Source organism: Dromaius novaehollandiae, chromosome 4 (assembly GCF_036370855.1).
Source record: "Dromaius novaehollandiae isolate bDroNov1 chromosome 4, bDroNov1.hap1, whole genome shotgun sequence".
Taxonomy (NCBI): domain Eukaryota; kingdom Metazoa; phylum Chordata; class Aves; order Casuariiformes; family Dromaiidae; genus Dromaius; species Dromaius novaehollandiae.
Window position 1 is genome coordinate 20,959,862 of NC_088101.1, and position 60,948 is coordinate 21,020,809.

The window sequence follows — 60,948 nt, forward strand, 5'->3', positions numbered from 1 at the left end:
CACCCCATTGGGAATGACATCTTCTAATTAGTACAGGGACAACTGTCCCACAGAAAGACTATGACAAGAACTCATAGACAGGCTCACACATAATAACTATCAATCTGCAGATTCGGCTTTACGTTTTCAGACCAGATTGAAAATACTCATTGCATCAGATAACAAGGGAAAAGCTTAAACAGTAAGAAGCTTACCATTTTCAGATGGCATTTTTCTGTCCTCTTACAATTTAAAAGTATGGTTGATTAAAATAAAATAAGTTTAGCAGCTCTTGATTAATTGAAAGCTAGTTTTAAAACAAGGAGTAGTGATACTCAGTTCTTTGAACAAGCTTGATCTTGCAGCTTTCAGGCAATCAACCCTTGAACAAAGAACCTTGATTAAGACTAATATTAGTTAAAACAATTCTTTTATCTATGTTGGTTTGAAGCTTTAATGTTTCCCAGCCCCCATTACAGGATTGGTATGTTTCTGCTTGGGGAACAGGCTCTTCTTTTGCTCTTTGTTTCCAGTGGAGCCTGTAATGAATATGCCTTTCTGATTATTTTCTAGTTTGTACATCATTACCATGGATGATGTTAGAACAGTTCTGTGAACATTTTGCAAATGAAGTGCTACCAGATGCAGCTTAATTGTATCACACTGCACACTAGGAGGCTTTCCTCACTATTATTTATAATTTTACCTTGAAATACCAAAGAATCAGGGCCTGCATAAGAGACTAATAGCAAAAAGTTTTATGTCTTTGATCCACATTGCTCATCATGTAGGTATTAGGGAAAACAAAGTACACAACAATGGAGAGAACAGGTCAAAAGGAGAGATAACTATCATTAAGAGATGTTAAGAGGAAAGCATAACACAGAGTTCCTCATCTTCTTAACCAGTGCCCCAGGGTTGTGCAGCTAAAATGCGTCCAGTTCAAAATTTCTGCAACTTCTATGTCTCTTAAGCTTTGAAAAGCTCATACTGTTTTTCCTCATTTTCTCCTTGCTAGAAGCCTTTTTGATTGTGTGTACTAACAAAGTAATGCATCACGGCAGGGGAAGAAGAAAAAAAACCCTCCTACAAATAATTGCTGTGCTCTGTTTCCAGACCTGGCACAAATTCCTTCAGTGGGCTTGGCATTTGCCACTTGGTGTTCCATCGATACAAGCATAGAGAGAAGTAGAGCAGTCGCAAGTAATTGTAACTACCTTTACTATTTCTCTGGATACATCAAAAGAACTGTTCCTCCCTCATATGGAAAAACCTGACACTCTAGTACAGCCCCACTGTCATTTCCGGAGCCACAGCTTTCACAGCATCAGTTAAGGACAGCACCAGACTGCTTGAAAACTCTCAAGCCTTCTGATGCCAGCATGAGCAAGGTGATCATCCAGGCAGTGTTCACCTCCAAAGACCAGAAAGGAGTCTCCCTCACTCCTTTCAAGAAAGGCTGTTAACTGGAAGCTGCAACATAACCAGCAGCAGCAAACAACAGAGGCATAGAGAACTGGTGAACTAGCACAGCTTGGCTCATGCTACAGGAACTGTTGCTTTCAGCTCCAAAATACATGCTGCGGGGAGGGGGGGGGGGGGCACAAAACCAAAACCAAACATATTGGACCAGGAAATTATCCCCTGGAGAAAGCAGAAGTGGCAAAGCTCACTGAAAAGCACCTGCAAGAAACCCAAGAACACTGGCTGCGAAGCTGATTGAGAGCCAGCAGCTGCTACAGTAAAGCAAGCAGCTGAAAGTCCAAAGAAAACTAACTCCTTCAGGCCCACAAAGGTAGCTGGAGTCCAGGCAAGCCCCAAAGATGAAGGACAGTGCTTCCAAGTCCAAGACATAACCGCAAGGCAGACAAGTTAAGGCAGCACCCAAATGGCAGACAATGATTGCTTTTCCAATGGAAAAAAGCAAGAGGAAAAAGTCATACTCAACCCAATTTCTTCCTACAAAGTTCAACATTTTATGTGCATAATGAACATCCCAGCATGGAAAACTATGGCATTTCCCTTGGCTCCAATTCCTTATTTAATTTACAAAACATCCGAAGCCCAAGTTTCAGGGTTTCAGTTCCTCTTCTGCTCTGCTTCTTTAACCTAAGGGCATTTCTTTGGATGCTGCCTTCTTAGCCTTGGTTCTTCTGGATCTGTTGTCCTACCTTTCACTAGGTTCTTACCTGCATTTGTAGCAGTGTACAAACCCAGACAGCCAATGTACATCAGCAGCTTTCTTGTAGGTGATGTGAATAAAATGGAATTTTGTCTAAACAGGAATATACAAGCCGTTCAGATACTGCACGCTCCATCTACTATTCTTTTATTATTATTACCCTTTATTTTTATTCTTGTTTCTTTAAATGCATCTATACTTTACAATTTTGTATAGATAAAATTCATGAAAACTAATTAACAATTATTTTAGAACAATAGTTTTAAACTTGTGAGCTGCAATTTCCAGAATGGCCCACAGACTACCATTAAGGGAACCACAGCAGATAACTAAACAAAAGCAAGATTATAGGCTGACTAATGCTTACTACAAACCAACCAGCCAATCCTGTAGCAGTCTACAACCCAAAAAAAACTGCAGCCACTTGTGTACAAACTCTGACCAAAATCAGAAACTCCCTTGCCACAGAACACTCTGTAGCCCCTTCTCCCACATTTTTCACACCTGACTGATGAAACCATAAGCTGCAAGAGTTCCCTTGTAAACTGCGATGCCTTCCTTGTCACGTCCAAGTACAAGAAAATTTTCAGCCTGAAACAATAACAGAATACTTTTATGAGAAAAGGAAGAAAAGATACAAAAGTGGAATGTACTATGGGCACATATTTTACTGAAATTGCATGTGGAAATTGAGCAGACATGGAAAATTCCATAGCAACTATGAAATGGAGAGTAAACTCAAACTGCCTAGAGTCATCTTCAGTGCTGGAATTCTTCACATTAGCAGTAGCCTTCCTGGGGATATATACAGGCACACACAGACTCCTGGGTTTTGGAGAACAGAACTTTTCTAGTTGCACTGACCATTTTGTAAGCTATTAGATAAAAAAACCTCTTAGTTTACATTTTTGTTTTTATTTGGCTAGCTAAGGTATGCTTGTTACTTTTGAATCCCCCATTCTGTTGCATTTCAGAACACAGTGACTTATCCCTCTCCGGTCAAGATAAAAGGCTTTATGTATTCCAACTTTCAGTCACAGATGTAAAGAGAAAAATTAGTGCATACCCTGCAGACTCTCAACACAATCAGATTCATGGTTTCTCCACAGTCAGCCAGATCTTTCTGCAAGCTCACATTTTAAAAAGATTAAAGCTAAGCTGATGCCCTCCAGAGTCAACTTCATAAAACCAATGTGGAAAGGTGTCTACTTCCTCAGCATTAGTTCCAAGATCTACAGACACTTGTGTAGAAAAGCCTGAAATGAGGAGCTGTTGCAATTTACATATAGATGAAAGTCAATTAGCATGTCTAAACAAAAAGACAAGTTGCCATTGTTTGAAACTGTCCTACAAAGCATGGTCTAGACAGATCATTATTTTCAGTTCATTGCAAACATTCACCAAAATGCTCCAACTGAAGATGCAACTGTCTGAGTTAAAGAGAGAGAAGGCAAATTCTTACCCATCAAGTCATATCTGTAAGTAAGGAAAGGGGTAGATCAGGGGTTTTGTTTCATTTTTTTAAGCACACTAAAATGTGAAAAAGCAGCTGCCTATTTCTTTCCAAAACCCACTCACCAAAAAACATTCATTTCTTTCTAAGTATCTTTCAGACAGCACATGCTGCTTTGAATTTCCATCTATATCCCAACAATGATTACAGAAAAGGCACGATATTCTTTTGAAAGAATTACATATTACAAGATGCAGACTTTTTATTGTCCATGTTTCAATGATGCTATCCTGGAATTGTCCATCATCAACTCAGCATCTTTCCCTGAAATTATACTTTTCTCCAGGGCATGAAGTGTTTCACAAGAAATCCAACCAACGTGAATAAAGGACAGCACTGAGCCAAAGGCTTGTACAAGGAAATCAGCTATAGTCATTCACTATATATGCACATTCCTGAATGTGCATTAGAAAAACTTGAAGCAAAATAGTAAAAACTAAGAATCACTGTTATTCTAAGTGTGTCCAGCTACCAAGTAAGGCAAACAGATTTTCAGTAGAAGCAGTATTTTTCCCCTCAAAGAAATAACGAACAAAGGAGTTATTTATAACTGTCTCTAACGAAGTGTCAGTAACACTTAGCATTTTGAACAGTATTTTTGACGTTGACTCTGATGGCATGTTTACTGCTCTGCTGTCACACAGTATGATAGGAAATTTTTGTTCATATACTTATCATGCCAAATTCTTCATATTTTATCATTTAAATATAATAGCACAAAACATTCTCCTAGGGGAAAGATACACTTAAACATGATCTGGACAGGATTGTCTGCATCATCTGGAAACAAATGAATCAAATGATCAAAACATCCATTTTCACAGGTTGTAGAATATTGTGTTCACATACTATAAAGAAAGAAGAAAACTCAGTCATATGATCAGTCCTGCAAACAACCTTCCATGGACTATCAGACTGCAGTCTACCATTCTACGGTGGGCAACACTTGAGCCCAACGCTTAAGAGTCAAAGAGTCTCTTTTGCTCCCGCTTAAGCCTTTGAGAAGGCTGCAAATGAAATCAAGTTAACATTATGAAGGCCTAAATATTTTCACATTCTCTGAGTCACGCTGCTGAAATCAGAGAAATGTTTCTGAGTTAGAAGGGTAGGTTTGTCCTCTTGAATGAAATTTTCTTTTGTACTATATAAAATTCATCAACACTGTTCAGACAGCATAAACATACAAATAGTGGTCTCGTCTATCACATCACAATTTCTGCAACAAATTTTACTATCAATCTTTAGAGAAATTACTGATTTAGACCACAGAAATTCAGACAGGTCATCTGAATGGAAAGCCTGGAGATCTGCAGGTGCTCAGGAAAAACTGAAGACTCACAGCCTGTACTGTGAGCTTTTTACTTGACATCATAACTGCTGTTATGAGATGAAAGTAAGTATGAATGGCAAGAAGGTTTTTTTTTTTTTTTTTAATGATATGCAATTTAGACTGAGTGTAGGACTCCACAAACAAAACTGCTTTGTTTGCAGAGGATAAAAGAAAGATTCAGGCACTCTTTGCATCCCACTGTTGGTTACGCTGAAAAAGACGAGGGGTTTTTTCCTCCTTTTACACATACACAAGTAGCATTATGACTACAGTCATACTTCCAAGTGTGGTGGTGTTGGTTTTTAACACAAAGGTTGGGTGACAGTCCTTACATTGAATTCAAGGCTCCTTGAGTTTTATGGCATATAAAATCTCTGTATTCTCTGTTTTAGGTTGGAGTCATTTGTTGTCTAAGAATTCCAGATGTGGCTTTAAAGCACTGCTTTCTAGCTTTCAGTGAGGTTGCCTTCCCCCTTCAACTTCAAAATGATATCAAGATGAGTTTTCTAGGGCAGAAAGTTCCAAAAATGTTGCAGGAATGATTCTTGCTCATGAACATATACACCTTCCCACAAAGAAGAAAAGAAGCAATTTTAATAATGACTAAATAAAATGAAAAGGCATACAGGTAAAAAAAATCATAATACCACAAAGCAGACACAAAGCTTGCAGGAGACACAAAGAAAACCCTTCAATGAACACTTCAAAAGCCCAGTAAAAAAATCTTTATTCATAATCAAAACAAAGTTTTTTGTGAAATGAGAAAGCAAATTTAAAAGAGGCCCTGCTATTCCAGCCCTCAGGCTTTCTTCAAGGTAAAACAACACAGCTGAGCAGAAACCTTAGCAGAGTCTTCCTTTAAATCATGTTTCCCTAACAGCTGCTTCTCTGCCAGCAAAGAACTCCCATATCCAACAAGCTGGCCATGGCAGGCTTTAAAGTTACCCTTGGCAACCTACCTTCTCTGATCTGTCTTATAAAACTCTAAATATGAAGGAAATGGAAGTAGTGTCACACTCCTTTTTCACAGCATCTAAATCAGGAGTTTTTCCAAGTTCCTGAGGTCAATTCATAAGCCAGAACAAAATACTAATTCTGAGCTATCAAGTTGCTTTCAATACAGCATTCAACCTAGCTAACTCACTCCAGGCTAAAGTCACAATTATTTTATGGATGGTGGTGAACGATTCTGTATCAGCTTTGAGGACTGGAATACCATTCTTTCATACTTCTTACCAGTGTTCAGGTATCACAGTAAATTCAGTTCCTGTAGAGGCATAAACAGACATCCCTGCAAAGTTAAACACAGATTCAGACTCCATCTCATCTTTTCCTGTGAATTCTCCTATATTAACAGAAGGACTGACTTTTCCATTCCCTGTCTTTGGAGACTGTGCCATGGATGCAGTAAACTTGTCTTCTGACTCACAGGGAAGCTAATTTATACCAGAGATGAGAGCTTCGTTCTCTGTTCCTATGCTGTCCAGCACAAAAGCTTAGAAGTTCATGATTGGAGACACAAAGGGTGTTTGTAAATACTAAAAGAGACACACACGTACTTGTCTTTGAAGTTTTCAGTTTTAAAAAGGGAGGGTGATCCTGATTAACACCTTTAATCCTTCAGGAAGCAAAAAGGATTTGGACTACTTTGTTAGTATTTGGTCAGGATGTTCAAGGTAATTTTTTTGCCTGTTGTAGCATAAAGAGGCAGCAAGTTTAAACCTCCATGTGCTCCACCTGTGGAACTTGCTGAAAGTTAAGGAAATAAGAAACACAAGGGAATTCCACACTCAAACCAATTACAGTACTGGCTATGCAGCTCCATGATAGCCCTGTTCTATTTCCACACCCACCCTCCACCCCGCATCCAAGACTTCAATTCACTTCCTCCTCGTCAAAAAAAAAAAAAAAAAAAAAAAAAAAAAAAGAAACCCACACCACACCACTGACCTATTCATTCTACATTTCCAATGTCTGATGTATTACTGCATTGGTAGTGTTTAGATCCCTTACTGAAAAAAAAATTATGATCAGCTAGAAGTCAGCATCCTCAGCATTTATCAACTACTTTTCCATCTTAACCCTCAGATCCTGACCTGAAAAGTCACCCTGAATATTCATATTAGTCAAACACTGGCATATGGAAGATGACACACATACAAAAATTCTCAGCCTTGTGGTTCTTTACAGAAAATGCTTGCCTTTTGCTCAAGTTGCTCATATGTACTGGGGAATCAGAGTAATCTGGAACTAATCATTTCACCTAGGCAATGCAGTAATTTTGTAACACTTATTTAACCCCAAGGATTAGGGTTTGGTGATCTCCACCTACCTCATTAACCCTTCTGTGTTTTGGAAAGCTGGGTTCACATTTCCTTGCATCGTATGGATAAAGGGTCTTATTACTTTTGTACATCACATGCTCAGTACATCAGAATGATCATCTAGAAGTCAGTCATCATCCTGGGACTGAAAAAAGGCATGGAATAGTAGCCATATTTTATCCTGTGCAAGAGCAGCAGGGAAAGGACCATTTGTAAGGAAGATGAAGGTAGATGTAGAAAGTGGGAGGAGGGAGGGAACACTCTGACATGTCTTTTAGGTCATTTCCCTTCTTTTAGGGAAAGCACATGTGTGGGAAGACAGGTGTGAGAATAGATAGGTTGCGTGCATCCACCATTACCTCATTAGTCCTGTTGCTTTCTCCTGGAAGACATCTAGTTGTAGTCTCAGAAGAGCCTCAAAACCCACAGCACCTTAGTAATGTTGAACCTACCATGAAAAGCCATGTTAGGATTGGCCAACTGATGCTGCTATCCACTAAGGTAAGGCAGAGAAAACCTAGAGAAAAGGGAGACACTGGCAAAAAGAATTTTTTCTGGGGTAGCTCTTTCACATAAGTACAACTTCCTTACAAGAGGTAGTTAGAGAAAAGGGAAAATTAGAACTGTACAGTGAAAATCCACATGCCATGGGAAAGTGCTGTTGCATAGAGCAAGTCCTGCTTGCAAATCAGCCATATGCTCCTGTCCTGTTCTTCATCAGCATTACACTGGGAATGTCATGGCTATTGGCTTAAAGTTAGGATAAACCCGAAAGCTTCTTAAATACAGAGTCCCACAAGGACAGCTCTCAAGAAGTACCATCACAACAGAGCCTCAGCATCAAATCGGCTAAGCAAGAAAACTAGGGTTTCTTGTCATCACTGTATTAATTTGCCTGCAGGCATTACTAAATTAACTCTACAGGATGATTCATATTAGTGTTGACCACTCCCACCTATTTTCTGGAATTTACTTCATATCATGCAAATGGCATTTTTAAAACATTAACTTCTGCACATGTTCATCTGTGTTTACTATTCTGCCAAAATACTATCCCACATCATAGCTAGCAGAAGAATCAAACCCGACAGCAAAGAATCCAAGCTTCAACTTCCAACAGCAAATCACATTTTAGCAGCTGATCACTCTTGTTCACCCTCACACTTAAATTTGAAGTTTTGCATGAACAGCTGCACACAGGGGAACTTACTCTTCAGGATTTTGTATGTCGTATATATTGATACAATCAAAAAAGAAGTCAGTTTTGAAGAAAATCTGTTCAGCGATTCTGAAGTGATAAGTTGCGCATCCCCAAAGCAGTCTTAAGTAACTGATGTGGTTAGCTGAAATGCATGTCTCTTGCCTTTTCCCAACTCCATCTTACCTTCTTGCCTCTTTTACAGAGGTATAAATCCCATTAAGACACTTGCTACATACCTCTTCAAAGAAACACAGGAGGCAAAGAGAAGAAAATCATACTCAAAGCATGTCTCAAATACTACTATGGACAAGCAAGCAAAGACTGCAAGTACTATTCATCTCATTCATTACATAGGTGTGTCCCACTGCACTTCCCCCCAAAAGCTAGGTACATATGTAGAACATGTTTCATTCAGACTCAATAGTAGGCCTGTACCAATATGCTAAAAATAATTTTGAGTTTGTTTCTCCTGCATACAGTCTTTAACAACAGAAAAGCAAGCTTCAGTGAAAAAAGTAAGGGAAAGTTCCTAGCTAATAGGGCAAGGGGTTTATGACTGTTCCACTGATGACATGCAAATGCTTGAAGAGATCCCAATAGATCAGTGTTATTTTATACTTAAAAAAAAAAATTACAGAAGTACTTTACTTTTCATTTTGTGTGTTTTCCTTTAGTAGTTAATGTTCTACATACTGATTTAACCAGACTCAGGATTTTTACAGAATCCAGTAAGTACACAGATTTTATCTTTCAGGCAAGCAAAGCTGAACCAAGAAAAAATTACTGCTTCACTGCATTTGGAGCAATGCAATTTCATTCCATTAATCTTCAAGACTAACCATTTATACCACAGGAACTGCCAAGGTCTAAGGATTTTTTTTCCCCCAGGGTCTCCCATACTTTTTAAGTTGCAGTTAGCTCAACAAGTATATCCAGCACCCAACACTGACAAAAGTTAAATCAAATAAGTAAAATGTTCCCCTACTGACTACGTATTACATCCATGCCAACAAGCACTTACAAAAACAAGTTAAAATAAACTCCAGATTAGTTATCTATTAAAAGGCAAAACTAGATATTTTCTTCTAGTCATCACTTGACCATCTTCTCCAACTTTACTGGTCCACAGCAGAAGGAAAGTACCAGACAACTCAATGAACTCCAAAACTAAACAAAGAAAGCAAAAAATAAAAAGTTTAATTACACTGCATAAAGAACTCTGCTTTTTGATTACACGTAGCAAGGAATTAATATTAAATGCTTCTGGAGACGCTGATGAGAAAAAGATTTAGTATACTTTTACAATAGTTTTAAAACTTATTTACTCTTTCCACTTACAGAGCATCTATCCATCATAAAGGATCTAACTGTTACATTTTCTCCTACAAACTACTAAAACCAAAAACTACCCAACAGTTTAAATAACATGTGAAAACGCTGCATCAATTTAACAGCTGCAGAACTCATAGGACAGAGGCAGTAAAATATAAAAAAGACAAGAGTTAAAAATCCTACTGCAAGAATATTAACTGTAATAAAAGAGACGACATTAGAAGCGACAGTTAGGTGCCAGGATATAATAGAACCCATAAGGACAGGCAAAGAATGATGCTAAGTTAGGGAGAAAGTCTGTTTTCAGAGAAGAACTTCTTGACAGACACCACAACAAAGCAACACAAATGGTGAATGTGTGGTCCCCTTCTTGTTAATAAATCAGGTGTCAAAGGTTGATCTGCAGTTAATAAGAGGCCTAAGCCTTCTCCAAGGATTTGTAGTATTCTGTCAGCACAGTCCAGGCCTTGGGAGCCATGAAGCCTTCCGGTGGGTTCTGTCCTTCTCGAGCCAGCTTGCGCATGCGGGTCCCTGATATAAATTCAAAGTCTTCATGGCTGGGAGAGTAGGAGTGGGGGATAGGGGACAGAGGGAAAGGAGAGGGGGGAAAGAAAAAAAGAATGTACTTAAAAAGCTGGCTCTGCAGGCAGATTTGCTCATATTTCTTCCTCTTTTTTGATACTTGAATAAAATTTCATCTTGGGAGTACAATGCTGGATAGCAATTATCATTTCCAGACACTTGGCTAGCAATACCAGAAAAATATTTAGAATATATATCCTCTACAAAATACAGCTTTGATAAGTCCTGAGGTTAGCACCATGGTCCAACTGATGTGCTCTGGGCTGAATCTAGTCCATGCTTCCATCTGGCCTATTTTCCCTCTGTGAGGAAAGAGGGAACTACTGTTAAGGGAGAACCATTTCCACCTCCCATCTTAACCCTGTGCCAAACAGCCATCCTATTCTGCATCCCCTTCTCCTCCTGCCAAGGCAGTAGGCCAGCACTCCATGCTGGTTTCAAGAAGCTCATTTCGGTGCCACCAGAAAATTGGGAAAAGCATAACAAGGCAGGCAGGAAATCCCTCGGAGAAGGAGAGAAGGTAAAAAGCCTCAGAATCTAGAGGCAGGCTCCCTAGCTACTGTAGCTGGGTCACTGCAAGCCACTTAACATGCATGTATATGTGTACTATCATATGAGTACACGTGACACAGCTAGTTCAAAATAAAGAAAAGCACAAGTTTAACAGAAGAAATAATGAAAACACCTTCTTTTAAAGATTTTTTCCAAAAAAGATAGAACTCAGTTGGACAGGTGTACAAGTGAACTTGACTCAAGATTATTGCCATTTACTGACATGACAAAGTAAATTAATATTAACTTCTTGGGTATCTCAGATAAGCAGCAAAGGCTCCAGTCAAGTTAAATGCCTACTTCTCACAGGAGTGAAGCAGTCAAACCAGGACAAGAATGCCAGAACTTTACCAAGAGTTCCAAAGCAAAAATGATTTATTCTTAAATTAAATATGGCAATTTTATTTACGCCATTTGCTCAACTTGCAACATGTACCCATGACTCATTCTTCACTTGTCTGTTTGAAATAAAAGCCAAATATTGATCTCAGATACACATGCCTGAGAGAAACAAGAGCCAAGAGTGTGCAGAGGGCAGAATTTGGCTCTAAGTGCTGAACTATGCTCAGTAGGGTATGGAAATTAGCAAGATATAGAAAGCATTCCACAGTTCCCTTTCACAAAACTATTAGCCCCATAACTTCTTTATTTAGATTGTATGCATTTACACAGCAGCAATGCCATGCATGCTCTCTTCTTCTGGCTCTCAATTCAGGACTCTAGGTTCCCAAAAACGTGGCAGCAAGGCAAAAAACACAGCCCTACTATGCTTCAATTTTGCAAAATATAAAGTACGTAAATACGAAAACTTTAAGAAGTGGATGTAAGCCCATGGTGAGGGGAAAGAGTTATGTCATTAGCATTAAGAGTGCCTGCAAGATTTATTCCATGGTAGGAAGATGCCTACTGTTCACTACTACTGCTTGAAGATATTTTGCCTTTGTTGCAAAGAACTATTTCCATAAAATATGTGGGGGAAATGAGAGTCCTGGTTAATTTTCTAGTGAAAATAACATTTCAAGTCTTCAGCTGATCTGCAAGAGAAAACAGTAAAGCAAATGCCATAAAGGTTCTCCATGCTTTTCACAGTGTGGTAGCAATACCAAAGTCTGAGCACCAAAAACACATTAGCCCCTCCCTGACAATAAGGTTTCAGAAAGACACACAACTTTCCCCAACACTCTACAAGTGAAATGAAGATACCAAGACATTAGAATTAGACATGTCCTGTAACTTTGCTTCAATAAAATCACCTTTGATTTGCTCACAGCTACACAAGAACAATTTTGTGCTGTTCAATTCATCTTCAAACTACTCATGCTGTAACTGAACATCAGACTCTGAAAGAAGACTATAAGCCAAGTGCAGAAAACTGAGAATTCATATATCAGTTCTTTCCTTCCTTTCATTTACAAAGACTAATATTTTAATCTGCTAAATGAGTTTCTTTTTTTGCATTCAATATTTATACTATATCATCACAAAGGACCCCTGCAATGAAGACAGCTCTTTATGCTTTTTTATGCTCCAAACACTGACAGAGCAGCATTTGAAACAAAAATTTCAAAGACCTTACAGGTCTTATGACAAAACAAAAAAATTATCACCAATTTGCAAGTGGGAAGCTACAGAATGAAGATGCTCACAGACATACAAGAAAACCTGTCAGTTCCTGGCTCTGCCACATCTCCAAAGGCTCAGTATGGTACCTTAATAGTGCCTAAGAAAAAAAAAGTTTTTTTGCTTCAATAGTTATTCCCTTCCACTTTAATCTAAGTGCATCTTACATGACTCATTTCACTTCGGAGCACTAAATAGCACTGTCAATTTCGAGAGGATTCTCAAATTTCACATGCCTGTTGGTATGCCCTTCTGCACACCGAAGAGCCTTTGAAGAGCACTTCTTAATGGAAGACTTCTCTTCCCAGCCTAGACTTTGTATAACCCACATTCACATCTGTCATTTCAGCTAGATGGAGTACTGAAATTAATTTCTGGGGACCCTGACTTTATGTCAGAGCATTTGGCACTATGCAAAAGAACTTCTTGGGATTCCCATTCCTGTGGAGGACAATGCCTGATGCCCTCAAGGTCTTAAGAAATTACTCTTAAATACTAGATTCAGGATAAAAGTACAGACAATTCATTCATAATGTTGCCTATTTGTGGGGGAAAAAAATTGTATTTTGGAGACAAATGTATGGAAAACAAAACAATACATGATGACTTCACTCTGATTTGACTTCAAGGTGACTATCATGTTCTACTCAGCTGGCAAACTTTCAGATCCAATTAATTCCTAGGACAATTCACAGAAGTCCTTATCTGGGGTTCAGTCTTTTAACCGTTCTCCTCCTTCGACTTCACCTTACCTGAACAGGATCTGACATGGGGTGAAATCTAACCTTATAATCCTTTTCAGAAGGATTTCTACTGAATTTAGATTTGCCTTTGCAGTTTAACTGCAATCCTCAATCCTGAAAATTACTTCAAGTAATTACTTCAAATACTTCAAGCATCAAGTCATGACTTAAAGCACAACACCTAGAAGAAGAATGGATTGCTGTCCCATACAGTGTCAGTCTTTGTAATGGTGCCTGGGGAGTGCCCGTCATGCTGAATGAGCTAGCTAGTATCAGCTAGGTTCAAAACCTAACCGACTATGAACAAACTCCATGTGAAAGCAGAACATAACAATGTGCTTAATATTAACATAAGCAAAGCAAATCCTTTACCTGCTGTGAATGAAAACCTTCCTGCCAAACAGAATGGAATTAAGTCTGAGCTTCTGCGGTGTTTTAGTATATTCTAAATTATGCCATAATATCAGCTGATAAACCTTATTTCACATAACTAAATTAAGGAGAACAATCAAATGAGCCTATCTCAGTCTCCTACTATCACTTTAAAAATTAGACATTACACCAAACAAATTTGGAAATAGTATGTCCTTCATTGGAAAAGGTGTCCTTTAAGTAAGGCTTGATAGTATTAAAGCAGTCTTGATGACCATATTACAGGTCCCAGAAATAAACAAAGCGATAAACACCTCTGTTCCTATGCTTCGTTCCTATTTTACAGAAAGCATGAACAGTCTGCTCCAGTAACCTTACTTATGGGCTTCTTTTAGCCAAGATGATCTCATCAGGTAATTTTTTCAGGAGAGAAAAAAATATTCATTTTTCCAGACACTGCTGTGTTTTGTTTTGTTTTTTTAATTGCCAGACTAATTTCCTTTCTTAATTGAGTTTTTTCTCAACAGCACTCTGTGGCTGCATTTTGCAGGACAGACTTTCTGTAAAATCTTGGGAATCTCTACTCACCCAAACAATCATTATTAAGCCACCAATCCCAAATTACACTTGTCTGTGGTAACTGAGAGCCCTTTTTGGATGAAGAAACACAGTATTTTTTTTTTTCTGCTTGGGGGCAGGGGAAGAAGAGTTTTAGCACTGGGTTTTTTTTGTTTTTTGTTTGGTTGGGATTTTTGACACCTCAGTCTACCAGTGGCTCAAGATAAGACATTCATTTGGAAGTTCATCATAACTGAAATTATTTTTGTAGATTTTTCCAAGTCTTGTTTGGCCACACTCAATTACTGATCCAAAAATCTATGAAATTAGAAGGGTAAAAGCTAGAATAAGCAAGGGACCACTATTCACATATAGTTTCTACCTGTACTATTTGTTCAGAATTCTATGCAAGTGGAAATGCTCAAGCTTCCTACAGAAGCTTAGATTAGGCTTGCTTTTTGACTTGAGCAGCAATAAAAGGGATTTTTTTTTTTTTATTATTCTAGATTGGATAAAGGGAAAATAAAATGAAGTTTGCTCTATTTGTGCTAGTACACATCACTTCAAATGCATTTTTTAATTCCCTTTCCTAGATCTTAGTTTTAGGCACAACTCTTTCGAAAATGTGTTTTCAGGCTGTGGTGCCATGAGGTGCTAAACCTAGCTCTAAGATGCCATATAAAATTTAAAAATTGTGTCTTCATGAGCTAAGATATCAACCTAGTCTCAAGTCACTGATGGTTCACAGATCTTAACTTTTTAAAGGGTTAACTTTAATCAAATAGGGTGTATGAGAATTAAACTTGGTGCACAACTGTGCAATGGCAATTACTACACAGCTAGCAAAGGCTTTTTCAGTCCTTCCTTACCCCCTGTCCTCACTCACAACGCTCCATGATTAGCCCTGAATGCAACCAGGTTATCTCTGCTTTTCCTTATACACAGGTGTACATGTAGATACACCTGCTGCCAGGTGACTTCAGCCCCAACACAGCACCGCAGAAGCCCAACACTGTCAAGTAGCAGAGTGAGGCCCAAACACTCATACAGTTGACAATCACCTTCTCTAGGCTGTTCCCAAGCAGTTACTGGATCCACTCAAATTCCAAGGAAAGCATGTGTTCAGGAGGGCACTAATGAGAGTGAAAGTTTATTACTAAGTTTGGGGGCAGTGGTAGGCTTTTTGTGTTTCCCAGACTTGCCCCCAGGTCATGGTCACTTTAGCCACAGGAAGGTCTCAAACTGTTACCCAGCATCTTGTGACACATATCTAACCAGTACCAATCCAGCACGTGAAGACCTACCTCCTCAGGCACACATGGAATTGTCAGTATTGCACCTTTCTTGCAAAAAGCTGCACATGAATGTTCAGAGCTGTCACAAGCAAAGCAACTGTGTGCCACTGCCACTGCTGCAGCCCCAACTTGTCACAGATCTTTCTGGCACTGGGATCAAGCCTGTGGTAACCTCTCACTACTAGCCAAAGATTCCTCTCCCCTCTTCTCCACAGCCTGGACCTGCCTTCAGGAGCAGAATGAAAATTCACTACCATCGGCAAAGAGGCCAACTGCAGGAATCTCTGGAGGTCCTTGCTGCCATGCCAGGTGTGGGTCCAACTCTGCCAAGTTAGAGAGATACCAAAGAGGGCAGGTAATGTCTACTATGGCTGTCTCACAAGCACCTTCCCAGACAGAGGAGTCAGGCTGAAAGATGGAAGCCTAGAAGAGTACAGAAGATGATCACCTGGGAAGAGAATAACCACTTTCTGCTCCCTGTTTCAGGGGTGGTTGAATTTAGACTACCAATGACACAGAGTGCTAACCAATTTGGATCTTAGAAAACACAGGAACCAGAAAGAGAGTTCTGTTTCCACAGCACTCTCCACCTCAGCTTCCTGCTCCCAACCTTCTGACATAGTCCCCCAACATCTCAACATTGCGCAAGTCACAGCGAACAGAACAGCAAAGAAATTCCAGAAGTTGGGCCTTTTGCCCAAGCAGGCCAGTAGACAATGCATTCATCACTTGTCATAGAAACACACAAACACACCCAGTATTTGCTCAGTTGGTAACTGATGTAGCACTATGGATGACCAGATTACTGGTGAATGACTCATCCAGGGCAGGCACAGTCACCAGGTTGCAGGGCAGCACTTTTGATTTCATGACACTAGGATCATACTGATGTGGTTTGCAGGGCTTCCACAAGGCAAAAATCGTAAAACTCAGGAGACGGGAACTCTCCCAGACCAAGACCAACCATTTAATCTCTAGAGTGGTCCGGAAAGGCCTGCATCATGACACATACCTGTTACTGTAGAAACAGGCAGCCACAGGCGCAGTGGGTAAGAGATGCACACCTCAGCTATAGCTCAACAGTGGGGAAAATCCGTGCAAGAAATGCTTGCCATAATCTCCCATGCATCTATTAGCAATGTAAATTTCTAATTGCATAGCTGGCTGTCAACTCTCCAAGTCTCAAAGAATCAGGAATGGCACAGTAGAAATCAAGAGTTACCCATTTCCAAAAAAAGCAGAGCAGTGCATACATACAACCCTCTTCTGCACACTTTATTGTTGTCTTTCTCGCCAAACAGGTGGAAAACTCAGGAAAGACTTCCATGAACACCATTTTTTTGTACCCCAAGAGTCCTCATCTACTACTGATCCTCATGTTTCAGAACAACCCTCTGTTCCCTGTCTTCCTCCTTACAGAGTCAAACACCACATGGTCCAGGAGTCTTTTGCATTTTCATCATCACAGATTATCTTGAAATGCAACCAGCTGCACCCACCCAAGCTCTAACTCTGTTTGGAGCCTACCACAGTGTGCTGTCTACGGCGAGCAGTAGTACCGAAGGCTCTCTGTTCAGGGAGCCTGCATGTGTCTGCATTGCCATCTAGAGGATTGCTGTCACATTCCACCCTGCAGCTTGCAAACAGTATCTAGGGAAGAAACTGACAAAATGGTCTTACATCCTGACAGCGCCAGGGCATATTAATAGCAGTAGGGTCTTTTTTTTCCAAGGCAGTGGCAGAAACAGGAAAAAAAAAAAGCTCAAACCAAAGAGCCCCCACAAAACATCCTTAAAGGATATCAGGGTGCACATAATAGAGTGTATGACATAGGCATCTTCTATAGATATTTTTATCATTTGCTCCAGCTAATGACAGAGGTACAATTTTGCTCTACTCAATCTAAACCAAATCTGCCCTGCCAAGAGCACAGTATCAATGGTCACAGAATCAATATTCTGCCATAAAGCTTTTCTGTTCCACACAACAGGAATTTTGGTCTCTCACATTGCTACTCCTCTTCAACTTGGTTTGAGTGAGAGTGAGAGAGTGAGAGAGAGAGAGAGAGAGAGAGATGATACAACAGTAACTTTTACCTGAATCTTGATGCATTTACTTTTTAAAACAATTGTTGAATTTCTGGGACAATAAACAAACAGGACAAATACCCATAATATTTACTACAATGGCCTTTTTAACAGTATATGGCAACAAATTTGCACAACACACTAGCAAAATTTACATCATGATCTAGTTACCATGCACAGCAACGAGGACTTCTAGGGGCAACCCAAAAAATGGATGACACAAAGGTAGTGAAGTGTTCAACAGCTAGCTGGCTAAGGGGCAATAAACTTAGTGAGACCTTCTGGTCATATACACTAGGAGTATCCTTGCCTCTTACTTTGGTTTTATTCCTCCTAACAAAAGTACTGTCTGTATCAGTACATAGGTCTAATTTGATGCTATTTACCATAGTTTGGCTTGAGGAAAAAAAAATAAAAAATGCTGCAATGCTGTCTGAAGAGAAGCTCCACAGCACTGAGCAGAGCCTCAGGTTGGAATGCTGGCTGTATAGGAGGGAGGAGGGAGGAAGAGTATTATCAGCAAAATACAACTGCTACATAAGCCTCTCTAACTTCAATTTTAAAACATCTGCAGTGTAGCAAATCATCACATTTCCAAACACATATGGACATTTTAGAGTAATATACAGTGGAGCTATTTTAATTCTTATCAGTTTCAACAGATTTGCCTTTGTCGTGTTCCTTATAATTTCCAAATAACACAACAATGTACCATAAAATTATACTTAGTTATGGAAGAGAAAATACCACTTAAGAACTATTAAAAACAAAAGCAGTCCCATTCAGGTGCTTGGAATTTGCTGCTGAAATATAAAGCAAAGTTACATAACTTACAGTCAAGGTTAAGCCAGCACACTATCTACTGATAAGTATAACCTACCATAAAATAGAAAGAAAAAGAAACACAAGCTGCTGAATAAAACTTGTTGGCCAATTGTCACAACCCATAGTGACATCTCTGGAGACCTCTATACTCAATGTAACTGTAGCACAAGCAGCTGAAGAACAAGAGAAACTTGGTAATGCACCTCAGCCCTTGCCACGGAAGAACGAACTCCAAGAGATGAGACGTGTTCATTTCTACAGATCCACCCATCCCTGACCTTGTTGCTGAGTCCAAGCTTGCAAAGATGAACTGTGATGTACAGGTGCACCTCTTTGGTTAGAGGAAGTAAGAAATAGTCAGAACATGCCCAGTCAAAACAAAATACTGAGTTTTTCAGAAAGGCATCTTACTTGATAGTTTATATTTCAGTATGGGTTTCAACTACAGCTTGATATAAAATGGAAGTAGTTTCAATAACCTGAAAAAGAGGTTTAAACTGACGTAACAAATCACTTCCCTTTGCAATGGCATTCATGGCACCATAGCAACATAGTGTGTGAATTCTGGACCCTTTGCTATACCACACATGACTTAAAAATAACCTTAGAATGGGTATAAACTGAAATTATGACTCCTTTGATCTAGTTACAGGATCAGAGAACCAGCTGAGAACTCCCGAGTCATAAAATGAACTTTGGGCACCATTTCACATTATTGTTAAACAGATCAAATGGCTATCTGTCACCCTCCCAACTCCACTTTGTTCTCTCTGCTGCACTCTCCCTTTGTTTCTCTTCCATCATATCCAAAGCGTACCTGACCCAACACAAGCACATTTAGGAAGGTTAACCAGCAGAATGCTAACCATAAAAGAAAATTAATAGTCTTCTGAGGATTTAGCTGCCTGTGCCAACTTGTTCCAGAACCAAACTCCCATACCTGGGAGGAAAAGCGTAGCTTTCAGTGACAGCTAAAGTTGGATCAGGTTAGCTGTGCTGTGAAACTGTACCCACAGCATTCTGAAGTCAAGCTGCTTTAGTGACCTGAAGACACATCTAAAGACTGATATCTTTGAACAATATGAATTTAATTAAAAACTAAACAAGCACTGTAAGACCTAGGGGGAAAAGAGGCCTATATTGCTCAAAAGGCTCGCTAAGTCTTAAAACTTAAATACAACTTACTGCTCAGAGTCATAATAGTCCATGCACTTCTTTTTCTTATTATAAGCTGCGACTCTGAAGGGCACAACTTCCAATGCTCGGAGACCTGGGGCCATTGTCAACACTTTGGCACCATGGGTTGGCTCATACAGATCTTTCCCAGTGTCAGGGTGTGGCATTCCTGCTGGATCTCGCCCTACAATGTAGAAGTTAGCTCCGGCAACCATCCGTGATCTGCAGTGCCACTGAACCTAGAACACAGACAGAGAAAACAAGTTAACAGAAAAAAAACAGTAAATATGACCCTTAATATGTGCGTGCATTGTATAGTTACCACTTTTTTCCCCCCAATCAGACTAACATAGCTTTTATAATGAAGCCACACCAAAATAAAGAATCACCTTTAAACTTACAGCTGAGACATACTATTCCCCTGTTTCTTTTGCATATTAGAATGCTTACAAAAAGTTACTTTAGTATGGCGCTTAGAACTGTTGTGGCGGACAGATGAATGAATTTTTTGCCTTAAACATTTCTTGGTGCATGGGGTGCAGGCAGGCCATAACCCCGAACAAGCCATCTGTCCCTGGCGGAAACAGGACTGGGCTGCTGCGACCCCCGAGATGGTCTCCCTGCGACCACCCGGAACACACCGAGCCTGCACTGAACGAGACCAGAGTCGGGCAGAGACTTTGGGATCCGTTTTTAGCACAACTTCTATAAAACTTGCTTGGCATGAGTGGCTAAATTTGCTGAAGCCTTAGGCCGCACTCCCTAGTTCGGTAAGAAAGGGCCCCAGAGCTGGTGCAGGCGGGAACGATAAGGGAGTTACCAGCAATTTGCATTCCTGTGCACTGCTGAAACAGTGCTAATTGCTGGAGTTACCACCTCTTTGTCAAGACCTTGAGAGATGATGGTGGGACCTGAGGAAGGAAGACACACCTATAGGATGGAAGACACACCTGTCTGCAGAAACTGCAACAGAAAAGATAAGGGAGAAAAGAAACAGCCTGCCTAGGAACAACGATGAGATCCAATAAGGAGCAGGAGACCCCAGACTCAAAAATTACTATTGGTCTGAACTACCACGTGGGGGGGTGGGAAACTTCATTTGAAAAAGCTATAATTGCCCAGGGATCTCTTTGTTCAGGGTCCCTCTTTGGAGGTACCCAACTCGAGCTGTAACCACTGCACGCGTGTCATTCCGAGCTAACCTAGGGTCGGACCCAACTCGAGTTGTAATTACTGCACGCGCACCACCAAAACTTACACCCAGGGTGAAGAGGACCCACCTACCACCAGACGGGAGCCCCCCCACTGCCGAGACTCCCAAAGGAAGAGGACCAACAGGACGCCGCTGGATCCACGGGTGGTGATATCTTTCTCTCTCTCTCTCTCTTTCCCCCTCTCTTTTGTTGAATGTTGGTAAGATCTGTTTTTGTCTAGCTAGTTGCAGTATTCGCCATTGAATTATCCTATTTGACCACATGCCTTATCTTTGTGTTAATAAATCTTAAAACCGGTTGGCTGGTGTCGTTTCACCTTAATTCAGTCCAAGGGCATCACGAACTTGGTCGTTTGGCCCCAAGGGGAGGGAGGTCGTCCTGAACGACTCCTTTCGGGCCGCGACAACTGTATAATTTGAGAATGTGAGACCAGCCATCCTAAAACAGTCTTGACAACACTAAAATATTAGTAATGATATAGTAAGGATCTAAAACCAAGAAATCTTTTCATTTCGCAATATTGCAACTTAAAGCACCATTCTGTAAACTTAACATACAAAAGGTGATATGCCAAATAAAATATAATTGTTTGTGCTGTATCTCAAAGAGTCACTTCTCAAACATGCACAAAGTTGCTTCAAAAATTAATACAGTTACTTTGTTTATACTCTACAAGGAAGAGCAGCAGCCACAAGTCTGACATTTTAAAGCAAAATAATTAAGTTTTCCCTAGAAAAATACTAGAAAACAGCTATGGCAGCTCAGATGGGCATGACAACCACAAAGAGCAAGAGTGCTTAGCTTTCAACCAGTCACTTCAGTTTTGTGTTGGCCACGTTACCTCAGTCAAATCCATCACACAACATTCACAACACCACTTTCATATATCTTCAGGGAACCCAGAAAGGTGCCCCACCCTGCTCTTAGGTCACCTGGAGAGTTCTTAATCACAGAAATACACCAGGAACTAACTAAAGGCTACACTATCTTGCTTCATATGCATATGTCCCTGCCAGTCAGTCTACAATGTCCAAATTTCTCTAGAGAGAAGCCTCAAAGCAGGGTCTGGAAAACAACTGGAGTATGTTGGTGGGCTGAAGAAGAGCTGTTAGAAAGAGAGATCACAGTACGATGCACAAAATTTATTTTGCCACGCAACATCTCTGTTCACTCATCACTAGTATGAAGCAGCAAACTGCAGAATTCAGAAAGGATACAGTAAGACAATCCCCTGTTTACAGAGCACACATTTTGTAATGTAACGACTTGGTGGAAGAACAATTCAGCAACATCTTAGAAAGTGTCTTTCCAGAGAAATGGCTATCTATTTTCAAGGCTTCTAATGAAACTCACACATATCCCCTCCTATCCAGTTCACAGAACCCTTTGTAACCAGCTGACTCTTCCCCATAAATACTGGTGCAGGTGTTAAGCATGTTGCTCGAAACAAGGTTTCAGCACTTAAGTCTGTGTCAGGCCAAAAGGACAGACAGACCTGGTACGTACTACACACGAATGCTGGAATAGGCCTTCAGAGCACTAAGAATGCCTATGCTGTCCAGCTCACATTCGGAGCCTACTTTGTTCACTGTTACCACAGGAACAGAGGTGCTGGGAATGCACTGCAGAAACCTCTGAAGATAACGGGAATACTTGCATCACACTGCATGTACTGCTGTAATCATTTACCAGCTGTCAATACCCAAAGCTGTTCAAACTTTTAATTAAACAACACACACGTTAGAAATGCTGTAACATTGTCTAGTCCTTCTCTAGGGTTTACTCTTTCTAGACTAACAATTCTTCAAGAAATCAAGGTAATTAACAAAGATACAGTAAGTTTTGGGTTTGTTCTATGTAACTAATTTCAGTGAGGCTCTATTCTTATGACTGCAAAATCTCAGAAGTCTTCAACTGCTAACGTAACTTGGGTTTTGGTAAATATTTAGTCACCTCGTTCTTTGACATGTTCAAATTTGTGACTCATCATATCTATATGAACTGGGGAGGAACAAGCGTCAGAAATCAAAAACTCTACCTTTACTGGACTTTTGCTTGGAGGCCAACTACCTTACACCCAACATTAATTCAAAGTATTTTTAATATCAAACAGCTTTTCGACATTATTGCACATTTCAAAATGAGTGTTCCAGAGCCAAGATCTTAATTTTGACTTTTTTCCTTACAGCTCAGTTATTACTGAAGGTTAAAAAAAAAAGGAAAGAAAAATGTCACTTCAAAGGAAAACCTGCATATAGGCTATTCAGACATTCAGAAACTCATAGCTTTTTTTAATAAGGGGAAAGGATTTTTTCCTCCGAAAGACCATTAGCAATATTTAGTAGGGTATAAAGTGTTAGATACCTTACACTTCCAACACAAGTTCTAGCTACTTTTGACTGTCTTCACTGGGCTGGAATGCAGGTAGCTACATTTCTCTGTAAGCAGGACAGCATCTGACTTGCTAAGGGCAAATCACAGCCAAGATAGAGCAAGGCCCTTTCTGGACCTGGAATTTTTCTGCCTATAATCTGCAGTTCTTAGACTTATTATCCACTATGCCATAGGATTGTTGGTGAATTTTCTTACTTCATTTTTAGATATAATACTTTCAGTAGAAGATTTAATTGTGCAGTATAGTAAATGTAAAATAACTGCTATGTTACTTCAGGTAACAAAGACAGATCATTTCAGGAAATATAAATTTGTTCTCATAGTAATAAATATTCCCTAAAAGAATGGTCATACTATCTATATAGCTCCATACTTACTGTCTGACAATGAACACTCAGAGAAGAGTTTAAGAACCTGCAAGTATATAGCAGTAATTCCCTAGACTACTTAATAGCCCTTGACAAAATCGCCAGAAGTTTCCTCTGAAATACAAGACATTGACAAAACAGAACATCTTTTTAACATTAATGAAATTTATACATATATTTGCACTACTCATTCTTACCACAGTTCAGGGAAGTAAATTACATGGCCCCCAATAAATACCAAATATTTATATACAACTGTACACACATGAGCATTTGCGTGGGCACAGTTTTCCCTTCTAATACTTGCAACTTCATCACTGAACAGAACATTCTCTCTGTTAGAGGCCCCAGTGCAGGACCAGCCAAGCGGCAAGAACACCAAAGTCATTATATTTGATTGAATGTGCAGCCTTACCTTCACAGAAAAATTAAGAGTCTACTTAGTAACTACATAGTGTAAAATAGCTGGGCAAGTTGAACGGTAATTAAAAGATCTTCAGCAGAACATATGATAAGCACTAAAGGGAAAGAAAAGGTGTGGGGGAACAAATCATAGGACAAAATATTTGTTACCAAATATTTGTTACCGTTACCTTGTAAACTCATAAATTGATAGATAAACCTTCCTTCCATTAGGGAAAAAAAATTAACTAACTGCTGAAGATAGCTATCTGCATCTTCCTATGGCAAATATTTATTTAAAAGATCAGAATGTTTTGTATTTTCGTCACTGAGCACGTTGTTCTATGTTAATAAACTTTAGGCAAGAAGCTCAGAAACTGACTTCTCAAAGTAGGAACTAGCCTCAGTAACAGAGAGTGCATTCAAGAAGGAAGTTTTGCAGTTAATGTGAACAGAGGTCTGCAAATCAGTAGTCAGATAACGGAATTAGGAACCAGCCATCAGTTATGAGGGTACAACTGGTATCAGGTTTCATCTTGACCATATCTAGACATTACACATGACAGATTCCACTGCTGATCAAGCAAATAGGGTGCTATAGAAGCATCCGGATTCTGATACTTGTGTTAACCATTTTAATATTTATGTCATAAACACAGAATGAGTTATACACACAAAATGTCAGCATGCCACTACAGCTGGTAGCACATTTTCCCCACACGATTCTAGCATAATTAAGAAAAACTAAGTTTCATGCCATCATCTGGGTAAGAGCAAGCAAGAACTCAGTTTTAAATATAAGTGATGGTGTTTGACTGACTTTTAGACAATTTAGAACAATGTAAACCATACATTTGAGGTATAAGAATACAACCAGAAGCTCTTGTCCAGTTTTTGTACATCCGTACCACTTCAGAACACAGTTACCTTCCAAAGCAGGTGAATTCGCTGCATTTTGATGCAGAATTCTGCCTTTTATACATGTTTCTTTTCTTTCAAAGTAATTACTGGGAATGTTAAGAACAAAACATTAAACTGAAGCTTATGAAACATGACCATTAAATCTTTACAGACTGGAAAGAGATATCCATCTTGTTGATAACCATACTGACTTAACAGCTGCTTATTGTTCTATAAATCATTTGCACTACAGAAATATATCTGGTATAAATGTATTTTAAATGACCTACAGAAAATGATTAAAGGAAGAGTCTCCTTTTTTATTATGTGGCTACAAACACATTATTGGCAGGCTGTATTCTGAGGTCATTGGAAATGCCAAATAAATTAGGATAAATTTCTAATTCTATTCAAGATCAGGACTGTAAGATTTTGTTTCTTCTTGTATGCTTATGAATCTGAAAGAAGTAGAAATTCTCTGTTCATAAGCAACTTAACTGAGGTATTGCTCTTTTACAACACAGCAGCGTGCAACTTAAACACTTCCAAACTCTTAAAGCATTAATAAGAAACTAAAGAAAACAAAAATCCACTAACATTTTTCTGGTGAAAGCTGCTATATAGGACTGAAGAAGTTTTCTGTTAATTCTCAAAGGCCTATGAGAAACAGTACAAGATTTCCTACAGTAACCCACTTACATGCCTCTACTCTGATCTGAACTAGAGCTCCTTCTCTGCACTTGACTGAGCAGACAGAGCCTGCACTGCCCTTCAACCAACCAGGAGAAAATGAATGACACATCTGATTTTTCTCCACTGGTGGTATCTCCTATCTATCAAAAAGCTATCACAGTTAACCTTGTAAGCCTGTTCAGAATTTGAACTTCCTGTGACCCAGGGGGGGAAAAAAATGGTAATGAGATGTAGAATCAATATCCCCTAAAGCAAACACTCCCAAATGAAAACATTTATTCACTTTGCTGCCTCACACAACGCCTAGCGGTTCCAACCCGAGTTCTGGTTTCTAAATAAGGTGTTGCCAAAGAATTATTTCATACAAGAGTCTTGAAACAATTCTCTCTGAATTAAGTTTGCCAAAAAATAAACAAAGCCTTTTTCTTCCAGTTTGCGTATAGCCCTCCCACATACAAACTTTTTGCTTAACTGAGTCAAAAAACTGAAGTATCTTTACATTCAAGACAATTGTTCAGTGTTAATAGATCTTCTAATTCCAAGGTTTAAAAAAAGAAAAGGGGGGGGGAAGGATTAATTCATCATCACGCCCTTATAACAATAAGGAAAATGAACACTTGAAGACGATATTGTCCCCTGACTTCTCCGCAAAACCCTCCAATACACAAACTTCTTCACAGAAGAATGATTTGTCTGAGCACAGAGGGAGCCTCTACAGTCTCATTTCCCAAGGGAAATTACTCTCCTCTGTCCATTAAGAAAAACAAAACAAAAAAAAAAAACACACCCACACAAATATTAAGCATAGCACAAAACATTTTTTGGTTTGGTTTTTAACTCTCTTGATGCATCTACCTCAGTCGGTCCAGCATACATCATGGGGGAAGGGAATATAGCTACCACCGTCGTTTCTGGATTCAAGATTCCCTCCTCCAGTACTGCAGCATGTTGCTTCATGCGCCACATGAGAGGAACGTCATCCTCCTTTGTCCAGCCTCCAAGTGGATGCAAGAGCAAAACTGGTCGCCGGTAGCCACGTTCTAAAAGCTGCTTATGAGTATCCTGCATTAAAAGAGCATGCCCATTGTGCACTGGGTTGCGTAACTGGAATGCAAAGACAGCATCTATGGAAAACAGACAGACAAAAGATATAGTAAAAGGAAGTTATTTTATCAGGAGTTGTACAACCACAGAGTCTTCAAACAGTAAGATCTTTCTTCTCAACTGTACAAAACAAGTAGATTAGTTGTAATCACAGGTCATTAAAGGATTATGAATTATTATGCATTATTTAATTGGCAAAATGAATAAAGAAAATAACCATACTAGAGAAACATGTATCAGCTGTCTTCATTTTTAAGATTTCAGCAGGACTGCTCTGGTTTCTATAATCTCCTCTTTGGAGACTTCAAACTTGCTTGAGCATATAAAGTTAAATTCTAGGAGGAAACCAAATCCTGCCCCTATCCTGAAGGCCCAACATATTATCAGGAGAACAGATGGACATATTTCCAATTAAAAAAAAAAAATGGGGACAAAATAAGGCTAACTGCTATTCCAAAGTATTTCAAACCAGCCAGACAAGAATCCTGGCAGAACCAGGATTTCTCCCCATCTTCTGCAAACTAAGATGAACTAACTCAACTTACAAGACAGCAAAATTACCCCAAATGAGAGGTTTCCCGTAAGGAAACAATGAAATCTGAAGACCAGTGGTTTTTGGGTATCAAATACATTTATTTACTGGATAACTAAAACAAAGAGTAGTTTTGCAGACCTGCAGAGACTGGAAATACTGACCACACCGAAAAGAGACAGGAGCTCAGGACCAAACCCAGTTGGGATTCTATAGGTTAATCTCTTCTCCCTCATAGTACTCTGAAGCTGCCTGCCAGTTGCTCCAGCACTGAAGGCAGTATGGCTGTTTGTTCTCTGCTATATGACATTACATAGCCTCTTATTTGCCTAACACAATTGCTTTACTTAAACAAACATACACTTTAATTTCTTCTCCAATATAAAGCTAGCAACTAGCTCAGAATTTATCATTTTTAAACATCTTTCACTTTGCAACAGCTTCCTTGCATAGCTGTCATAAGTCTGCTCAGAGCTTTGCTCCCCAGAAACAGCACAGAATAGGCAATTTAGAAGAGCCTGAAAGGTGACAGGAAAAGAGATATCCAAAGCATTCCAAAGAACTGAAGGCACAATATTAATATCTTCCCCTCCCCTTTAAAAAAAAGGGATCATAAAAGTGACATGGAAAGAATTAGTAAATACAGTTTGTTTTCTTGCTGTTCTTGTATTGTTCCTTCAATTCCCCAATTGCTTTCCATCTTTTTTTAATTAAATGAACCCTCTAAGGAGTAGAGGCCTAGGAAGAAGTGTTCTCAGTACTCAACCATACCTCTACAATTTTAGCCAAACCCATAGATGATTTTCAAATCCTGTTCTACCATATCTATAACGTTATCCCTGTTCCTTGAATATCCATTAGTGAAAATGCCTAGCGTGCATACAAAGATAAAAATTAGAACCTGGGGGATTACCAACCTGCTCTTGTGCACTTAGGCAAGGCAGTGCCTAAGATTAAAAATGTTAATACCAATAAAAGACAAAGAATACCAAGCACATCAAGTATAGAGAGCATTCAAAATTCCTGAAACAGCGCTTGACCCTGCAATCTTGAGGCAGCAGGCATTTGGATGCATCTTTGTAGAAAGACACAAAGCAAGAAAAGCAAGAAAAACTTACTCACCAGCATTCATTTCCTTGAACTTCTGCCTAAGTTCAGCAGGAGTGAGACGGTATTGATCAAGTCCATCATTCCAATAAATACGATCAAGGACCTGCAGATCTCCACCTACAAGCCAGTTCCCTTGTTCCATAATCATCTAGGAAAGAAATGAAAATCCTTGTTAGGGTTAACTGTCAGCTTGTCCTGAATATTTAGAGCACTGCAATGAGGGCACATCTCCTTACCAAAGAGGCAGTTCTGAGTCAATTTTATTTGCGAACCTCAAGTCAAGCACCAAACCACCAACTCCACACACATCACTGGAACATAGTTCAAAGATGTTATGGTATGGAGCAAAAGTTACGCACAAAACTTGTTCCGAGTAGGTATATGCCTTTCTTTCAAAAATGAGAATTTACTTACATATAGAAATACAAGCAGTCACTACTTTCAACCAGCATTATTATATGGCAAAAACATAGTGGCTGGAAAGCCTGATATATAGACTACAGTAAAGCTGCATGCTTTATAGTTGTTGGTCAAAGCTAACGCAGTTCCAGTACGACACTGCAGTTTACAAGATTACGGTCAGCAACGAAGAAAGAAAAAACACAGTTTTGACCAACTATTCATCCAAGTCAACTTTTGAATGAAATCTGAATCTTTGAAATATGGTAACTCTTGGATTTGTTTCACCATAGCACTTTAACACAGCAACATACATTGTATGCTCACTAGATTTCCTTTAACATCTTAAGTGTCACCTCATCCTTCATCAAAAAAAAAAAAAACAACAAAAAACAAACTCCACACATTTATGGCAAGCTGTTTCACATGCTTCAGCAACGGCCATAGAAATCACTCAGAAATTGTTAATTTCTGAAAATGCATTTGCTTTCAGAGTTGGAAGCACAAATAAAACTTCCAAGATTCACACTGATTCATTTCTGATCATTTTTCAGTCTTCTGGAACTTAAAAATTAGAACAAACATTACTGACATAACATAAAAAAACATCACCTACTAAACCCACAAGTCAAGCTGTTAAAATTTTAAATGAGGACTTTTTCCTTTGAGATAGAGGACCTGCTGAGGTTAGATGATGCTGCAGCCACAACCCCCTCCCCTCACAGAAAATGTCAGATTTTGACATCTTACCAAGGGGGAGAGGGAAAGGTGTGAGAAAGGGAGGAGGAACATGAGAAAACTCCATACAGCTTTAATTCTCAGACATCAAAAGATTTCTGACAAATTTAAAAGCACCAGATTCATGTGCAGTCATGATACTATTACACACGCCACTACAGATCTGAGAACATAGTCTCTCATCTTCTACATTAGCTTCAGCCATGTCATTCTGTAATTGCTAATATGTTATAAAAGTCACTCAGATTATCCCTGCATGAGATTTTATTGGAATTTCTTAAATCTGCATTATTTTAAGCTTTCAATAAAGGCGTCATCTTATATTCATCAGCACAGAACATACCAAGGGCTTTGAAAGTCTTCCACAATACTCTTACTTCCACCTAGCAAGAGATGCCCTATTTCAGATACACTTCTGAATACAACTTCAGTTAGTAAAACAATGTCACTGCAATAAAAATATTGTTAAGAAGAAACACATAGTTTTCACGTATGTTTGGCTATTAGTCATACAGATACTTTTTGAACTCAAAGGCTTCCCCTTTATACTAGCAAGCTCACAATTTGAGGTTTGATTTTTTTAATCTGATTTTTAAGTCATACCTGTAAACAAAAAGGCACAGTAGAGACCAGAAACGGGGAGAGAAACACATTCATGGCTCTGTAGAGCCATAATGTAACATTTACATCAGTTTTCAAAACCAAACACAGCAGTACAATGAGTATGTTTTGATTAGAATATTCTTACACGACACACACATAAGGTCAAGATAAAAAAGACATACTGAACACCACAGAGGAGAAATAACTCCCCAGGGAGTTAAATTATGAACTCTCTAGGAAGAGGGCCTATTTCAAAAGCATCTAAACTAGACAATTCTCACACGCAAGGAGAATAGAAGTTTTCTTGCCTTCACAATGCATATATTGGCTGATTGGTGAGCTTTGATGATCCATCTGGGTCCACAGAGGGATGTATTTTCTAAGCACACTAGAGGGCAAAGATCTCTCCTCTGTAGCACAGATTCTATATTACACTCTAAATTCATTTCATGTGCACATATTGACATTAGATTTTCACACTGACTAAGTGCAGACTATTCAACATCTGCATAGAACAACAACAAAAAAATCACCTTTGTTTCTGCTCAAATGTTTCTTTCTCAAAGAAGCTTTGTGTCTAGGACTGGTGCCAGCTTTGACATCATCTCCACTTAATTTGCAGCTCTACAAACAGGATAAACAACAGGACTAGATATTCAACTTTCAAAAGCACACCTTGATGTAGGGATGTTCCTTGCATGTTGTTCCCCATTGCCTTGCACAGCGTTCCTCCTTCCTGTGTTCATAGAATTCAGGGTTACGGAGAATGGCCACGCGGTGTCCTCCGTACACCAGGGCAATCGCTGTACATCCATCCAGTCTTTCCTTGTCTTCCTGTGTAGCTGTTAGCACTATAGGCACTGACAGATTGATAACTCCCCCTGCAGAGTGGAAGAAAGCCCTTATCCTTAGTAATGATCATCAATGAGATGATGAAAATCTACCTTCCTAACAAGTTACAGCCCAGGTTTCATATCATGTAACAGGTAGTTCCAGTACTTACTTCAACAGGGTTAAAAGCAACTTTTAGAATGAACTCTTGCATAAGTTACACATGCAATCACTGAGGTTTGAAAAAGAACAAAGACACTACTGAAAATAGCAAATAGTTACAGTTGCATGCAAATATTTAGACTATATCACATTTTTGTGATTCCAAAACAATGAAAATCTTGTTCAAGAAGCTATACTGCAAGCAGAAATACGCAACTGATATCCTTCAAACAGATCATCTAAAATATCAGTAATTCTTTCTACCCCCTTCCTTCATAATCCAAAACGAAGGATGTGCTGCATATCTTCTTCTAAATTCAGTCTTACACGTTCAGACTTGCACTCAAAGCAACTGGATCAAAAATTGAGCTTGGCAATAGTCAGAGAAGGTGATTTGCTACCCTTGGAGGGAAGAAAGAAAAAAAACACAGACTTTTGCTTTGGGGGCAAAGTAGATAAATACTCTGTGAAAACTTTTTCAACTGTGAAAAGATATCAACTTGTTGAGTATTAAAATCTTGTGAGTGAGCAATAATTATTATATAAAACCTTTGATATCTCTTTTTTCAGCCACTGTACAACTGGAAAACCAAGGCAAGGCAGTAAAGTGAGTTCTTTAAGCTACATGGAGCACAGTATCAGGTTGAGACCACTTAAGAAAACTTTAAAAGCAGAATAGCTACACACTTACATTGATCTCCATGATGTAGAAGTCAATCAGTGTGGATATTTCTTTCAAGGCCCAAAGAAAAGCATGCATTGTGGGTATTTAACAATTTCCCTCTCTCCAGAATCAGAACCCTGGAAAACAACTGCTGCTCTTAGACCGCAGCACTAATACACCATGCAGGGAGGGACACTGTATTGACTCTGTTGCCACTGGCTGAAGCAGCAAAGCAGCTTTAAGTCAATCCATGCTCCTAAAAAATTCACCAAACATGTTCCTACACAACAACTTTGCAGCAGATACCTGCAGACAGGAGATCTGGCAGCACTTAAAGGAATATGACTGCTCTATTCGAGGTTAGGCCTGAAAAGTGTAAGAGATACTACCTACTGTCATTTTTCATAACTGGTATTTTATTTGTAACATGTAAGAGGTAATGAAAACAGATGCAAGAGAAGTTTATAAACTTGAAATATTGATCTATCTCAAATGCTCACCTTCACAAGGTCTTAAAAGCCTTTAAAAAATTCTGGTTTACAGAAGACTAAGGTTGATATAAGGAGCTGCAAGCTATTTTAATGGTTGAAAACACAGCATGTCATCTGAGGGATAAATTTCATCTGGACAAGTAAATGGAAGGCAAATGTAATGAAAACAATATTAGCAGTCCCAAAAAGATACTGCAAACTTGGAGATACTGCAAAATAACAGGATGGCATTTTGTTGGATGGGATAGCATTTGAGACACTTATGAAAAAGGGAACTGAAAAAAACTAAGAGGGACAAAAGATGACCGGATCATAGAGACTGAACACAAGTGACTACTTCTGCCATTTGGTCTCCAAGATAATAGTTCACAAGATAATTACGAAGTCAGCAATTCAACTGCACGTGAAAACCGTCCATACTCAAGCCACCTCTTCAAATTATGGTTCCATGCTTGAAATAGCTCCAGCACTTGAGTCAAGTCTGTTGTCCTTACTTTCATCACTATTACAGAACAAATCTTTCGTCATTCCTCATGCAGAGCTAAATAGCAATGAAACTGCTGTTCTGAATACCAGAATCAACTTCTTCAAAACAAGAATAGAATGTATATTTTAGGTTTCAACTTATTTTAAAAGTGAATGAGAACTTTTGAAAAGATATTATGATTTGTAAAACCAAAAAAAAAAGAGATTTTTCAAATTGCAACATGATGGTATGAATTAAAAAACAAAATATCAAGTTTAATCTGACAATTATAACTCTCAGTTCTTTTACCTCAGATTTGTCCACATACCTGATAAAGTGTTATCACACCACCACCACTAAAAAGCAGAGCACCAACGACATTTCATAATACAGGATTAGTTTGCTCAGTTTTACAAATGAAAATACCTTACCATCAAGGAGACAGTCAAAGTGAAGGCACTGTAGGTATTCCCTCTCCCTCATAAAGCCATTCAGCGGTGTTGCCCAGCCCTCTGCTAGCACTTGCACCCATTGCATATCCACCTTGTACAGAAATGGAGAAAATACTTAGAGCAGACAAAAATCACAAGTTAATTCAAAGTCTCTCCAAGTAACAAAAAAGGAACACCTTGCTCCTCACTGCTTATATAGTTTCGGCTATTTTCCAGTCCTAACACTAGATCAAGTTTCCAAGTGCTAAAAAAGTACATTTTTATTTGTAAAGGTTTGATATATTTCTACTTAGCACAATTGGAGAGTTCTACTTGCATTTGTTTTTTAATAAAGAGAGCTAACCGAGAGGTAAAAACTAAAACACACGTGATTATGACAAAAATATCAGAATTCTGGGGGTGGATATTAAGAGATCTAATCTTACAATAGATTAGAAAGGGGGATTTTTACTGCAGAAGGTATTATAAGACAACCAAGAAATAAAATTCTCCCAGGACTAGTATTTATTTTAGTTTAAGAGGTACTGGTTTACAGGGAATTTCCTCCCTTGGCATTTAAACAGTCACACTGCAACTTAGGCAGTTAATAGAGGCAATAGGCCTCTATTATTTCTGCATGTGCATTATTGAGACTGGTCAGAAGTCTCTGACAAGGACAGAGTTTGCTTGTGCAAGTCTCTTTGGAAAGGAAAATGACTAATTTTATTACATTGTTTAAGTTATATTGAAACAATTACAATGCACATTTTCTTCCCTAGCTTAAAACATATATTTGCTTGATAATTAGCAAGTGGTAGGTGTGGGGGGAAGTGGATTTATTTTTCCAGATAGGAAACAATTTAAAATAGGACCGTATAGAAATTTAACAATGGTGATCCTAAATATTTATTCCTCAGCAAAGCAATAAATGGTTTTACAGACATATATGTGCAAGGAATCTAGTAAACTGCAGTGAGAAGAAATATTAACCTATTAGTAGGGGAAGACTAGGAAAATTTAGAAAAACTTAGTTCAGCACCTAGAAAGAGGTCTTGAACCTTAAGAGTCAAGAACCTTACTGCAGATGGTTAACTATAAGCTTAGTAAGACCCTTGATCAAATTCTTAGCTTTAAGTTCCATTCTAGTAATACTGTTAAAAAAATTTTTTTAACTCTTTTAGAAACAACTGTTCTGAGAACATATGCAAGATAGTTCAGTGCATGTATGGTAAAAAAAAATGTCACTATGGATTTAAATCTTCAGGTTTAGGTTAAACTAAGTAACACTATTTGAAGGGACAGACATCATTTTTGCAGTTAGAAAGACTCAAAGGAATAGCAAATGATCAAACAAAATACAGATGCTGCAGTGACCCTCAGAAAGAAGACATAAAAGTGTGAAGTTACAGTTTATAACCAATAAAGGTACTTAAACCTCCTTCAGCTGAGCAACACATTAGACTGTTTTTCAGTTTCAGCAATGAGACTACCAAGCACATAGTACCTTATTTATTTCCAAGGTTAACAGAGACTCAGCATCAGTTTTGGCCAACTTAAGCTTGTTTTCTGGCACATAGAGCTCTTTCACTTCATAAGAGGCATCCACTGGCACAATGTCCTGTGAAAAGAGGAGGAATCAGAATATAGTATTATATAGTATTTGCTTGGAATGCTTCTTGGCTGCTGAACACATGGTCAATAAGTAAAATTTTATGTTGTATTATTCTGTGGCAAGAGATTATGCATTAAGTAACTTCTATTCAATTAAAACACAGCACTTTCCTACGATTCTGATATACTGCTAGCCAAGCTGCTGATCTGAGTAACTAATTTGAGTGAGACATTCTGACAAAAAGCTTTTTCTAAACATTAAAGTACACCAAACAGAACACTTAGCCCATAAATATTAACAACTGAACTAAGTGCAGTTTTTATGAGTCATTAATGCATACTTTATCAACAACAGAAAGAAATACTGTGTTCTTTTATATTTGCTAAAGAAGTTTTAGAGACTGAGCATTTGACTCTGAGTCAAGTAATTGACTACATAAAACATGTCAGCAATGATAAAAGGGAGGGTAAAGGTCGTCTTCTCAACTGAACTTGCTTAACACAGAAGTATGAATTGAATGCATTACCTACAGCTAAAGACATAACACCAACATCCAATCTGTGAAATAACACTTCATGGAAACATTTAAATGTAGAAAGTCATTTGTACACCTAAATATGTAATGAACTGAAATCTAGTTTTATAACCAGAATATCACAGAATATCAACTGCACATTTAAAAAAATTTCAGCTTTCCTACTTTGGTTTTAAACAACAGTCTTACTCCAAAGTACAAAAAGAACATTTCAATGTACAAAAAGAATACTAAAAGACAAAAGGAAGCCATCATGATAAACCTTTACAGAGTCTCCTCCAACAAAGGCTAGTCAAATGTTCCAGTGAAATTCAGTAGCGAAAAACAGCTGACAGCTCTTTTTAAAACAGCTATGCTTTTAAGATTTTTGGAATCCTTTTGTAAAGTAATGCTTTACTTTTGGGAAAAAAGAAAAGCTTATACTTACAATAAGGTATACATGGATCCATAACAAAAATACATAAGTTATATTTATTTTTCCAGTAAATGCAGCACATAGTAGAGAGGTATGCCTGTACCACAGGAAACACAAAGTTTGTCCAAGCATTTTAAAAGCACTGTATCAGCTTTAAAGCACTACCTCCATGGAAAGTAAAACAAAGAAAGCAAGATAATGTAAATAAGTGGGTGATAAAACAACTGTAGGAGTAAGAGCTGGTGAGTCTAGCTGTTAGGTAAGTCATATCTCCAAAGACAAATAAAAAAGAAAAATAAACTAGCACTTAGAAATTGTGTTTCATAAGGAAAAGCTCAATCCATTACCTATCAGACTTCATTTGGGAAGCTGGTTTTATCTGACATAAGCAAAGCAAAACTCACTTTCTATTCTCTCGCTCTCTCTGAGCAGCAGAATCATGGCCCAGGAGAGCTGTAGGAGACTCCTGCCACAGCAATAAGCCCAGACATCAAATCAAGTATTACCTGCTGTAAAGAACAGCAGACTTATGAGCAAAGTATAATGATTAAGTATGCATCATGCTACTTCAGAGAAGATTCAGCTCTGTAGCCCAGTTTATTTCTGTGCCGTAACAACCTAGTTTTCCAACCCAAAAGCTTGAAATGAATTAAGCTATTACAAAGATCCCATCAAATACTAGCCTGTTTCTAGTGTCCCATTTGCGGGCAAAGCAGTGGAGAAAACCGCAGCTACAAAACGCGTTATCTGTTAAAAACCTGTCTATCACGTTATTATGACGTGGATAGACTGAAGACAGTTCTAGCAACACTGAAAAGACAGCAGATCAGAAATACAAAAGCAGGCAATCCAGCTGTGCTAGAAAAGCAGCTGATGCCTCTGTGTTGTTATCTAAAAGATCAGGTCAGAAACCCACAACAGCAGCCATGACCACATAAGCATATGTAATTCCACCCAAGTGTAGATAGTAACCAAAGACATCTTGACAGTATTTTGATCTAGGGTCACAAAACTTTTTTTTTTTTTTGGGGGGGGGGAGGAGTGGGGGGAGTGGAAAGAGGTTGCTAAGTTTTTTTTTTTTTTTTTTTTTTTTTTTTTAAAGAGACTGCATAAAAAGTCATTTTAGAGCATTAAGTCATTTAAACTCATTTAATACTCTAAGCATTTAGAGAACTTATAGGATTAGTAAATCTGGGGTCCCTAGCAGGCATAGAATAGTATTTAAAAAAAACACTTCAGATTAAAAATGCCATCAGGAAGAATCCACAGGTCTTTAAACCATAGGAATTTTAGGAAAATGCTAAGCTAGCGGGCCATCTAGTGACCACTTCAAGGTGGTAACTTTACTCAAAAGTTCATTCCAAAGGTTTAGTTACACAATGTTCCTCAATACTTAGTATTTCTCAGTGCATATAACTGCAAAACAATAAAAATAAACTAGAGGCTTTATGAGAACGTGTGCCTCCTCAAACTTCAGTGGTGTATTCTGTGCTGATGCTAACATGCTTAATAAAGCCAGTAAAGAAAGGGCCTTCAGGCAAATTCCCAGTATACAGGCATTCACAAGCGCCATCCGATTTAGATTAGTGAACAGTGTTACAAGTTTGTCTTAACTGAGGTGCAAAACTACTGATTTACTTACATATGGAAAAAACAAACAAAAGGACTTACTTGACTACAATCACCACTGAAGTTTTGTTATCTACAGCTTGCAGGGAAGTTTGTCAGTATTTTAAGTATGGGGGAAGTTGCAACATGCAGCGTGAGTCACAATTTTTACATACAGGGATAAGGTTTTCTGTCTTGAGGCCGTTCTCTTCCCATTGGTTCTATTTCATTTTAAACAGATTTGAGCCATAGAGACACTCTAATTGTGCCAATGAGAGGAATTTCTGACCACAGCTATTCACTGCTGGTTTTCTGCTGTAGATGCCCTTCAGATATTTGCTGCAATCAAAATAAGCCATGTTTAGCTTAAATACTATATCTTAGCCAAGCCAATTCATTTTGACTGAAACCATCTAGGAAATATCCATATAGTTAGCACATCTAAACGGACGATTGTTTCCTTACCAGAGTCTCTGCGAATAACAGACCAACTCTGGACCAAAAGCTTATGTGTTTTTTTTTCCCAGAATACAGAAGATAAAAACAAGAGAACAAACCAGAAACAATACAGCAGCAACACCACCAACACTACAGTACCTAATAATTACACAGTCCTCCAATGTAACTGGTTTGTTCTTTAACAATAACCCCAAAATTATACCTGCTTTTTTAAATCAGTCTGAGATACTGAATTTGATTTATATTACATTCAGTAGTATATTTTCAAAAGAAAACAACTCATAACCAAAATACACATACCTCAAAATTATGAAATCCAGAATTTTAAAAATACAGGAAGCTCAGTTACTTTTGTAAGTATGAAAAGAAATCCATGTTTTATTGATGTGGGAATTGCTAAAGTTTCATATTGAGAAATTTCTGATTGCACTTAAAGCTTCCACTGGTCTCTGCTCACTCTGGCTTACATATTTACTCTTGTGTTTAAAACTTCAGTGTAGAAGTATAAAATTACTCAGTATAGTCTTACATATTCTCTACACAAAACATGTTTTTCCCCATTCTCCCACATAAAAAAAAAACTATTAGCCTTATCACAGAACTACATAGAGACCTCTGGACATCATCTAGTCCAACCTCTTACTCAAAGCAGGTCCCATTACAGTAGGCTGCTCAGAAACTTGCTACAATTTCCTGAGAAAATATTTCACTGGTTAAAAAGGGAACTTATTTCATTACTATGCAATATGAATTTTATGCTGGATGAGCTGCACTTGTTGACAAGAGAAATAAGAAAACAATGAGATCCCTACAGCCAAACATCCACACTAGGCTTCTCTGACTCCACTGGAAGGTATCAACAGATTGAGTGCCAAATTTATCAAGCTCAAAAGTCACGTATGCCTTTTCAACTGAAGAAGCTGGGTGAGCAAACGCTGATTTATTACCTAACGCAGTTTAAAAAAGAAAAGTTTCTTATGACTCTCCACAAGACTCAGCAGCTTTAGGAGATACATTCTATGTCCCTAAGAACTTCAGTGTTTCATTTACTGCATTTACATGCAGAAAAGCCAAATCAGTTGTCCTTCAAAACCAAGTTACACCACACAAGAAGTTTCCAGATTCAATAGCTGTTTATTACTCCTGTTTGTGTGATTACCCTTCCTTGCTCCATAAGGATCAAAAAATGTATCTTTGGAGAAGATTTGATAAATGTGTTTGAGAGTTTCTTGCATGTATTATAAAAAATTCTAACTCTCAGTACAAAATAATTGTATTATCTATGATAGAACAACGTTTTAAAACCTCATTGAATATGTATGTTTACTAATATGTGCGTATACACACTGTATCTCTCTCAACACACATATATAATATACTATATATATAGCACACATTTAGTTTCCATTGCATTCTCTTTTGCTGCCACTATTATCTGGACTGATATAAAAATAGCCCTTGAAATTCAAAGATTACCAGTATCGTGTGTAGATTTCATCTCAATGTATTTGACAGGTGTTTAAACAAAATGGACAAAAATTTATTGCAATGCTGCCTGCTTATGATCCTTTTCCTTACTAATTACAATGGATTATTACAGAAGAATACAACCACAGCTTGCTGCAGCTAAAGATAATCGCATCTGTGGAAATTATATTCTCAAGATACCACTGGGTTATATGTGACCTGAAAACAAGACATGCCTGTTCAGCCATGCTTTGGTTTCATTGTCTCCCACTAAAGAAAGTAACCACTAAGACATCTTGACATCCATGGTACTACTCCATACAAAGAAAAAGAAAAAGAAAAAAGTGCTAGAACGTGCTGGCCAGAAGCCAGCATTCAGCATTGTGCACAAAGTGTTGGCACATATGACATTGCTTTCCAGAATTACAAAACTTAAAAAAATTGCCCTTCTGAGTAGGAGGTTCAGAGCTTCCCATAGTCAGAGCCTGCCATGTCCCATAGGTAGGACTCTTCTAGCTCTCCCCCTTTCTCTCTCCAAAAGAATAGTCAGATGAGCATTAGGGTGCAAGTCTGGCACACTGCTGCCATTTTCTGTCCTGTCAGATCTCCTGAGCAGCCTTGAGCAAGCAGTGACTTGTTTAAAGAGTTCTCTTGAAAATTTAGCTACAAGAGACCAAACCTCTCTAGAGCTATACTTCCACTGAAGGCTAAAATGAACCTGATGCTGGCTATGTGATGAGGTCTTCTTACTTGCACCTGCATTGACATTTGCTGAAGCTTTTCCCAGCCTACTGCCTACACACTAAATGGCCAGAAAACTCACCTTACCAAGGAAGTGAATAATTTCCTGTCAGACCATCTAGATTAAAGTCATGGTCTGAAACGCAATCTCTCTCTCCACTGACTATAAACAGGTATTTAAGGAGACAAGTTTCTTCTACATGAAAGTTAGCGAACTCCTTCCTAATGGGGAGGACTAGGAAAGAGAGGTAAATTAAAGTCAGACAGCTGAAGCTGTTTTTACCCTGACATCTCTATTCTTCTCCCCGTGAGAGGATACCATACTCCACCAGGAAAGCCAGAAAGGCATAAAGGCATATAAAATCCATCCCATACCAGAAGTAAAATTACCCACCAACCAACCTTCTCATCTTGGCTTTCTTTTTAATATGAAAGCTCTAAGCTCTGGCATTTCCAATGGAAACTAGCATATTAATGTATTAGACATCACTGTTGGTTAATACAGCTCACATACATTAGGCAGTGAACAGCAGCAGTTCAGAACATATTTAAGGAATGTGCATAACCATCTCCATTTGGGTAGCAACCTCTGGAAGAAGAATAAGGCTGAAAGCTGAGGACAGTACAGTTATTTTGTCCATTCAGTTTTATTTTACTGATGTTTGTGTCTCAACACTCATAAGGGTGAGGTCCTGAAACAACGTGAAGCAACCTGATCTAAATCAAAGCACCACCTGCTCCCTTCCTAACCACATTACCACCTCCTTCTTTAAGTAATCAGTAAGTCTCATGTGGCTATGCAGTGAACTGATTCAGGGAATAATTAAAACACATTAAGGATGAAAAAAAGGATTGGAGGTATGGTTTCAAGAGGATAAAGCCACCTCATGACTACCTCCTTTTTTCTAAGATTGCTACTTTTTTTATTTAAAGGTTGCATTAACTAGCTGAATCCACTTACCAAACAAGGAGGAGCCCCAGGAGCTTCAAAAGGGATGATGTAGATAGCAGGTATGAAAAAGGAAACAGATCTACCTTTTTAGAAGCTATAAACCATTAACTCAACTCAGCCACGTCAGGAAGATTGGCTTCCTGAACAGGTCATTACACAATTGCAGTAGCACTTCTGCTAGTGCAAGAAAAGCAGTATAAACAAATCAGAATGGACAGAACCACAGTAGCCTCTCTTTAGGTCAGTTCAAACTACTGTGGATCTGCATTCCTGATCTCCTCACATTTCCAATATATTTTACTAATATATGTATGCTATAAGGACAACTAAATTAAATTTAAAATTTTAAGACTCTTAAAAATGCTAGCAGTCAATTTGAAAGTCAGCACTCACCATCAGTTCTGTAACAACTACGACATCCTCCTCTCCCTTCCAGTTATCAGTTATGATAATGAATATAAATTAATTTTCCTCCTGTCCAAAACTTACTTCAGTAACGTTATTCAATGTTGTTGCAATGTTTAGGTTTAAAAAGGAAACACACAATAGAATGAGTTTAAAAGTTAAAATATAAAGATGTATAAGTTTTAACCAGAAAAACTGTCTCTGCTTTTCCCAGCTGGTACATTCAGGCTTGAGCCGCAAAGGTTTGGGGAGGGGCGTGTGCGCGCACACACACACATGGATATAGCTGCATTTCTGCTCACCCTCTCTTGAAGAAGTTCCACAACTTGCTGTATGCAATCATTCACATCACAGGAGTCAGTTTTCAGGACAAGCTCAGGGGCTTCAGGTTTTTCATACTCTGAGTCAATTCCAGTAAAGCCTACAAAACAGAACACGAAGTCTTAGGTCACTTCCTTCAAAAGATAGACTGCATCCTAACATTGTTCATATACAATTTCCTGGATATAAACCAACACAGCAGGCCAGAGAAAAAGAGTTTTAGCTTCCTTGATGTAGGATTTCTTATGCAAATCAATAGCTTCATCAAGCCCTGCCACATCACTGCATCTAACTTCATCATTCTACAGTACATACATGGCATATTTTTGCTGGTGAAGTTCTTTCATTTATACCATGAATAAAGGAGGTAACTCTGGGAAAAGAACTGTGCACATCAGCCCAGAGTTCATAGATACACATCCTTCAGCTCTCCTTCAGTATTAGCTCTGATTGCTTTTTAAACACTAAGCCTGATAGTTGAACAACTGGTAAAATACTTACTCATGCCACCAAGCAATACTTACTCGGAAGACGAAGGAATTCCATCATCTATATGATATTATATTAGTGTGGCAAGCATACCCATCCTAACGTAACTAGTTAAGGTAAGGAAGTATTCTGTGAGTCTATTACATAGTTATGATGACTTTTATCACAGCCCATATAAGCTACCAGTGACAGCTGCTCATCCTATTTAGCTAATAATCTCCTTTGAAACAAAGGAGACCCTAGCTAACCATGCATAAACACAAAGGAAAAGTTAAGCCCACAGTTACACTTCCAAGGAACCAATGGCAAAGCATACAAGTACTACAGGATCAGATCTGCAGTAAATACATCAGCTAAGCTGCAGCAACTGAACTTCTGTATCCTCCACAATTGCAGATTCAGAAAGTAAAGCATGACCTTTGCACCTGAGACTTAAATACCCTCTAAATTATTAGCTTAATTCCCCCGCTGAGAAAAGATCAAATTGCTGCAATACTGAACATTGTAAAGAAAGGCCACTATCTGCTCCTAAAACTGTATGCTTTAAGCACATCTAATGACTGGAGGGAGCGATAGTAGGGGGAATAGAAAGTGTCATAGTACCTATCCTAGAGATAAAGAAAATAACATAGTAGCTGGCACTCCTTGTGAAAAGGCATGGTCATTTAAGTTTCTTCCTTTATAGATTAACTAGGCTGTAAGACACAGCAACTGCTATATCTCCCTTTAACTTAACTAGGCATGATATCTCTCACTATCACTTCTCAAGTAACACAGTTCCATTAAGGGGCTGGTAAAATTAACAAGAACAGTTAAGGAAGCTCTGTAGCACCAATAATGATTCTGTAAGGCACAACATCCTTGCAATCTTGTCATTTCAAACTGTCTTCCTATGATTCTGAACAAACCTTACTTTAGCTGTATTTATTCCTAGTTCTTCACACTATGTATTTGATAGTCCTGGAAACGTCAAGCAACCAATCATGTGGAATATCTTAGATTTCTTGAGTTTTAGATTAGTTTTGATTAACAGTGATGTCATCATTACAACACCTGCAAACTCCATTCCCAAATGGAAACATTCCTGAAACTTCATTTCCTTTAAAAACTGCTTTGCTTTTTAATACAGGTAAAAAGTGCTGTCATCGACCTCTGCAAACTATATCTAATATGCAGCAAAGAAGCACTTGAAACAATACTAATATTGAGTGATCATACAATTTTAGTTTGGAGGTTTTTTTAAAGCTTTATTTAAATCTTTGTTTGAGGTTGGGGATGGATAAATCATATTTGTGGGTACTAGTATAGAACCCCAATCTCAAAATAAAAGTGAGTCATCTTTAAAGGTATTCTGGAAGTGTCTTTACAGGAAGATTGTGACCAAACTTTACTTCTTGGAAGGGCTGAGTTAGTAACTCTTACTATTGCAATTCTTTACAAACCTTAAAGAGAATAAGATTCTTTTTTAATTAGTCAAGGGACACACAAAAGTAAATAGACTAATCCTCGTTCTTAAGAGCTTGCAATTGAAAAATCTTGGGCAAATTACACGGCATCTACATGAGGATAGATACTTTTGCCCTTTTGCTGTCCTATGCAGTTAAATAAGCCAGTCGCCTCTGGCTAAAAGTCACAGATTTCCTATCCAGTCCTATCCCCAGTCCTTGCTGCTTCTCAAGGTGGTACACCAAAACTTCAATGCATCCATTTATGAGGAGTTTAACTACAAGACCCACTTATATAGGAAGGATGTGACCACATCTAGGTTCACCTTTAATTTCTCCAGCCCTGGCTTTCTTGTAGAGTCCTTTAACATCTCTCTGCTCACAGACATGCAATGGAGCATCCACAAATACCTCAAAAAAGGGCAAACTTGCACCTTCATGAATTCGTCTGGCATTATTACGATCCTGAAGCAAAACAGAAAAAATATTAGAAGATTGCCCTCATATATTATTTTTATTGTCTTTCTGCTTTTGAAGTTATTTTTAAAGCTGATAGTAAAATGTAAGCAAATTCTCAGTGGTTTGGTTTTTTTTTTTTTTTTTTTTTTTTAAAAGAGATAGACGAGACCGAGAGAGACAGACACCAAAAACAATGGGATTTGATCCACTGATGCCCTGTAAGCTACACCATAGCTTGCCTGAAGTTTGTCACATGGTAAAGTTCATATCAAGATCAAAGATATTAACCTGTTTTTTTCATAACGAGTAAACACTGCAGAATTTTCAATACCTGCCACAATACTAGGAGTTACATCCCCCACAGTTACATCTGTCTGGCTCACTAAAGTCATAAAGTGGATGTTACCTGCACCTCCTCATTTACCCCGATTTTCTTTACATTCATTAATCTGACAAGACTTGCATACTCCAAACATCGTTTTATTTGTACTGTTTGCCAAGAGCCAAAACAGTTAGTGATCTTCACAATCCCAAAACACTAAAACCATCTCTCACCAAATATAGTACCTTTCCTCATATCTAAAGACTTCTGTTTAACTGGAGGATCTCGAGGTCTCCAAATTATCACCTGAAGAACTGTTTATGCCACCATAACCAAAGAAATAAAGTCCTCTTTTCATGCAGTGGAACAGGCGAGCTACAGCCCACAGTCATTCTGTGATGCTTGGTGTTCATGAATCATTTTTCTCTCCCCCTAATTTTAGAGTCCTTCTTGGGGTATCTTTTGCTTTTGTTCCTAATCTGTAGTTCTGTCTAACAGACTGAAGGACAGTTTGAGTTTTAGGAGTAGAGGACACTAAGTTTAGCTTCTCTGAAATTTGAGTAATCATCCCTACAAAGTACAAATGTCACAAATAAAAAACAAATAAGCGTTTCATCCCAGTTAGGTTCTGTGAAGGATTCCTAGAGTTCAGGTTCTAAGTGATGTTTTGCCTTTTGTATTTCCCCATGCTTTAGCTAGAGGGTTTTCACATTTGCAACACACATGCACTACCATGTACTGCAGTAGTGCAAGAACAGAATACAGCAGGGCATTTACCTGAGTATAGGGAGAGATGAAACTAGTGATGCACACCAAACCAGCATCTGCAAACAGTTTAGCAACCTCGGCAATTCGACGGACGTTTTCTTCTCTATCTTCTGGTGTGAAACCCAGATTCTTATTAAGGCCCTGGCGAATATTGTCACCATCCAACGTGTAGCACGGAATGCCATGGCATACTAAATACTCCTCCAATGCCATGCTAACCGTAGTCTTCCCAGCACCAGATAGGCCTAAAACATTCAAAAAGAATAATATATATGGTAAGCACAGAAACAAGTTAGGGCAAATTATTGTAGCACATGTACCACTGCTGGTACAAAAGATAAAGCAACAGGCACCAGCAGTAACGCATGATCCTGCCTTTTTTGGAGATACCTAGCTGAGATATAAATAAGTGCCTTTTACCTAGGCATGTGTATCCCAGGACAAGTCCTATACAACAAGAGACTAAACCAACACCTCTCTCTCTAAAAAGCCTAAGAACAAACAAACGAAAGAATCTAAAAACACCCCACGTATCTTAGAGATTTCAATATGGTTTGGTCCATACCCAGAACTCTGAAAAAAATTAGTAGTTGTGAATAACGACCTATCATGTATAAAAATTATCTACTCTTTCTCAGACAGCTTGAGTTTCTCATGTCAATGCTTACCTGTCTACATTGAAAAGGGCAAGAGCTACATATGATAAGTTGCATGTTAGTACTTAGGCCAGTATCAGCTTGCTAAGAGAGGACGTCCTGCTCTCTTGGCCTCCCTCTCCCTGCTCACAACATCCTACCTCCTCTGTTCTACCACCTTTGGTGCTCATTAGCCAACTCAGTTTGCTAATTGCTCTATTTTTTGGGTGTTAAGTTGCTGATGATTTAGCAACTTGAATCATTTCAAGGTTGGGCTGGGCAAGCACTACAGTTTGCACAAGGTGGGACAAGAGAAGCAAGGCTGGGAACAGAATATTTTTTTTGGCAACAATTAAGCATATCCACATCTTAGAAGATAAGTATGGTAGTCCAGCCTGAAACTTTAGCGATATCATAATTTACTTTTCATTGATTGTGCCTTTGGTTTGCAATTTTGTCACTGCATCTAGTCTGCCGTTCACTCACATGCTCATTTTGTCTATATAACACCTGGGCTCCAAAATATAATGAAATATAAAAGTTAAAGTTGCATAACAGTAAGCTTTAAAAAGAGCTTTTTAGCTGACAAACCTTTTAGAATAATTTATCCTCTCAAAATTGCCTATTACCTTACACATAAAAGTAATACTTTTCCATATTTTTGATACATTTCTCAGTTTTACTTATTAGGACTCAGTGATTTGACAGCACACGTCATTCACCAGAATTTAGCTCTCAAATAAGACTAGTTTAAAAATGAAGACTGATCTCTGAAATAACTTTCCCTATACTGATACCCCATGATTCCTGATCAGGGGGAGAACCTTCAAGGAAATACACCACCATTTCAGCTTTCATTCTAAAAACTCACTGAGGTTGTTGAAGAATCATGGTCTGTACAATCGCAGAATGGCCAGTATCCCTTATTTTAATCCCAATGGTTCATCTCAATTCCCAATACTAGTATTCAGACATCTCTAATAATCTAACTTCCCCAACACACTCTGAATATCTTAGCCTTCCTACTTTCCTGTAGGAAAGGGCCCCCACTCTTCTTCCTCCTAAAAAATGGAAATTGGGGATTAAGACTACATTTGTTTAAAAAGAAGAATGACTGGAAGATGTTGCCATGTAGATAGTCGAGAATACATTTTTACTGTGACTTTTTTCAAAAGGATAGCAATGAATTAGCAGGAGAAACAAAGGTAGCTTCCTGGGTCATTTGAGGATTAGGACACAGGCTGGAACTAGGTGACAGAGATAGGTAGAGAAAGGGCTCCATTTTGTTACCAAAGAAATACACAACAGGCTACTGTATCAAATCTGTTCATCTCAGCTCCCAGCAATTTCTTATCAACCGCTGTTGTAATTATTATTCCTTTTGCACACATCCATTGACACAAATTTTAATGTAGTGAATTTCTCTAATACTCTGTAAACATATTCCGTACCTCAGTAAAAGAGAGCTCTAAATGGTTTGCAAACTATTTAAACATAGCTCTTTTTATTTTATTTTTTTGCTTTTCATTTTTTTTAAACTCCAAAGGGAGTCTGTTACAGCTCCAGATAACTTTGAAAGATTGAACAAAAAAATCTACTGTTATGAAACACAGCTCCCCAGAATTTACTTACCCCCACCCCCCCCGCTTTTTTACAATCAAAACGATTCAGTGGAAAAACTCAACACTGTGCTGATTTAAAAAATACATCCCAGTATGAACTGCCTCAGCATACAATTGCTGTCTAAACACATAGGTTTATATTGAAATGTTATTTCAACCCAAGGAGACAAGAATATGCTAAAGAGAAGAGACCCTTATCATTCCAAAATCCAAACAAAATTATGTGCTGGACAGTGCCAAGGAAACTTAATGTTCCTACAGTACTGAACAAAATAGATTCTGAAGTTACTGTTTGTCCCAGAGCAATTTCTTGTTAGCCTGCCTAAAGATAACAACAACAAAAAAGCATCAAGGTCTTATTCGCTTAAAAAAAGGGGGAACTTGGCGGGGGGGGGGGGGTCGACACACAAACAAGGTATTTCTCTTCTGCACTTCTCCGAAGCCCCTCAACTAACCAAAAGGAGCTACAGCTCAGCAGCCTTTCAAAGGAGAAACTAAAACAAGACACAAGGAACCACAGAAATCCATGACTGTACCTGTTAACCAGACTGTGCATCCACGAAAACCGCTTCTTGTTCCTACCACCTGGCCTCTCTTATTCCTGCTGACATGATGAGCTTGGTAGGTAACATTGGTTGCCCTCTGCATTCCCTGTAAAAGAAGTTGTTGATTAGGTCTTTAGCTTCTGGAAGGGTAAGCTGCCAAAGCCCACTAAAACCTGTTCACAGACACAAAGAGATACTTGGAAACAAGACCAGTGAAAGTACGTACAACACCAATCCATCTGCTGCAGTGTAAGTTGAAGAGCACAAAGAGTTAGAAAACCCACTCAATATGCACCTCATACATTGTGCTCCTCTGGAACTTGGAGTTACCAGGTTAGTCAACCACTGCTTTAAGAAAATCAATCCATTCAGATGAACTGCTAGAACTCCTATTTAAGTTATTTAAATCTAATAAATGGATAATGGATTCTTGTCTCAGAGTTGAAGGTTTCTAAGAGGGCTAAACTTTGGCTCTTTTTAAGCCATAAAAATAGGCCTCTTCATTACAAGCTATGCATGTGTGATCCAAGTTTCAATTCAGCAGCCACACCTTTAAATACTCTGCCTTTACCCATGGTATCTTCAATCACCAAAATACAGACAGTTATCATATATCCTGAGTGTTTAAAGGAAGTAATATTTCTAAGTGACTTTTAAAAAAAAATAACTTATGAAGCTGGGATTTTGTAAGATTATTTTATTAAAAACAGATTTGGTTAAGGACATTCTTAAAACTATTTGTTGATCATATGCTGTATAGATATTAAGTAAGACAACATGACTACCACTCAAATTTCACAATCTAAGGCCAGGAATCCACAGGAAGATCAATCTCAGCTTAAGTTTTATGGATATCTGGTTATATAAGCTTTGTTCATTTAAGATTAAGACCTTAGAAAATCAGACAACAGAGTATGAGCAATGTAACACAAAAAAGAAAGCTTTTTAAAGAGGGGGCAGAGATTAGTTGCATGCATGATATTGTTTTCATTTCTCCTGCTTACACATATACTGTAAGATATTTGTGTTATCTTCTCTTCCATCATTGTATCGGTGCAGCTGGAAAGGAGAGCACTAGTTGCACAGAAAAAATTAGATATTTATGACATTCAATCAGAAAAAAAAAGAAAGGCAAGGAATATCCATAGAGTACTAGCAGAGAGCTATTCATATTTTTAAAAAGAGATACCACAAAGCAGAGTTAACTGAAGAGCAGTATCTACTTATGACTTCAGTAAATGTTGGAGAAAACAATACATCTTCCTTCTACAGAAAAGCACCTGGAATTTTAGTTTATCCATTCTTTAATTGGGATTTATGAATTTGAGTGATTGTATGTCTAAGCTTCTATGCAAAGCTAGGCTGGTAGCTGATGCAGACAGAAACTCAGGCTAGAAACAGATGTTCAAATTTTTAAATATGGACTCTTTGTGATCCAATGGTGAAGGACCAGTATCTAAAATTAGAGGAAGACTGCATACCAACCCAGAAGAAACCACCACTTGCAAACAGGTTATAACCACACAAAATTAAGTTATTTTTGCTGGTTGCGTTATCTTCAATAACTTGTCTTCTGGAACAAAACTATTTTGCAGATAAAGTTAGTGCAATAGAGCTACCTAAAACCAGAAGTCAAAAATCTTTCTACTTATAATAGAAGCAATTATGTACTTCTCAGAATCAGAGATCTCAGTGAACAAATGCTCACTGCGGGATTAAAAACAAAGAAAATAACTGAAGTGCACTGTAAAAGGAGAAAATTGAAAAATAACGCAGAATTTGCTTACCCCCCACAACAACATAAACATACTTCTTAATTCAGCCATTTTATAGTCGTTTTATAGCAAGACTTACATGAAGCATATATTTTTAGAGCCAAAATGTAGCACATGATTATAAGGTATTTCTAAAGACACACGTGGCACAGACTGAGTTCAAGGGAAGAAACAGGAACCCATTTCCAGCACCAGGCAGCAGCCGCCCATGCTTTTGGTGCAAACATACATTTAAAGAAAGTAGAAAGGCTTTACACTGAGTATCACTGGAGACAGCGAACAATCCTGCCAATTTTGGAGGCACAAAAGAAGGAGAGAGGAAAGCAGTACACACGTTTGCTTAGCCTTCAGTTTAGAAAGAGATGCACACAGTTTTCCCTTCTCTGTGATAATGAACGTAAACGACAATCCACATTAATGCATTACCAGCAATGTTCTTTCATCAATAATTCCAGCTGTACCATATTGTGCTAGGCACTGCATAAACAGCAGACAGTCTCAAAGCACAGCTCCACTGACACTAATAGCCTCAGTAAAGCTGGCGCAGATACTGCTAACAATATATATATATATTTATATATGTGTGTATATATATATATATTTTATATATATAAAATTTGCTTTTTATTCCTGGCAATAACTCTATTATTGTATTCAAATACTTTAGAGATCAATATTCAGATACTTTAGAGATCAACTGTCCCATCCAACAACGCTTCTTCCAGTCTGCGTTCAGTAAAGTACATAAGTTTCCTTTGTTTTCCCAGACTAGAAAAGCATCTGCGAAATTATCAGAGTATTTCAGTATCACTATGCCTAAAACACATTTGAACACCGGAAGAAGCAGGCAGTGGGATTCTGAGTTTAAAAAAAAAGAAGGAAAAAAAGGCATCAGGTAAGGGATCAGTTAACAGCGACTACAAATCTCAACAACAAGGCGGCCAATCTATGGCTAGAGTAGAAGCGAAACAAATGCAACAGAGCAGTCAGCAAGCTCAGCAGTGGGACAATACAGCCGTACTTCAGGAGCAAGCATCTAAGAACTAAAAGTTAAGGAAAAAAAACGTTAATGGAGTGCACGAACAGTCTGTATCCATTCAAAAAGACACCCATCCCCAGCAGCTCAACTTTTTGTGTACGTGCATGCATGCAGACAAGGAAGAAGCAAAATCTTTCTTGTCTTCCAATAGGAAACAGCTATTTATAAAAGTGCTCTAAAGAGTTAGATTTGCAAGTCATTCTCAGTTGCTACAACGAAACTAGTAATATTTCCTAATCATAGCACATTGCTACTAGACCACTCACTACCACCACTGAGCAGCAGAAGCTGAACACTGGATCCTTGACAGCTAAGTTTTATTCACTGTCCCTGATGCACACAATTACTACAGATACTGCAGTGGCACAGAAAAATATCAAGGAGCAGAAATCAGTGGCTGATACCAGTTGTGCTCTTAAGTTATTTAGGCAATCTTCAAATAATCTGTACATAAAATTGGATGACCATCAGTTGATGGAATTAACAGTCATCGACAATGACAGGTGGAATGAAACAGAGCTAAGCATGTGCTATCAGTACACAGATACTGTGGAACACTCTGACATCAAATTTTATTTGGAGACCAGCATGAAACAAAGAATCATTCATTTTACACTGTATTATCACAGTATTGCTCCCCTTGGAGGTCCATATAATCAAATGTTAAAAGAAATGAAACTTATAAGAAAACAAGCTATTTTCAACTTCTTAAACTTCTTCTTAGCCTAATTACATTCACTATAGTAATCTTTATTGAAAGCAGACACTGGAGGACTTTTTTGAAAATTTTTTTCCTAATGAAAAAAATGAATCAATTTTAAAGGTCTATTTATCTGCTTTTTCACAACTATTGGAAGCTTCCTCTCTGACTTGCCCACAAAAATAATTTTTCCTCCCCATCTCACATATCAAATGCTTCTGTAGTACTTACAAAAACATTGTGTTTTAATATTTTCCATATCCATCATGTTAAATAATGCTTCAGGCCACTGTGTTGCATTATAGCAGTGATGGTAGAGCTGAGAAGGCTGACATACCATCCTTTCTTCTTCTCCCCCACTATGCTACATTGTTACTCTGAAGTGCCATAATAGGTTAGTATCTTTGTACTGAAGTGCAGATGAAAAAAAAAAAAGCAAAATTAAAATAACAGTCTGTAACAGATGTGCAGAGATGCAATGAGGAGAGGACAAAGAACGATCGCTCTCTGCAATTTACTTTTTTTAGCACAAAGGTAACCTTTTAGCATGTTAGATAGTTGACCAGGGACATTAATACGGACATTCAAGAATTCTAAGAATGGAAAAAGAAAGGAGATGGGGACCAAAAGGAAGCATTAACTCTGCCAACTTCTCTATGCAAAGATTTGCTATGATAGGCTTTAACCATATTTTTTATTTTGATTCTTTTCTTATTCTTGATGTTTTGCCCAGTCACAAACGTAATTTTGTTTGGCCAAAGCCAAATCTGACTACCCGTGCCAAATACATTTGGAGTAAGAACTCAGATCAGACATCCAGATGAAGAACAGCAAACCCAAACTGCAACACCAAAAACCAAAAGACAGCAGAAAGATTATTGTTTAATGTTATCACAGTTAAAGACAGCTCTACACTGGTATAAAGTGACCTTATTTTTCATTACTTTAGAAGCTATTATGAAACGCTTTGCTTTTGCGGTCACCTTGCATCAAATTTTAACTTCTTGCAAAGGAAGACCTCTGAGGTAGGAAGCAAAGCCATCTACATCAAGCTGACACTCCCCAAGCTACAGCACAGATTGAAACAGACAGCTTTGACGCAGGAAGCATCAGAAGAAAAAAAAAAAAAAAACCTTTGTAAAGACCAGGCACGATTTCTATACTAATCATATATACTCAAGAAGCTGGGAACAAATCCATATTCTTCTGCTCTAACAACATAGTATTTATTCCCCAAGCTAAAAACTTCCATAAGCTAACGACAGCAACACAGTGTGTCACATCTATAACGTAGTCTTATCTTTAATGCCTTCCCCATTTCCCAGTCATCACAGGTATTTTTTAGGCCACTTGCCTACTTGTTCACCATGTGTCTCTTATGAGCCAGGAACATCCCAATAACAATACATTTTTATGACATCTACATCATTCTTCAGCACTGACAACTCCACCAAATAGTATGGGGTTTTTTTCCCCCCTTCAAACTGCTCTCCTCGGTAAACAAACAGCAACTCAGGCAAACCGGGTATTTCCTGCTTCCTTTATCTATACGAAGAAGGAGAACAGGCATAAATCTAACATAAAATCCTACTACTATGGATGCTGGAACTATTGCACATCACCTGATAGTCTGTTTTCTCACATATTTAGATGAAGTTTTGGGACCTATTTGGAAAAGATCTGCCCAGAATGCTTTCTACTGACTACTGATTTAAATTCTGGTTTGAAAATTTGTGCTTCAGTTTGGATATCTGTGCTTGGGAAAGAAGGACAAGTCCAGAAATAATATCCAAATAATAAGATGTTTTATAGTCATTAACAAAAATTACAAATCACTAATTCACATTCTGCAATAGCTTACAGCATTACATTTTCTCCCACCTAAATTTACAACAGTGAAAATTCTTACCTTTATCCTTGCAACTGCTTTGGAGAAGCAGTTCGTCACAGTGATACTGATGCAATAAAGCATCTAAGCAGCTTTGCATGTAGCACCACCCAATCTGCCAATTGCGTGCTCCTCTGTCACTTACACAAACTAGCTTTTCTTTGCCAGATGTTCTAATCTTGGGACAGTTGCACAAGTCACAGCAACAGAAAGCAGCCGGAACCTTCTACAGTAACAGCATATACAAGCAACTCGGTGATAGCACACTGTAAGAAGAGTATCTTCACATACAACCTGCTGCAATAACAGTGTAGCTAAAAGCAGAGACAATACGGAATGGGCAAAAATAAAGTATTAAAAGACAGAAATGCCTCATCTGAGTATGCTGGCAGAAGCAAAAATTGGAGCAAGTTCTTGTTGCAACATTTCCTAGCACCTCCATAGTTTGAGTTACACTAAGGAACTTAAAAAGTGTTCCATGAATCTTCCTACTGAGCTTGTATAATTACAGTATTTGCAGCTATATTGCGTGTTGCTCTACAGCTTGGAGTTTGCTGTGCTCAGAGGTGGGCTTGGCAAGCACAAAAACCATGGGTTTCCACAGACACAGGTATATTGTGAATAGTGCTGGCTGCCTATACAAAGTTTGGAGAACAAGGCTCTGGGTCGGAGCTGCCAAGTCCATCACGGTAAAAAAGGTTACTTTGACTGCTCTCAGATGAATGTACATCAAGACAGAAGAGCCAGAACATTTGTCTGTGGAGCATATGAATCTGCAGGAATTTTCTTCTAGTAGAGTTCTTGGGTAAAAAGAGCACTTCAACTGAGTTCTTCCACAGAAGAAGGGAGAAGTGAAAGACTCTCCATTTGCCAAATTACTTGCAGAGCTTGCCAGCCTCAACTAAACTGAGCAAACAAGTTAACGTTAACTTTTTTAAACACATAATTTCCCTGGTTTGGACAAAACCATCATGGCTTTGCTTCTGGCAAATTAAATGATACAGAATAACTTTTGAATACACTTCGTCAGTCCTGTAGATTTCTTCATAACATTTGATTTCTCACAGAAAGTAAAGGATGTAACCTACCAACTACTCTCTTACATAAACAAGTTTGAACTTGCATGCACTGGTAGATGTCTGGAATGGCACAATACTTACTGAACACTTTTTAGCACAGTACCAACTTCCTCACTTCTCAGTCAACAGCGAAGACTCTTTTTCTTTCATAGATTTGTTATATTAATATGAAAGCTGTAGCATGTACTACTTGCAGCAAGGCTTCAAAGACTGTTTTACACTGGTATTTTCGTATCAAGTGTCTTACGAATCTTATCCCTCATCGGCTTCTGCTCAGCGTTGTTCGAAAATAATCATACAACTATTTTTACCTTATCAAAAACATCAAACGTTCTTAGTAAAGGCCTGCAATTTATCTTCTAAATAGCCCCATTTTACTCTTCACTGTAAACTGATCTTCCCCATCTTTATGAAGAAGAATGCAGGCTTTGGTTCATTTTTTTTAAGTCCTGTCTCGACAGTTTACCACATTACACCCGCGACACAAAAAGCCTCAGTCTTTGACCACCCCAGGTTTATGAATAGCCACATTGTACAGCGCGCTCTTAAGCCGGCCTTCCTCCAAAATTCGGGAAGCGGAGGGCTGCCGCCGCAAGAGGCACGAAACCGCCAGCCCCGCGGTCCTCCCTGGCAGGCTGCCTGCCCTTCCCGTCGCCCGGCGCCGCTCCGCAAACGAAAACCGGCGCGGCCGGGGCCGGCGAGCAGCCGCCCCCGCCGGGGCTCCATGGCGACGCTCGCCTCAGGGAGCCCGCGCGGCCGTTCCGTTAAGGGTCGGGCTCGCGCCGCGACCAACCGCCCGCGCGCGTCCCGCCGCATCCCTCAGAGCGGCCCGGCGCCCCGCCGCAGCCCGCCGTGCCACATCACCAAACAGCCTCGGCCGCTCCCTCAGCCCCTCCCGCCGCCGCCGCCGCCGCCCGCCCGCCCTGCGGCTGCCCCGCACGCCCACCTGCCCCCGGCACGCCGCCGCCGGCACGCCGCCCGCCGCTCACCCAGCTCGGCGCCCTGTTGCTCAGCTTGACTTTCTTGCACTGGCTCTCGGGCAGCTCCATGGCCGTGGGGCCGGTGCGGGAGCAGCGGCAGGAGGGAGGTGCAGCGGCGCGGCGAGAACGCGCCTTCCCGGCTGATGCTTCGGGCGGATGAAGCCGCTGCTGCTGCTGCTGCTGCCGCCGCCGCCAAGCGCTGCCGTATGCGCGCTCGCGCCCCGGCTCGCCCAAGGACGGCGCAGGGAGGGGCCGCGCCCAGGCGGAGCCGGAGGGGGGGGGGGAAGGCGGGGGACGGGGGCGCGGCGAGACGCCGCGCCGCGCCGCGCCGGGGGAAGGGGGAGACGCTCGCACACGGAACCGGCCGCGCGCGTGCGCAGTGCCCTGACGCACGCGCCAGGGTGGGAGGTGGGCGCGGGTCGCAGCCACTTCCGCTCTTGCCGCTCTGGGCGGCTCAGCGCGCTCTCTACTGCCCCCACTGGGGGCGGGGGCAGCGGCGCAGCGCGGGCGTCGGGAGCGCGCAGGGCGCGCGCCAGCGCCGGCTTTAGGTACGCGGTGTTTTACGTACAAATAAAACTCGTTTACATCCAACATACTCTGCGCTGCAGCATTACACTTGAGCAGCATCGTGAAATTACTGTCACTTACGTCTGATGCTGTGGAAAAAAAATGCAGATCTGGCAGCTCTCTTCTGGTTGTGCCTAAAAGACAAAAAATATTTTCTGTTTTCCTTATTTATTTGGAGACCTCCCGATAAAATGGTAGGGCTGGGGGAAGCTCCCAGACAGGGAACAAGACAGAAAATCCCATGTGCAGAGGACACCCTGTGGGCTTGAAAGCGCTGTGCTGGCTGGCCAGCCTGGGAGCCTAGAAGGGCAGCCGGGAGCTCCGGGAACCACAGAGCAAGGAGGGCAGGCAGAGCACGTAGCCTTTCTAATGGCAGCAGCCAGGCACAATTCGGGATCTCACAGGTTATCCTAGTTAGCAGGAGGGACCGATAGTCAAATAAAGTCCTTTTGGTACTATTCTGTTTATTTACAAGAGTGCACAGTGCTGCTCACCTGGAAAATGACTCCAGTAACACGGAGCTATGTGCTTGTTCCTACTGCCAAGCTGGCTCAGCTGGCACCAGTAACCCTGGAGCCCCCCTCCCTGCCGGGTGGCTCACAACGGTGGAAGGAGAGACGTTATGTCCCTTGGAGCCACCCGGAAAAGCCAAGAAGCGGCTGGTTTGTCTCTTTGTCTTTGGCAGAGGGAGCTAAAGACCTACCTGAAGTCGAAAGCTGTTTCCTGGTCTCTGAGGAAAGGCAGGGCTTGGCCTTGGTCTTTAGCTTGGAGATGATGAAACTCGGAGAAGCAGCAGAGTGGGCGTTGGTGGTGGTGGAGTCACGGAGTGACCTAGTATTGTAATCGTTCCTCTGGTAAGCGTTCTCATCAAATTCTGATCACAAGTCATGGTCATGTAAACGTGGATCTATTCAGCACTTTTTTTTTCTTGGAAAAAAAAAAAACACCGCAGTGTATCTCAGGTAGTCATACAGGCTGTTCACACTTTTGCATTTCATTTGAGAAAGATATAATCTTTAATGTAAATGATGTTGCCTATACAGAAAAGGCTTTTGACTGTTCTGTCAGGATTGTTTCCAAACTTTATTTCTCACATAAATCATTTTTCTTCTGACATCATTCTGGTTAGTGAGAACTTCAGAATGCCTTCTATACAGCTGAAGCATTTTTTCAAGCTTTTCTCAAGGTTTTCTCAACACTGGAAGTGGGACCATGAAGCAATCTCTTTCTAACGGCTCTTAACTATTAATTTCTTACCCAATGGCCCACTGTTGGAGGAGCTGTTTCTGTTCTATCACGAGGTTTGTGTGGTGGAAGAGATGGCAGCCACAAGCAATTCTAAATTGCTGCTTGAGATTAACCTAATTAACGTATGGATGCTTCACTTGCAATGCCACTTGGGTTTGCAAACAAAATATGCTCATTTATATACAAAATACACAAGTGCAGGAAGTCCTGCATAACTCACATATTTCAGAAAGATCGTAATATAGGAGATATTTCTGGAAACCCATTCTGTATCTTTAGCAAAAGCTTTTAATAAGTTCTCTGATATTTGGACTGACACGTATGTCCCAGCAGAAGAATAATCTGGCCCAGCTGTTTAAAGAAGCCATGGAAAGATCAGCAGAAATGCTAATAAAAATTCTTGGTGATGAAATTTGCTTTCTCAAATACTGCTGAACGTTCAACTCAGCTCTGTTTCATGTCCCACAGTACTGAGGATTACAGCTCCCTTCCTAATTATGTCGCCAGTATACCGTCCGCTGAGTTTGCTCTCTAGGTAGACACACTCACTCCATGTGCCGCCAGTGTTCAGAATGAAGTGGTCAGCCATGGTCTATTCTGGCCAGTAGTGAGAGACTGTGGTTGGTGGCCACTGCCAGGTAATACAGTGATGTTAGGAGCAATTGTACAGATGCCTTACAAGTCAACGGGTTGCACAGCAATGCTGTGCTGTCCAACAGAAGGCGGTCTCTGACAAAGTTCAGGAGAGGTAGACTGAGCAAGGACCACCCTCAGGCTTGGTACTGGCTTGCGAAGAAAGACTGGAAGGGGCAGTGCAGATACTAAACCGCTGGCTTAAACTGTTACAGAGTTAATAGAATGTTCCCTTTGTAAAGTGAAATAAAATGTAATTGTAATGGTGAACCCAGAAAGCCTTCCAGCTGTAGAGCAAAAGTGCATAGCGCACAGTTTTGAAAAATTTGATATTCTTGTGCCGCATTCTGCAAAGACAGGCATCTCCAGAACGTTCCGAGCACAGGCATTCCTTCGAACCGATGTAAAATCCACAATGACCACTAGAGGTCATTCAGTGAATAAGAAAGAATGAAGGTTGTTGCTCTTCGGTTTGGGGTGTTTCTGCTTTGGGTTTATTTGTTTTGTTTTGTCCTTGTCATTAACAAGATACAGTGTGAACTTTCCAAGAAGCCTAAGCAGTGGATTTCTGAAAATAATGAAATGACTATCTATGTACTCTACACACTTAAACGACCGCTGACATTTTCAGGAGTGCTAGATAATTTGACTGGGAGCTAGGCATACACCTAGAGACCTGGACTCTGTTACTTGCTTCTCTGTGTCTTTAGGTAATGATCTAAAAAAATCTTAAAAACCTAAAGGCCTTAAAAAAACTGTTCCTAATTCCAGTGTTCAAAACTTAAATAATATTTATCTATATGACATCTATATAACATTGTCATTTTAAATTTAAGCACTATAAAATTTAATCCTGTTGTATCAGTCTGTGGCAGATACAAGGACAGGTGTATTGTTTATTTAAACCATTAACAGAGAAACATGAGGAGCGAGCCTGGGAAGTTCTAGACAGAGGGATCTCTAGTGAAGCAAAATTAAAGACAGGGTCATTTTAAAGGTATTTTCTCTATTCCTATGAAAATCTTTGTTCCACATTTGAAGAAAACTAAGTTTCTTTTTTCTCTCTCTCTTTTTTTTTTGGCCGCATCTCTGAATGTGACATTATGTGGGAAAAAAAATTCTTGTGGCAATCCTGTAAATAAGATAGACCTGTTGGAATATCTGGGATCAGGAATGGAACAAAAGAAAGTTGCTATATCAGCCAGGAAGGCAGGAAAGAGCCTAGAGGAGATTAAACCTGGGAGCAGGGTGAGTGGTTGCAGCTCATTCAGGTGATACAAGAGGAAGAAGGGATATGTAACAGTTCTTCCCCTAAAGCCAAAGACAGACCAGCTCTGCTTAGCTATGAGCCTGGTAGCAGAGACAAGCTGAGAAGCAAAGTGAACTTGAACTAAGACCGTTTTCTTACAGAAAAGGACACCACAGAGTACTTTCACACTTGTCAACAATCCCAGGATGTAATGTCCCTAGGACTGTTTTTGCCAAACCAGGATTGTTGAAAGGGATGTTCCTCCCATTAGTAGATGGTTTTTAACTAAAGTAAGTATCTTGTACATAAAGATTTACAGAATACTTTCTGATGTCTCTGTGCTACTGAGTTGCTTTCTCAGCAGGTACAAGTATTCTTCCCCTTTGCTACTCACTACGTATATCATTTAACATAACAATAGTTTTTGTCCTTAGAATACGAACAGACTTTCATTAAAGAGGAAAACCCTTTCTCAAAAATATTCGTAACGTAATTTCTTCCTTAGTCATTTGATCTGTTGGAAATGGAAAGTGAACCATTAGAGTGCTTTTTAATAATTTATCCCTCAATATGCAAATTCATCTGCTAAGTACAGTTCAGGAGCAAAATCGCCATCTCGAAAAGATTTTTGGACAGCTAAATACAGGACTGTATCACAAGCTTACCTACCTGTTGGAAATAACTGTAGCAGCTTGACTGTCTGTTTACCAGTGCCAACCGTGGCATGTTTTGAGAATGTAACTGATATTTACCCCAAAGATTATTTTTTCTAAAGACATTTTCAGAAAAGATATTGTCATTGTCTTTAGCAGTCTGGAAAATACACAGATTTTCAAGCCCTAATTACTTTTTTCTAAATGGAACTAGCAAGAGGTTCGTGATAATTCATAAACAGAACGTTGCCCATAACTTTGAAAGATTGAAAAAACATTTTGTATGGAAAGTTTTAGAGGCTGTAAGTGTTGTACGTACGTTGTACGCTTGGGTTCTAAAACATATATTGGTGAGTTACCACAGAATCATTAAACTTTGAAAGGTAGCTTCATAAGAATCACCAAAAACGTACATTAAAGGCTTCTAGAATGAGTATGGTCTACCCATTAGGAAACAGGACAAGCATCAGGAAATGCATATTGGTGGGGGAAAAGCCATTTATACATCATGCCTCCATTATTTGTTGTTCAAACCTTATGACGTAAGTTTTGGAGCAATACCCAGAACTCCTAAAACAAAGTGAGTAGATGCTCACCATCCTTGAAAAACGAAATACTTTAACTAGGTCTCCAAAAATTACTACTTGACTAAAGATTTGGGAGCTTATCTTCCTGTGTTTGTTTCCCATTCTCTAAAATATGAATTATCACTTTTTACTGTTTTGTATCTACTTAATTTGAGCAAAATGCTTTGAATCAAAGACATATATCTTATGTATTACTATTTCATATACATTAACTACAGTTATTCTACCATGATAGCATTTACTACCATTGCATTACAAAATACATTTCAGTGAGGAACACCCAAGGGCCAAAATTGGCAGAGACTCAAAACACATTTCTATTTCATCTCATAAGGTGCTTAAACCCAGTGGCTCAACTGAGGAACAGGCTAAACTCTTCTCTAGCCTTAAATATTTAATCAAACTACGGACATTTTCCTCAAGGTTAAAAATATGGAAATATTTGCCAGATGTGTAAGCTTGAAACAGCTTTAACTGAAAGGCTTTCTTCAAGACACCGCTAAGAAATTTAGGAATTTGTATTTTCCCAGCATAACTGCCTCAGTCTGCAGTGGGATTCATTGTCAACTGGGATTAT

At 39.1% G+C, this 60,948-nt stretch overlaps 1 protein-coding gene across 3 annotated transcripts; it reads right to left on the bottom strand.

The window, feature by feature from the left end:
* Positions 1-9,705: 9,705 nt before the first annotated feature.
* PAPSS1 (3'-phosphoadenosine 5'-phosphosulfate synthase 1) lies at positions 9,706-56,836 on the bottom strand. 3 transcript variants are annotated; one of them, XM_026107964.2, is made up of 13 exons: positions 56,705-56,836; positions 56,083-56,135; positions 47,965-48,079; positions 45,181-45,416; positions 43,949-44,087; positions 41,670-41,788; positions 34,678-34,791; positions 33,174-33,285; positions 30,804-31,009; positions 28,401-28,536; positions 26,498-26,766; positions 19,681-19,910; positions 9,706-10,418 (listed from the first exon to the last, which is right to left on the bottom strand). In XM_026107964.2, exons 3-13 carry the CDS (start codon positions 48,074-48,076, stop codon positions 10,280-10,282), a joined length of 1,812 nt encoding a protein of 603 aa, XP_025963749.1. In that variant the 5' UTR covers positions 48,077-48,079; positions 56,083-56,135; positions 56,705-56,836; the 3' UTR covers positions 9,706-10,279. The 3 variants fall into 3 exon arrangements, with proteins under 3 accessions (XP_025963749.1, XP_025963748.1, XP_064366631.1); XM_026107963.2 differs by lacking the exons at positions 56,083-56,135; positions 56,705-56,836 and adding an exon at positions 55,444-55,743; XM_064510561.1 differs by lacking the exons at positions 56,083-56,135; positions 56,705-56,836 and adding an exon at positions 53,397-53,474.
* Positions 56,837-60,948: the final 4,112 nt, after the last annotated feature.

What these genes read in the sequence shown, in the direction of transcription:
- PAPSS1 (XM_064510561.1), bottom strand. Translation starts at nt 53,459, where the DNA reads ATGCTTTATTGCATCAGTATCACTGTGACGAACTGCTTCTCCAAAGCA. An exon ending in TGTATGCTGGACCGACTGAG is followed by an intron (nt 19,911 to 26,497) that starts GTAGATGCATCA and finishes TCTGTGTTCTAG; the next exon opens with GTTCAGTGGCACTGCAGATC. An exon ending in GACTATTATGACTCTGAGCA is followed by an intron (nt 10,419 to 19,680) that starts GTAAGTTGTATT and finishes CTACTCTCCCAG; the next exon opens with CCATGAAGACTTTGAATTTA.